Genomic DNA, 72,089 nt, shown 5'->3' with positions numbered 1-72,089 from the left:
CTGACCACAGGAACAGTCTGATGTAAGCAACACAGTGTCTACACTGATTCTGTGTCAACCTAGCTACATTAACCTAAGCACTATACCTCTCACGGATGTGGAGGTATTAAGTCGGTGTACTGGGCGACTTACATTGGCAGGAGCAACATTGTACTGAAGACGCTTACAGAGTTAGGTCGACATAAGCTGCCTTACATTGACCTAACTCTGTAGTGTAGATAAGGCCTTAGCAAACATTTTTATAGCTACAGAACAGAAACTACCTTATAACATGGGGTACAAATATTATAAGAACAATTAATACATGCAGCATCCTACAAGCTTTCCATAAAGTCTAAACACTAAACATGTTCTTAGAATACTAATATCTATTTTAACTATACTAACCCCAGGTAAGCCAGACTGGTTTCCAGCTGTGTCTTTGTAAGTGTTCAGTGAGACCTAGAGCCTTGGCATTAGCTGGCACCTGGTCTGACAATATTATAGCTTGAAATTAGACGAAGGTTTCTAACCATCAGAAGAGTGAAGTTCTGGAACAGCCTTCCAAGGGGAATAATGTGTGTGGGCGAGGGGGGGGGACAAAAAAACCCTATCTTTTTCTCAAGACTGAGTTTGATAATTTTATAGAAGGGATAGTATGATGAGATTGCCAATAGTAACATATGGCTCATCCATTTCTGCTATTAGCAAATATCTCCAACAGGGAGAGATGGGACAGGTGGAGAGAGCTGAATTACTACAGAGAATTATTTGTGGCTGGTAGTTTTCACCCACATGCTCAGGGTCTAACTCCTCATTGTATTTGGGGTTGGGAAGAAACTGTCCCCCAGGTTAGACTGGCAGAGACCCTGAGTTGGGGGGGTTTGCCTTCCTCTGCAACGTGGGTCACAGATCACTTGCTGGTTTGAACTAGAGTAAATGGTGGATTCTCTGTAAACTCAAGTCTTTAAATCAAGATTTGAGGACTAACTCAGTTAGAGATCATAGAGCTATTGCAGGAGTGGGTGGCTGAGGGTCTGTGGTTTACAGGAGGTCAAACTAGATCATGATGGTCCTGTGACCCATCTGTGCCTAGAGTAGCCCATCTGAAAATACCAAGGTCAGGGCAGGCTGCAAAATGAGAGTAGACTCTCCCAGAACTGTTGGGTAACGCTGAAGTTAGATTCCCCGACCAGTCACAAACAGCGCTCTTGATTTCCCACACTGGTTATCGAGAAACTACAACAAGAAATACTCAGGCCCCTTTGTTATATTTCAGTCTCTGACTCCCAATCAGCAACTAGGTCCAGTAAAGAGATAAGATATTTAAAATTCTATTCCCTTTACCAGAATGTTCTCCCTGTCCCAGAAGGGTCAGCCACATTACCACATCAATATAAGTTTGGATCTTACCCAAAATATCACACTGCCAGCCAATCCTTTAGTAACTAAAACTAAAGGTTTATTATAAAAGGAAAGAAACAGGAAGGAGTGCTTGTGAGAGGTAGGTGCCAACCCCCGTTACACTCCCCTATCACCATCTTGTCTGGCGCAGTAAAAATGGCTCTTAGAATCTCTGCTCAGCCTGCACTTTTTCCCTAGACATTAGAGTTTTGCCCCTGATTTCTAGAAGAATATATATTGACCAGAGAAATCCTTCAGTCTGAGGTATGGGCTTGATGAGCTAATGGTTAGTTTCCACCTCTAAGTTCTACAGTAAACAGGTCAATAAATATCAAAAGCACATTTCTGAAAGAGAATATCTCTTCCCCATTATGATTGCTCATGCTGAGAGATAAGCCATTATGTCTATTTAAAATACGCTGATCCAGGAAAGGTTGTTGTTGCACTCTGATGACTGAACTGTGAGCATGAGCTGCAGGAAAAGATTTTACAGGGTTTCCGAGAAGAGTGTGTATTTTTCACAGCTGTTATGCTTTCCATAATAGGCATGAAATCTACTCTCTGAAAAGCACATCTCCTTTGTAAAATAGTTACTGGCTTTGAAAAAGAGATTTTAGTCCTGCTTTATACATTATAAAGAAGTACAAACAAGACACTAGCCCATTTTTTTCAAATCCTTTGCCAGTCACCTTTAAAAGCCTGTCATTTTCTGTAAGATGACTGTGTTGCCTGTTCTTTTATCAGACCCTCCTTTGTCTCACATACTCAGTGTTCTGCCTCTGTTGCCCCTGGAGGCACCATAATTATATAATAGTACAAATGGATGATAAAACTTTTCCACAAAGTGACACATCTCCCCAGCACAAACACTCCTAGGATTCTTCTGGCTACTGACACAACTGTACTGAAATGTCAAAACTAAACTAACAGGGATCCATCCTAGATTTTATATTTTTTTACTGAGATGGTCTTAAAAATCTTTTACAACAAGAGAGAAAATTAAGATAAATGAGAAATAGCAGACACAATGAAGAAAACCATGGAATCCCACTGTTTCAGACAGCAGACTTTATAAATATTCCAGATGAACCACATGGAAAAAAACATGAAAAGAAAGTGCTCAATGTCTTTTTGGTAAATGATCAATACAAGAACTGGTTGGAGAAAACAAAGCAATACACAAACTGATCTCTTTTGCACTTTCTTCCAATCTGCCTGTGAAGGAGTGTGTGCTCCCTCTTCAAAAAGACAGGCTGGAGCCTACGACTGAGACAGCCTTGGGTGTAATCACAACACAGCACACATCCAGTGTCCTTATATCCTAGACTAGAGCTCCTAGTCTCTAGAACAGGACCCTCCCCACCCATCCCACTGAGCTTGGATTTCATTATCCTACACTAGGGCTGGCCTATTTAAACAGGAACAGGAAGCTGTGCAAGAGAGAGGGGAGTAGAAGCACTGTACGCTACAGTGAGTGGTGGTTTCTCTCTCAGCGTCCATGAGACCAGCTTGATCAAACTCAGAGACTGTTTTGTGCACTTTTAAGTTTGGGAGCTCTGAACCGGGTTCTTGAAATGAGGACATTGTGAATTGTTTATTGTAATTGCTCTTGTCCTGAAACCTTATTAAAATGGGACATGCTATTTTGTTATTATGTGTTGGCTTCTCCTTGCCTTGTTAAAGCAACCTATTGCCACTCCAGTGGGGGAAAGGAGATGGAGTACACATGCAGCGCCACACTAGGCCACAAGGGAGTTCACAAAGCTGGCTCATGCTTGGCTGAATCTTCTTCTGCAACAAACAGAGAATCATAGAACCATAGACTCCTAGAGTTAGAAGGGACTGCAAGGGTCACCTAGTCTAACCCACTGCCAAGATGAAGGATTCGTTGTGTCTAATGAACTTTTTCTGTTTGGATGGTTGTTTTTTTAATGTTTCTAGTAAGGCTGTTAAACGATTTAAAAAATTGCAATTAATCACAAGATTAATAAAATAGTTGCGATTAATCGCAGTTTTAATCACACTAAACAATAACAGAATATCAATTTAAATTTATTATACATATTTTGGATGCTTTTCTAAATGTTCATAAATATTTATTTCAATTACAACACAGAATACAAAGTGTACAGTGCTCACTTTATATTATTATTTTTATTACAAATATTTGCACCGTAAAAAAGATAAACAAAAGAAATTGTATTTTTCAGTTCACCTCATACAAGTACTGTAATGAAATCTCTTTATTGTGAAAGTGCAACTTACAAATGTAGACTTTTTTTGTTGGTTTTTTTTTACATAATTGCACTCAGAAACAAAACTTTGTAAAACTTTAGTGCCTACAAGTCCATTCAGTCCTACTTCTTGTTCAGCCGATCGCTGAATCTTTTTTACAGTGCAAATATTTGTAATAAAAATAATATAAAGTGAGCACTGGACACTTTGTATTCCGTGTTGTAATTGTAATCAATATATTTGAAAATGTAGAAAAACATCAAAATATATGTATAATAAATTTAAATTGGTATTCTATTATTGTTTAGCAGTGCAATTAAAACTGCAATTAATACAAAGTGTACTTTATATTATTTTTATTACAAATATTTGCTATTTTATATACTATATATTTATTTTATATACTATAAAATATTTTTAAAAAGATAATGCAATCTATAAGTCAAAGCATGAAGGGGCATACGAATGTTTAGCATAGTTGGCACGTAAATACCTTGCAAACCTGGCTATAACAGAGCCATGCGAACATTGTTCTCACTTTCAGGTGACATTGTAAATAAGAAGCAGGCAGCATTATCTCCCATAAATATAAACAAACTTGTTTATTTAAGCAATTGACTGACAAGAACAGAACTTGTAGGCTCTAAAGTTTTACATTGTTTTGTTTTTGAGTGCAGTTATATACAAAAAAATGTTTTAAATCTACATTTGTAAGTTGTACTTTCATGGTAAAGAGATTGCACTACAGTATTTGTCTGAGATGAACTGAAAAATACTATTTCTTTTGTTCATCTTTTTACAGTGCAAATATTTGTAATAAAAAACAATATAAAGTGAGCACTATACACTCGTATTCTATGTTGTCATTGAAATCAGTATGTTTGAAAATGTAAAAAAAAAAATCCAAAAATATTTATAATAAATTTAAATTGGTATTCTATTATTGTTTAACAACATGATTAAAACTGTGATGAATCACAACTGTTTTTCTAATCTAGTTAATTTGTTTTGCTTTAAACGCTTTTAACTGTGATTAATTGACAGCCCTAGTTGCTAGCTGCCATGGGTCAAGTGGAGAAAAACTTGAAAACATGATCCCTAATGGTTCACCTTTCACTAAATCTATCAATTGTAATCTCTCAGATTGTCTGAATAGTCCTTTATCTAAGCGTCTGATATATTGTTATTTTGGAACTGTATTATCTGTCTATTTTAAACTGTAAATTCCTTGGGGAAGGACTCATCTATGCACTGTTCAGCACTAAATACAATGTTAATGATTAAAATATGATAATTAAAATATAACAAAGTAAAAAAATTTCATGATATCTTAATTTTCATTAAGTTTTGTCTATGACTTTTTTCATCAGAAGAAACTAGATGTTGAACATTATAGCCACAGTCTAATCCCCATGGAAAATAATACCAGTCTCAGATATGAATGCACTGATTCAGCTAAAGAGAATGGGAGTTGTCTGCATGGTTCCAAGGAGAGAAGTTGTATATAATGTTGGAAACAACTGAAGGTGTTTTTAAGTGGTAATTTATTATAATTCATTTATTTTCTAGTGTTTCAGTGTTGTTAAACTAGTAAAGTGCTTAAACTTCCTCTTCCTTGGATGGGGAAATGTGGCATGATATTTGCAACCCTTTTACCAGCTGCCAATTGCAGCAGCAAGGCTGGGATAAAGCTGTCTCGGGTCCCTTTTTCTAAAATAAACAAAACTATGGCTTGAGCAGTCCTCCCCCTCAAAGCCTTACTCCTACGTCTGGCTCTGAAATATTAAAATAAAACCTCCTGGGTTGTTTTTCCCTTCACTCAAGTACTCAGAGTCCTCTGGGAATATGGAACCATATGCATCTTTTTATTTGGGGGAAAAGGAAACACAACCAAAAAAATGAAAATTGAATATATGTATTTACAAATAAGAAAGTGAGTAACCCAAATCAGTGCATCAGGAATTTGGTCAGGCCCACAGTTCCAAAAAAGTAATTATCTGCCTTATTTAGTCTGCAACTCTTAATCTCACCACAAACCCCACTACCTAAAAACCCCACTCATGCTTCCAGTTAGGCTCAGAAGTAGTCAAGGGGCAGCTCTCCTCAACCAGTCTGCTCCAATGCTCAGAGAACTACTCCATCAGCTTCCAACCCAGTGTGTAGCTACCTGGCCTAGTGCTGTGATACCAGCTCTACCTCCACTAACGTGGTGATCTAGGGCACTGTGAAGTCATCTCAGCACTTCTGCCATCTGTTGATGAGTAGTTGGATTTGTGCCACTGATGGTCTGGGATGACCTCACTGCAAATTCAGCTCTGTTCTGCCACTGGGCTGGGTTGGTCCAGTTTTGCAGGATCAGTCCATGCAAGGCACAGAATCTCCAGGCGAGGGACCCAAAGTAGAACACAAACCATACACAAAGGGTCCTTACACCCTGGACGAGAGCTCCTAATTACTAGAACAGAACCCTTTCTGTCTCATCCCCTGTTGAGCTTGGATTTCATTACCAAACCAAGTTGACTAACCATAAACTTAGGCTGACCTTCTTTCTCCAAAGCATATCCTGCACAGTTCCTATGGCCTTCCATGAATACAGTAATTATTATTTATGTATTTATTTATTGCCATTTATACAATCAAAACAAACGAATTCCAACTAAAGCAACCAAACTCAGTATATAGAATTGTGTAAGCAGCATTATAATTCATACAAATGAAGCTGACTAAAGCTGGCTTTCCCTTTTCTTCCCCCTAGAGGGAATAGAGTTCTGTCTCTCTAAGGGTGTGTCTGCACTGCAGTCAGAGGTGTGATTGCAGGTCATGAAGACATTCCTGTACTAACTTAATTTTAGCTAGCGTGGCTAAAAATAGCAGTGAAGGCTTGGTGGAATGGGCTAGGAACATGCCGCTGCATATTCACTTCTATTTTCAGCTGCACTTGCTAGCTTAAAGCTAGTGCATATATGTCTACTCAAACCGCAATCACATCTTTGACTGTAGTGTAGATATTCCGTAAATCTTCTGGTCCTTCTGCTTACATTAGTTTTTCACACATAAATAACATCTAAGGCCTTCTCTGAGTCACTAGAGAAGTTATCCCCATCTGTTATGATTTTCACTATTTCTCTGTGGACTTTTTCAATGTGAGAGAGACAATTGCATAGGCGCATATAGCAGCTGGGAGATCTGGCGGCTGTTTCGAGAGCAAATCTAAAGCAGGGCGTGGTGTTCAGCAGCTGGGAGTCTGGGGTTGGATTGCATGACAGGGCGCTCATTGATAAGTTCAGTGCCAGATGGATTTCTGTCTTTTCCCCCTGACAGCTCTGTGGATGTTTAGATTTTGAATCATGATTTGGGTGGGGTGTCAGTGATAGCAATATTACCCTGAAAGGCACGTTACAATCTATCCAACAAATAATACTAAACGTGTTTTTAAAATAGTCTACGTAATAACAAACTATTAATTGTACTCTTATGAATAATGTGCTTTTTCTCACCTGTGCAGAGAGCCTGAACAAAGCCTATGCACCACATAGGACCCATATAAACCCTCAAAATACAATTGTGCGCATAGATGAATTTCACCATTAAAATATAGATGGGCTGGTAGCATTGCCTCTTAGTTGCCCATTATAAGACCCTGCTAGTAACTTTGCCAAACTTTACCATTTGAACTCAGATTTCCAGGCTGGGTGTCTGCTCCAGGGTAATTATTATAATTTCAGCCAAAACATTTCAGCTGTTTTTGAGAAGGAAATTAGGGGGAAATACACTGTTTAGTATATATTAAAGAATTCTGCTGACCTGTTCTTGAGAAATTCTAACATTCCCATACTTTGTAGCAGTGGTTTCAAATATGGCGGGAGGGATGGCCTTTGTGTCAGATATGTGCCTTTTGACATCCCTAGGAAAATCTGCCCCAATTTGACAAAGTTATAAACCTTTGAAAAAAATCACAGCTTGATATGCTCAGTAGAGAGTTATTAAAGCTTCATAGCTAAATTCCTTAGGAATTCCATCTACTCTGGGCATGCTCCAGACTGGAATTAAGCAGGACTTTTTCTGCATTGTAGCTGTGGACTGCTGCAACCAAGCCAGGGGTAAGCACCAGAACTGAGAGCAGGGAGCTTGTCTCTCTTGTGCTCTCAATGCCTCCCATTTCCCCGCTAGGCTCTGGCAGCATGCAAGAGGAAGCTGTCTGAGTCATACACAGAAGGAACATGAGCTGGACTTGTATGGGGAATTGATTGAAACAATTAGCCTGGGATGGGGACACTGGGATTATATACTGGCAAGAGAAGAAGGAAACTGAGACTGGGATTTGGGGTGGGGAGGAGACTGCGACTGGCTGGGCAAGGAGATGAGGGCCAGGAGCTTGGGGTGGAGAGTAGAACTGGGAGGTGAGAAAGACTGGAATAGGCTGGATAAGGAGACCGGAAGCCAGGGCAAATGTGAGGAGGAAATAGGAACCAGTGTAGTGGGGAGACTCAGATAGGATGAGGAGCCAGGAGGAAGACTGGACACGGAGACTGGGAATATTCAATATTTTATCCACATTGAACAATGTGTGTCCCTGTGCCTTATTTACTGAGTTTGAATAGTGTGCAATAAGCAAGGCACGGGACCACACACTGAAGAACAAGGAGAAAAGAAAATGTTGATGGGCTGCTTACTAAGTGAGTACCATCCACTTTGTGCACTGAAAGAGGTAAGGGTCCTGTAAGAAAATAAATAGCATGCAATTACATAATTGTAGGTGGTAGCATAAGGCATACACACAAGGGGGGCTGAATTAAGGTTGCACAGGCAGTCTTAATTCTGCCATTTCCTAACTTTTGAACACTTGATTTTGCAACCTTAATGATGTTCTTTCAATGTAGGTTTTTTGTGTGCAATATATTATCTAACAGAATGCAATACTTCGGTGAGTGTCCCTTTTGGTCTATGCCAAAAGAGGAACTTGTCATGAGAGATGATGGAAGAAATAAAGTACTTGCAGTTAAATAGCTCATTCCAATCAAGGAGCAAAAAGAGCTTTATTTTAGTCTTACAGCAGCCCTGTGAGCTTGGGCTCTAGATCTTCATCAATTTTACAGGTGAGGAAACTGAGACACCAAAAGATTATGGCCTGAATTTGATGGGAGTGGGAGTTTTGCCATTTACGTCTATGGGAGCAGAACCAACCCTAAAAGAAGTGACTCTCTCATGATTAAACAAGTCTGTGGCAGATCCAGGAATAACACCCAGGTCTTGTGACTTTCAGCCACCTGTCTTAAATACAAGACCAACTGTCCTTACTGAAAATTGAATGTCGGTGTATTATTAGATATTTAGGGCCAAATTCACCTGTGATGTAATGGGGTTGAATGAGCACCCCAGCAGAAAATTTGTTCTTAGATGCCTAATACTGATAGCTAGATGCTGACATGGTAAGTTCTTTAAATACAAGGGAGTTGTTTTTTGGTTTTTTACATCTTGCATCATGTGTTCTTAAGCTTCACTCACAGTTCCATTCACGATAAAGTCTCCTCTTTAGTATGCCTTGCCCAAGTTATCAGAATCTAATGGAGTACCTATACCTTTTAGAGGTAAGCAGCTTCTATCTTGCCCCATATACACCAGGTCAGGAATTGTGTTTACTGAGCCTGATTTAAAGCCTAGTTTGGCTGGCTAGGGTGGACAGAAGTGGTAAGGACCTAGTTTATGATAGGACACTTTCCAAACTCAGTTTAAATATGATTTGACACTTCACAAAAACTAAACAGAGTCAATCTGAACTTGTTTTAAATGCTGTTTTACAGTATTCAGCAAACACTGAGCCCCAGTGTAGATAGGGCATCTGTATCATTTACACAATCCTGAATCAGCAGACAGCAGAAGAGAGGAACTGTCTCATATCCTCAGTGTTAATACCTAAAGGAACATACCCTACAAAATCCCTCGTGGAAATTCCACTAGACACCATTAGAAAACTCCAATGGATTTCTTTTGACATCTACTGGAGGAACAGTAGTCCCAGGAATCAGTAGCTTAATGGACTGTTGTTCTGTCCCAAAAAGAGGTGAAGTTTTATCTTAGATGTATGTACCAGGAAATTTCAAGCATGTATAGAAAGATGACCAAATGGAACTGTTACAACAGTAATAGTTACACACATAAAAAAAGACATTGCGAACAAAGATATAATTACACAGTCAAATTATGCCCTTAAAGACACGGATGAATTTAGAGCTCAAAAGTAGAAGCTCCAGGCGATTTAAAAAAATGTGAATAACTTTATCTGGCAAGTGCTGTTTCTAGTTTTTTATTAAACATAATTGCTACTTTCCCCCCTTCTTCTTCCCAGCCTTATTCTGAGCTGACATTTGGCGAGCCACTCTCTGAAGAAGTCAAATACTCAAAAATCACATTGACCTTTACCGCACATCTCTTAAAGTTGTTTTTTTTAATCTGTTTAAGATTTATCTGCTACATTTCAACCATGACAATCTAGAGACGATTCTAGTGGTAACAAGAAGAACACTTCAGTTAAAGGGAGTGAGTAGCAGTAAAAAGTGAAACATTTCTCTTCTTCCTAAACGTATGCTGAAGTTTTGGGTTGTAGTGTTCTTAGATTTGAAATTGCTCTTTGTAACTTTTTTACTATATCTATTACCATAAACATATGTGAAAGCTTTTCCAGCCAATTAAAACTGATTACAAACAACTATGCAATATTCTCAGAGGGCCTAGAACTCTTTTATCTCTTGCACCATCTCAATGGAAAGTGAGCTTGAAAGACCTTCAGTGGTGTAATAGATGGGTTTGCAACCCTGTAGTCAAAGAAAGGAAACCTATAAAGTGAAAACAATTCATTTAACTACATCCTATATTATTGTGCACTGTATATGAATTTCCTGTATTATTTTTATGCTGCTGCTGTTCTAATTTTACAAAAAAATAGTATTCTATAAAAAACTTGTTACCATTTTATTCCACAGAATAAAACTCCTGTTGTCTCTTTATAACATTGGCTCTTCAATCATTTAAAAAAAACTCACCCAGGACCTCTGCATTGGCTCAAAGCCCTATTGAAATCAAGAGGCAAAGGGGAGGAAGATCCCTCCACATGGAACAAGTTGTAGGTTTGGGACTTCTGTTAAGACGTAACTTAAAAGGGGGAGAAGAAGATGCATGGATCACATGGATAAAAAAAAAAGGGAAGAAGAGTGGCATACTTGAAAGAATGAGATGCTGCTCAGTACTTTTATTACTTGGGATAAAAGTAGATGATTGTTTCAAACACAAAAGAAAAATCCAACAATAGACAATAGTCAGTAGTGACGTGACATGAACAGAATGAAACAAGAAAGGATCATTGAATTTGCTAGCCCTGATTCAGGCAAGCAGCATTACTCAGGAAAACACTTAAGAGTGTGCTTATCTGCTTTTCTGAACAGGGATGGACTGGAATACATGCTTAAAAGCTTAACTAAATAAGGATCTCAGTGGAGAGTTTGATATTGTTTATAAGGGAAGATTGGGGCGGGTTATTTGTTTGGTTTTACAAACAGTTAAAATGGTGGAAGTTTTTGATGATTAAAGACATGTGCCTCACATGCCAGAAAAATTACACATTTAAAACTATTAGTCTACACAAAGAAATGTGACAAATCATATTTTATTTTGTATATATATTTGTGATGTTACTTGGGATACATGTTTTGCTGTCAGAACATGCACTCCTGGCCTGCTCACACGGCCTTCAGCACACAAATTCACTCCCACCTAAATACATGAGTAATCTGACCAGTCACTCATGAATTACAGATAAGGTGACATCTGCAAATTCTTAGTCCCAGTTTTGTCCCACCAGAAATGTGCACCTTGTACTGGCCACCATATGACTGAACTATGCAAGCTTGTAGAAAGTCCGTCATTTCATCAAGGGAAAATGATATATGCACCAGCCTTGTTATCACAAATGGAGTTTCCCACACTCTAATCTAATCCAAACACCCTGGTTAAGATAAAACAATAAGATACGTTTATTAACTACAGAAAGATAGGTTTTAAGTGATTATAATGGATGATGCATAAAAGTCAGGATTGTTTGAAAAAGAAAATGAAAGAATAAAATGCAAGCTAATAACTAACTTAACAAGCTAAGGGCTGATCTACACAACAGAGTTTTGTCAACAAAAGTCAGCTTTGGTCAATGAAACAGTGGAAGAATACACATTGAAATGCTCCTCCCACCGATGTAACTCCCCTGCTATGCCGACATAATAAAACCACCTCAATGAGAGGGTATGTTGGGGTAGACAGAACGACGTAGTGTCTACACTGACACTGTGTTCCTTACATTGGCTGTTGGCTGTCATTCTTGTCAATCTCATGGCCCCCACACCCCTAGAGAGCTGAGCCCCAGTTGGCTGGATCACGGCTTCTGGTGGGGAATGGGGAGGGAAGAAGTCCTGGGCGCCTTCCCCAGGCTCCCGGTGGGGTGCGAGGAGGGGAGAAGCCCTGAGCAGCTTCCCCCAGCTCCTGGCAGGGAGGGGAGAATCTCCAAGCAGCTTCCCATGGTGGAGAGGGGAGAAGCCCCAGGTGGCTTCCCCCAGCTCCTGGCAGGGGTGTGGGGGGACAGCCCACTGGGAACCTGGGAGCTGTGGAGCAGCCAGGCTCCCAGCAGGGAGCTGCCAACAGAGCTGAGAGACCAGTCTCTCAGCTCCCCACACTGCCCCTCATAGGTTGGTGGAAGTGCTCCTGGTGAGGATGCACACCACTGACCCAAGGAGGTAGTGTGGACATCAGCCACCACAGTAATTAATGCAGTGGCTGTTAGTCGACCTAACAGGTCGACTTACATCTTTGTAGTGTAGACAAGGCCTAAGTGAATTTAAAAGCAAAAGGTTTTCGTCACTGTATGCTGAAGTAAATTTCACAGGCTGGGTCTCCTTTCAGCCTGGGACCTCTCCCCTTAGTTCAGTTCTTTCAGGGTCATTCATCTCTGCTTATGACATCAAAGAGGAGAGAGGTGAAATGGAGGCCACTGTCACTCTCTCTTATATCGTCCTACTCTATTTGAGGATTGCTCTTGCTGAAGTGTAGGCGACGAATAGTCTCCTGTGGATATGAGAGTTGAACTGTCCCTGTGATGAACTGTAAATTTCTTGTTTACACCTTCCCATTGCTGGAGAATGGCTGCGTAAGTAGGTGATAGCTTTTAACACATGGCTGGGTGTTAGTCTGTCCTTTGTTACTGAGAAACTGGTTTGAGCCTGCTTTTCTTAAACATGGATCATGTTATAGCAAGGAGACATAGTAGAATGTTATAACTTCACATACAATGTTCATACACATATTTTACCAGGACAATAATGTTCAGTAGATTATGACATTTCAAATGATACCTTACAAGGCATATACAATTTATCATAGTCTTGTAAAACTGGTGAACATTGTAGTATAGACTGTCACAATATTATTATTAATTATTAATAAATACCTAACTCCTCTTATAGTGCTTTTCATCAGTAGATCTCAATGCACATCCTTTCTGATTTGGCAGATGCAACTGCACAAAAGCAACAACAGGGACTGTCTACTATTATGTTTGTACAGTGCCTAGCCCAATGGGATCTGTGATGGGGTATACAGACCCCATGCTGACCAAAAAGGGGTCAATGAGAGCCTGAGGACCCAACCAGCCCCATCCCATTATAACTGTACAAGATAAAAAGATACAAAAATGTTAGATACAAAAATGTCATACAAGAAAAACAAATCCAGCATAGAAGATTGTTGATTGCATCAGGTTCCAAGGTACTATAAAATACAATGTAAACGTATATGATCTACACTTGCAACACGATGAAATTAAAAGAGAACCACTGTCATTTAATTTATTAAAGACAGAGATATCAAGAGCTTTTGAAAGTGCTTCTGATGGTAATCTCATTCTTGGTTCTAAGAATGGTTGGTTCCCAACTGAAGTCAGTGGGAGTCTTTCTATTGACATCAATGAGCTCTGGATCAGATTCTAAAAGAGAGAATGCAAAATGCAGAGCAAAAAGCATTGGGATCCCACTTAATAATACACATAAAAGGTTATTAATAATGGCAGCCTTCAGGTACCTATGGTAAGAATTACTTCATGAAGTACAGGTATCTCTCAGGTAGAAGGAGGTGATCTCTGTGAACTGAAAAGTAATTAAAGACATGAATACAAAGCTAGAAGTGTCTGCTGCTCACTTGCCTTTTTGGGTAATATAGGATTTCAGGAAAAAGAAATACAACAAAAATCTCACACATGCTGATTTTTGAGAAATGACTGTAGAGAAGTCCATTCAGGCTGAAGTGCTAAACAAATTACTCTAAATTCGCTCACTCTGGACCTGCATCTCTGTTGCATTTCAGACACTAAAGCTCCAAAATGGAGACATAGGTCTGGTTTGCTCAGAACACCACTTTTACGATTACTTTAATGGAGTAACGCCAGCATAAACTGGCACAACTGAGTAGATAATCAAGCCCATAGTTTGGATACAAAAAGGAACTTTTAGCACAACAATTTCTACAGTTTTGATCAAATGGGAACTAGTGATAATACCAGCAACCAGCATCACAGGCTGTTGGGGACGTTATCGTTAGGCAAACTCACAGCCAAACCAGGGCTGCTCAGGCAGCTGCTGCAGTGAGTCAGCACTCAGACAGTTGTTTGCACTGACTCGCCATTCCAACAGAGCCTGCAGTGACTCAGCTTTCAGACATCCAGCAGCAGCCTATTGCTAAGCAGAGCCTGGGTCAGATCGACCCTCAGGTTCAGGTACTTCCACAATCCCCCCAGAGCTGCAGATCAGTCTGAGCAACAGCGTTACCTGGCCAGGAACTCTCCTGCTGCCTCACTGCATGCCAGACTCTTGAGGTTCCCAGTCTGCTCTTCTTCCTACTCCCGCCTCAGGCTTGCCTGAGCCCTGTCCCAGGCTACGTCTACACTGACGGCAGCAAATTCGCCGCCATCAGATCGATTTTTACAGTTCGACTGAGCAGCAGTGAAGACATGCTCAATCGATCCAGAAGTCAATCTAATAAAACCACCTCCACAAAAAGCTGTGTCGACGACTATGCATTTCCCGTTGGCATAGCGCAGTGGAGATGGCACGCTAAAGGGAAGTTACGAAGTCGACAGGGACTCTGCATAACTTGTGTAACTCCTGTCGACTGCCGCCAAATTTTGCCAGCAGTGTAGAACTGCCCCCAGTATTGTCCTTGCCTACTCCAGCCTCTTTCCAGCCCCGTCACTGACCCGCTCCAGCCCTGCCTCCACCTCCTGATCCTCTCCAAACCCTCGGACTCTGAATACCCAGCTTTGACCTTCGGCCTGTTATCTGGACTACAGTTTTAATATCAGTTTGTCTTGTCTTTGGACTCTCACCACACAGCTTTGACCTCTGGCCTGCACTGAGACTCTGGCTACAGTTCTGATTCTGGTTTGGCTAGGGACTCTAATCTTGGTTTTGACCCAACCTGTCTCCAGATGTTGATTACAGAACTATCCTTGGTCAGGCCCAACCCTACGCCTAGCTGCAACCTATGTGACAACCAGTAGGCCTGATTATTGGAGACAGCACCTGACAATTAGAGAGGCAGTATGTAGTTATCAAAACTAGAATTTTGCTAGTAGCCTGGGCTAACACTTATACTCTCATGAAAAGCGACATCATTATCACAGGTGATCAGGACCTTTATTTTATGTTGCAGTTGAAAGAGAAACTATACTGCCTCAGATTAGCACTATGAAACTTCAGAGAGTAGCATCTGTCAGAATTAGTAGAAAAAATATTGTGAGACGATGAGAATGGATACAATACAAAAGACAGATTGATTACATCATATTAATGAACCAGTTGCCGTACCATGTTTCTCACGAATTCATTAAATTTTGGATTGGAAGTTTTGCGTATGACTTCAGTGGGGCCAGGATTTCACCTGAGATTTGTGCAGTGACAGGTTTGTGGTAACACCTTTGACTCTCTGGGCTCTTTGGTCCATTGAAATTAACACATCACAACACATAATAAATAGGTATTATCAAACAATGGTAAACTTATTCTAATGCTACACTATTATGTAGATTATGGTACCAGACTATGGAGACTTAAAACAAGTCCTTATCAATTTTCCAGTTGTGCTTTATATTAATTAGACGTTATCAATGACAGGGCAACTAAAAGGTCTTTCTAAAGTTAGAAATTTAAACTATTTAATTTCTGAAGTGCCAGTTCAATTCTAAATTGTCTTCTCTGATCATTAATAAACAAGATGTTTCTCTCACCCACACACATAGCAGATGCTAACCTCAAGTATTGCTTGAGGCTAGAATGAGCCTCAAGGCCCTGATGAAAAGGCAGCATACCTCTGAACCATTCAAGGTAGAGTTCTGGAAAGTACTGTGATTGTCAGGCACAATTGCTCTGCTGGTACCGTCTTTCTCCTGGAGGAAAGCAAATTACAACACCTCCCTGCAAGTTGCCCCAATGGGCTACTTACCAGCTACAAAAATATGTTGTTTTCTCTTTATTGTGATTCCTAATAATGTAAATGCCTTTAATTGTGTGGATATTTTTAATACTTTCAGAGAAATATATGATGAGGTACAGTTAGAACCAAGCACTGTAAATGATGCATTTTAGTTTGGGAAAAAGCTTACTCTAAAATGCATTATTAAAGACAGAAGCTTTTTTATATACAACAGCACTGCACATCTTTCTGATTCTGTGTATGTAAAATACCATCACAGTAATAAAATATTTTAGCATGGAACTACTCCCAAGGCAAGTATAACACTGGGTACTTTATGTATCTGCAGACTGGCAGGGCTCTGATGCACATACAAAGTATTGTACCATCACTTTTATGATATATACTATAGTAGAGGACTGTTCCCAACTAAAATATATTAAAGCAATAGTACCTTGAGTATACTGTACATCAGAAAGACTAGATGAGATAAAACATAACACAAAGAATGAGCCTTTTCCACCGAATTAAAGTCAAGTCACAATTGGTACAATATATATTTAAACGTAGTTAAAACAGAATGTCTTGGAGAGAAAGGGAGCAAAGTTCAAGTTTCAAAGTTCTGATCTTAAATAATCGTAGCCTCTTTCTTAACTCTTGATCATTATAATGTGGGGAGAGTGGAGATGTTCTGAAGGAGTGCGATCTTCCTCTCCAGCAGCTCATGTGTGCAGTTTTGCTGGCAGCTGTGTTTTCCATAGTTTGCAACCATAGATTCTTAACATGTTTCTGTGCAAATCAAAGCAGCTTGGACGAGGAAAATGGCATGTGGAACAGGGAATGCATAACCTGTATCTCAAATTTGGGTGTCCAATAGGAAAACATGTTTACTGCAAAAACACTTATTCAAAGTGAGTTATGTGTTGCATGTATGTTATGTCCCTCTCTTACGAAAAAAGTTGTTTAGGTGGTGTAAGCTAACTTGCACTTAAAAATTCTAGATGCACGGACAGGCTGGTGCATTTTACCAGAGGCTGGAAAGGAAAATAGGCATCTGGCCTCTGTTTCCTTTTAAATGTCACTGAATGGTCTTATTCCACATATGTTGGTGAAAGAGCATATAATCAGCTACAAGCTCTCTTCCTGGAGTGCTGTGTAAAATGAAATTAACTGATCAGAGCCAGAAAAGAAATTTAGCAAAGTACTGGACGCAGCATTCAAATCATGTGGTATGTTTCTTTTGCTGTGCAATGGCATTTACAAGGCAACTGAGACAGGAGGTCAATTTACATTTCAAACATGAGGTTACTTGTGCAGATTACTGTCCAAGTTGAGTGAAATGTAAATGCTACACAAGCAACATGAGCGGAGAAAAATTAAATTAGATTTTTAAAATTCTTTGCTTTAATGCTTTATGCTATTTATGGAAACTGAAGAAAATTGTATTAAAAATAAATCTTTTGAACATGGAAGTGACCCTTTGAAACACATATACAATAATTTATTCTTTGGTTAAAAATGAAGACGGTTCATCTATATTCTTTAAAAATGGTTATTTAATGGATGAGCTGGAGTTTTATTCATAAGGAAACAGATATATCGTGCTGAGCTTCTGTATAGGAAATCTTTTTGTTTATTAGATTATAGTTTTAGTAATCTTTAGAAGAGCTTCCCACAGTTATGTGGAGTCTTAAATGATTGGCTTGATCATTGTGTACAGTCATCATGTTTTAAAATCCCAATAAGAGTTTAAACCAAACATTTTCATACCATGTGATTAAACTCAGCTTCAAGCCATGCAAAGAGGCCATCTTAAATAATTGTGATGGGAGAGAAGCAGTCTCATGAGAGGACGATCAATCAGAAATCTCTTGGACAAACTATGTAACATTAAATTAAACTGAAATCTTCTACAGTGATAGATAAGACCAGGCTGGAGAACAAGCCTCAAGATATGTACCTCTGAAATAACGAGTCAGTCTTGCTGAGACTAAAAATCTGTGGTTCCAGAGAGTGTAAGTATTTCCAGCTTGGTGCGTCAAGCATTAAGCCACCATCTTGAAAAAAAAAAGAAAGCAGTTAGTAGTGTTACAGCAGACATTTTCTGAGAGAGGGCATCCTGACAGCATTACTTTATCCTGCAAAGTTCTATGTGGGCATAAGGTGAATCACTGTTTGTTCTGGATAAAGATTCTAATGAGACACTATTAAAGGAAAATGAATGCTGAAAACTGCAAAATTGAGCCTGAGGAAGAGTGATCAGGAGACCAAATTGCACATTTTTATATTATTTGTTTGATACGTTATCATCTGCAAAGATATATTATCATCTGATATGGTAGATTTGTTCAATTACAATAATACTATTTAAACCCTTGGAGGGAAAGCAGACTTTCCTGCTATTTTAGTGTTCCAGCTTGTTTATGTGCTGATAGTCTATTAAAGTAATGTACAATCTTGTTTTGTAAGGAAGTTTTCATTATGCTTATATATTTAAGGCCTCTCTGGGCCAAGGGCGATTTACTGCACTTTCTTTTATAGTTGATCCAATATGTTGCTTGATTTTGTGTAGCCATGGTTTCACAGACTCTCTGATGCCTAATAGAGATCATTGAAAAACATTCTATTCAGAAAAAAATGTTTCCTGGTGTTCTGTATTTCTTTTCTTCCCTCTCAAAAAAATTAGGGACATTAGTATAAAAAAAGATTGTTTGTTTACTTGTCATCTATTCCTGCTACTTGTTTCCACCTGGAGTCATAATCCTCTCTTTGAGATCTCACAGTTGGTTGCTGTGGAAATGTTTGTTCTTTACAAACTTCCAGAACATATGGTTCCAAAACCAAATTACTTCAAGCGAGGAAAAGGCATGAGGTGCACAGGTGCTATGCCCAACCACGGGAGGAAGTGGTTAATGAACATTGCTGAGGAAAGGGAGAAGACACACCTGTAGTGCTCCAGAGGGCAGGAGCGAGCTGTGAAGCATGCAGGGAGGGCCTGACAGCTGGGCCTCCAATAGGAGAGCAGACTTTAAAAGGGGATGCTTGATTTATGGCATAGAGCCCTTTTTCCACACTAATGAAACCTGTTTGTAGACTCTGTAGCAAAACAGCCTAACGGCAAGGGAAGTGATTTTTTGCTTGCCTGGTGATAACAGGACAGTTTGTTGTGCTTCCCTAGAAAGCCAAGAGCTGTATCTGGACTGGAGAATTTGTGTCTGAGATCAATCAACTTATCAGGTCTCCAGCATGGGTGTGTGGCACCACTTAGATCAGTCTGGAGGGGAGTAGCTTGCATCTGAATCCAAATGTCAAACAGACTATGCGTTCGTTATCCCAGATGGATTTTATTTATTTTTTTTTTTTTTTTTGCTTTTCTTGTTCAGGGGGAATCTGTAATAAAGAGAGTTTACCTCATGCCAAAGACAGTATACTGACCTAATGTACCTAAGATAGAAAGTAGATGAGATCCTGCTGGCACACATGGGCATTAGTCTTTCACACTCTTTCAAATTGAGCAATGTCAAGAAAAGCAGTGGTACTCTCTTGAGTTCTGCCAACAAATGCCATCTGTTTGAGATAACTGTCAAAATGAGGGAGACATATGAATGGACTTCTTTGGATTCTGCTCTTCCTTGGGGGGGCTAAGATGCTACCCTGGAATCTGAGGCTTACTCAGTTGCTCCTCAATAAGATTCTGAGACGGTAACAGCAACAGGAACACTGAAGCCTGGTCTGCACACATATTATACCAGTGTAGCTATGTCAGTTAGGGGTGTGATTTTTACTGATATAGTTCTACCAGTACAACCTCTAGTGTGGATAGAGTTATACTGATATAAAAGTACATCAGTACTTACATCAGTATAGTTTATTTCCCTTCCCATACAGGAATAAGTTCAAACTGTATAAGCCCTTTATAGCAACATAACTATACACACACCATTCTAACTATACCAGTACAATTAAAGTGGTACAACTTTGTGTTTGGCAAGGTCTTCGCTAACAGGATAGCTAAGCACACAGCTTGCATGTATTGAATGAGAACTGTTTGACACTAAATGTAAGCGGGGGAACGGGCCCGCTATTGTGGGGATCTTTCCTTGCTTGTACAATACCCCGATAGAGTTGGTTAGCAAAAGGATCTGAGTCCCCGCTCCCACTCCCTTTACCCAGAGGCCCCACTTGACCTCGAAAGCTCCCCTCCCACTCCCGTGTGGTGGGGTACCCGTAATCCCGACAAGGCTGGGCCCAGGATTTCTGGGGCTCGACCCCCAATCTTGCCATGGTCCCTTAGGGCAGGGGCTAGGGTGTCCCCACTCCGAGGTGCTAACTCTGACTTGGGCACTTCCCTGACCCACTGATCCTGGGGGCTGTCCGCTCCAGGGTCCTGCTTCCTCCAGAAATGGCCAATCAAAAAGACCCACTAAGTTTCAGTAAAGGGCTAATAGACCCCGTACATAAACAAAAGACGTTAATGATACTAAGTGGCCACCTGCTCAGTCAGGGGCAGTACGTATCACCACCCCACCTGCAGAATCTCAGCAGGCCCGCCAGCCATTCTGCTACCCCATCATTCAGTGCTCTACTTCTTCAGGCACTGTCACACCACTTTGATTCCATTGGCCAGCAAACAGATACATCTCAGTGTTCCCAACTCTCGCAATTTTATCACAAGTCTTGTGGTACTTGGTGTTTCCCTCAAAGCCCCCAGCTCCTGGATTCATGGGATTACATAGGAATCTCAGCTTTCATTTTAATAAAGTAAGTTTCTAGTTTTTGTGATTGCAGAGAAAAGCAGAGAAAAGATGTGTCCCCAGTGTAAACCAAAAGACAAACAAAAAGACCCCAAAATGTATTATTGTTATTTTTAAATGTCATGATCTTGGGAACCAAACTCATGACTTTTCAATGCTTGCAAAGTTGCCAGCCGTTGCAAATTAAGCATGAGTCTCAGATTTTGGCACCCACAGAAGGCACTATTGCAATGATGTGCGAAGCTCCTCGATTCCTGTGATTTTCAGGGCTTGATGTGGAGAGTTCTGATCATTTTTAGCTCCATTTTATAGTCCTGCTACAGAAGGGAATATGGGGAGAGGTGAGAAAGTAGGAGGTGACAGAGTCTAGACGGTAATAGATAGGACCCTATCAAATTGACAACCATGAAAAATGCTTCACAGACCATGAAATCTGGTCTCCCATATGAAATCTGGTCTTTTGTGTACTTTTATCCTATACTATACTATAGGGTAAAAGAATACAAAAGTACACAGCATTTCTCAAACTGGGGATCCTGACCCAAAAGGATTCACAAGCCTATTGTAGGGGGGTTGCGCTATTGCCACCCTTACTTCTGTGCTGCTGCTGCCGCTCTCTGGCCACCCAGTTCTGAAGGTAGCACAGAAGTAAGGGTGGCAATACCGTGACCCACCTCCCCGCCCCATAGGCTTGCAACCTCTTTTTGGGCCAGGACCCCCCGTTTGAGAAACACTGACTTAGTGACTTTACATGTGTGTATTTTGCCATTTTTAAATATATATTCATGCTTTGTTACATCATGAAATTCAAGATTTAAATATCTGAAACCATGACAGTCAAAGATTTTTAAAATGCTATGACGGTGAAATTTACCAAAATTGGACTGTGAATTTGGTAGGGCCGGGATGGCAGTTCCTCTGTCTGGGGGTGAGGAAAGGGTAAGTGGACTGTCCACCTAAGAAGCCAGGGAGAGACATGTATTTGTGTGTGCAGGAAAGACTGACTCTTCAACCTGAAATTATCAGTCGCGTGGGTGGGCAGAGGAGAGGGTGTTACAAAGTCAACAGACAGACTAAAAAACAGGACTTGATGGGGAGCTTTTTAATTTCATTATTTTAGGGCCAATTTCATGGGGGTGGCTGGTGTCTGACTCCTGATTTTTGATCCCCTGCGGCTGATCCCTGGATGCTGTGCTTGCCGTTGACAGTATTACATAAGACTGGGGTGGTGACAGGGGCTGTAAGTAACTATATAACTATACAGTCCCCCTAGGCAGAGATGGGCGACCATGCACCCTAGCAACTGCGCTAGCCACTCCTAGCCTAGAGATGGCGCTACCACCACACTTCTCTTGTCCGGGGGGAGGGGGGGCATTACATCCATACCGGTCCAGTGACAACGCATGCGCAGTTCAAATCCTCTCCATCGCTCTTCCCGGCCCTCTCCCGGCCCTGGCCCTGCCCCCTTGCCTTGGGCCTTGTAAGTCTCAGCGGTCACGCATGCGAATTTTCAGCATCTTGATGCTCCGCCCTTTTTCTTGGGCCTGCTACCGGAAGGCAGGGACTGCGCGCATGCGCAATTGGTATCGTCTCGAAATCCTGCCCTCTTGGAGGCCTGATCGTCATAGAGAGGGGCCACGGTTCCGCGCATGCGTGTTTGGTCCCCTCGCCGGGCGAGGGGCATTTTAACAGTAAACATCCTGCCGATTTGAACGGCGGGTTTGGGCGGCAGGAAGGGCTGCGGCCGCCATCTTGTTTGTTTGAGTGGCTCGGATCGGGGAGGAGGAGCGGTTACCGAGCCCGGCCCCGCCAGCCGCCGCATCGGCCTCCCCTGCCGCCACGCAGAACTCGGGGTAAGGAGCTGTTCTTGCTGCGTCCGCCCCCGCGGAGCAGGCAGCGCGTCCCGAGGGGGAGGGGAGCTGTGCAGCCGTCCGAAGGGCGGGGGCAGCTGGGCTCAGGAGTCTAGGCTTCCTCCGGGGCGCGGAGAGGCCTAGTCCTCGCCGCCCTAGCCTAGGACCGGGTAGCCGTGGCCGGCAGCTGCTCGGGCCCCTGCGGAGGGACGTGGGGGTGGCAGCGCTTTAATGTGCCGTCTGGGGCCGCTTCCCCAGACGCAGGGAGTGCAGCGGCCAGCGGTGCGGGAGCGGAGGGGGTCGCTTGTTGTCCGCTGGTCTCCTGGAGCCTGCCCCTCTGCCGAGCGGGAGCCCCGGGCAGGCAGCGCGCTAGCTCGAGGAGTCCGAGGTCCGCCTGCTGCGGGGGGCTGTGAAGCTCCTCTGTAAGCGGAGGTGCCGTGCCCCGAAGGCCCCGCATCCTCGCCCCTCGGCTGTGGCCCTGAGCTGCTGGAGGCATTGATTGGGGCTTTCCAGTGCGGGGCACCGGGCAGCTGAGTCTGACCGGGAGGCGGGAGTCGTTCGGTGCGTGTGTGACTGCGGTGTGGGTATAGATGTGAAGCGATCGAAGTGGAATTGTTTGCTTCCCCCGCTATGGGGTAACTAATTCATGTTCATAGATTATTACCTGCAGCAATGTTTTGCGGTCGTTCTTGTTGAAACAGTGTAAAAGATTTTGGGATTGGGTTTATGGGAGAATGTTTTTGGGTTGTGGGAAATGAAGGTTTAGAAGGGGGGACCTGAAAGGAAGAGTCTGAGAACTCACACTGGAAAATATATTGTGTGTGGGGGGGGGATCAGTCCAACATTAGCAGAGATGGATAATCTAGTGGTTTTCTACTAGGAATAGTTCATGCAATAACTAGTGATCAGTTTAAGTGTTGCATCAAAGGGATATCTGTTACATGTGCTCGATTTTTAGAATTAGGTCCTACTCTGGGGACAGAAGGATTGCTTGCATTGCCCTCAACATGCTTATAAAATGTGTAGCTGTATAACTATGACTGTAATCTAATTGCCTGCTTCATGGCTTTATCTGGTCTCCTGCAAAGATCAGGAAGGATTCCCCACACACACATGCTCCTGAGGCAGAACTGTAAACTGGGAGGGGTTCACCTTCCTCTGAAGCATCTAGCCACAGCTAGAGATGGGATACCAGTTGGGGTGGACTGGTGCTCGGAATGATACAGAGAATCCTGTGTCTTGCTTGCATGCTCAAAATCTAACTGATCACCAGATTTGGTTTTGGGAAGGAATTTTCCTCCAGCTCAGATTGGCAGGGACCTTGGATTTTTTTCACCTTCATCTGCAGCATGAGGTGTGGATTGTCTTCTAAGATATTTCTCCCCTAATCAATTCTCTGCCATCACAGGGTCTTGAGCATTGGAAGCACCTCTCCCTGTGTTCTTGACTGGTGGTGTACAACATTTAGTTTCATGAGGACTAAAGTATTCTAGTTTAACTGAAATCATTAGACTCAACATAGGGATATTTGGGTGAAACTTAATAGCCTATGATATACAGGAGGTCAGAGTAGATGATCTTGTGATTCCTTTTTGTCTTAAGCTCTCTGAAACTGCCCCAGAATCACCCTGCCTGTCAAAGTTTTAGCTATAACAATCACATTTTCCTTTTTTTTAAAAAAAAAAAGTTTTTCTTTGTTGCTGTATGTCCTATTTAAATTAATTGATCTTGTTTGTTGAATTTGAACACTTTGGGCAAGAATATTGCAAAAAAATTAAGGAGAGGTTTCTTAGGCCCAAATTCAGCAAACACACATGAGTACAGTAGTCCTCTTGACCTGTGTTTGTAGAATCGGGGCTTTAGTTTACTTTCTAAAGACTCATTGTAAGCATGTGGCATACTGAGAATTTGTAAACAGTAATTAAATCAAAATGAACCCATTATATTAACAATCTGAAAAAGCGGATGAGTAAAGTGGGGAAATTTGCAGATAACTTATTTAAATTACTTTAAGTATAGAGTCAAGAGGAATTTGAGGGACCTAACTAAGCCAGGTAAATGGACAGACACTGTGGTACACTAAGTTAGTGTTGATAAAAGCAAAGTAATGCACATTGAAGGGAAAAATTTGAACTAGCCAGACCATTTACAGGGTTCTAAATTAACTTAACTCAGGAAAGGGGTCTGGGCCTCATTGTGAGCAGCTCAATGGAGACCTACTCAGTGTGCAGCTGTGGTCAAAAGCAAATGACATTAGGATGAATAAGTAACAGGATGGAGAATATTATTAAAACTATGCCATTATATAAATCTATTGGATATAGTCATCTGTAATATGTGCGGGTCACCCTGACTTGGAAAGGATATAGCAAAATTAAAGGTGCCAGGGGAAGGGCAGCAAGAATGTGGTGTATGGAAAAACTGTCATATGAGAAGGGACTGAAAAGATTGGACTTGTTTACCTTAGGAGACAATGTGATCTAAAATGATTTTTAAAAAGTATATAAAATGATATAGAGAACATAGATCAGGAGCTTCTCTTCTCCCTTTTTCTTAACCAAGAACAAAGGAACATGGCAGATTCAAACTGATAAAAGGAATTTTTCACGCAGTGTATGATTAAAATGTGGAACTCACTACCATGGGATGTTGTAAGCCCAAGATTTTTGCTAGATTCAAAGAGCTATGGGACACTTATATGGCTAAAAAGCACTTCCAGAATTATGATAGTTTAAGGCTAAAATATTTTGGAAGGAATATAAAACCTAATGCTTTAGGTTTAACCCAGTTTCTAATTACTAGGAATTAGGATGAGACTTTTGGGGGAGAGAGGGGAGGTTATCCCACATCTGCCCCTTGTGAGGTTACTTGCACTTTCCTCAAACACATCTGGTGCTGGCCATCATCCAAGACAGGATGCTGGGCTAGATGGACCTCAGGTTCTAATTCTGTATGGCAATTCCAACAGTCTTTCAGTTTTACTTTATATGTACAGGGTGGTCAAATGCACATAATATAGCCAATTTCCCCCTGATAATTCTGGTCTTTCCCCAGAAACATAAAGGAGACACTTTAAACAAAATAGGAATGTTTGATTATCAAACCACAAAATAGTTAGGGGGACTCAAGGACAACTATGGCATCTGAAACAATTTTAACTTGATTAGACTTTAGTTTGGTGTCTCTTTTAGAGGCACACATTTTTGGCAGGGCCAAAATTTGACCATTGCATAAAGTTTCCCAATCTGAAATGGGTAGCTCTGGCTGGACGGTGCCCAATAGGGTTGCTGGGTAGAAGAATAGATCACTGTGTAAAGGAAGTTGTGGGATCCCAGATCTGATCCATTGCTTCCCTAGTTAAAATGGCAGGTGGCTACTTGAAAGTAGTTATCACCCTTCCTGCATCTGTTGTCTGTGGGAGAATCTCACATGAACGGGTGTATATCAGGGAGTACCAGGCCAACCCAAGCTTCTCTTTGCATATCTAGCAGTTAGTTCAGCATTGGGTTATATCAAATGATCTATTGCATGAAGCTGGTGGTGAAGGAAAGCACTTTTCTGGAGAGAGGGACAAAAAACAAAACCATGTAAAGGGGAGAAAAGAAGAGAGAAACAAGGAAAAGAAAATACACTGAAAAGAGAGAGGATAGTAGCGTGAGAAAATGGGAGCAATAGTTGCTACCACGCTGCAAAGCATCATGATGGTGCTAATGCACCAGTGCATCCCAGATGGGGACTCCAAGAAAAAAAAGTTGGTGAGCATTTCAAAAACAATTCCACTGGAAACTTTTTTTAAAATATACATTCTCATTCAGTGTGTATAATCCAGATATTGCAGTATTGGGATAGTGAATTAGGATTTAGAAGTGACGCTGACTTGTGTATTAGTTCAAACTGACCACAATGCAAAAAGTAAACATTGCAAATAGAAGTTAATGTTTTAATATAAGATATTTGTAACTTGTAAATGCATTTGTTTGTTAAATTATTCTTAGTCTGGTAACATCACTCCTTTAATTGTTTCCCCTATTTATATGTATAATTTTTTGTGGCATCACTTCATTAATATATGGAGGGAAACTCTTAATCTCTGCCAGAAGCAATTTATTTCTACTTCATTTCTTCTCAGTACTTGAAACAAGTATTGTAACTCAAATTCTTCTCTAATATTGCCCTTGAGTTTCAGGCTATCTATGCTTAATCCCTGCATAGCTTTAGCAGCTCTCAATGCTAGTCCCATGAAACATCACCATACAGCCTACTTACCATTTGAGCTTCCTATCCCCATCTTCCCCACAACAAAAGTGTAATAGGTTCCCAGCCCTATTTATTGTATTGACTAATGTGTGTATGTGAAAGATTAATCCCTTTCCTATCACATTGGGAAACACTTTCACCTCCCAAATGCCCATGTATATTCCCAGAATAGAAGGAAAAAAGACTTGCCCTCATGGGAAACTAACCATGTTACCCCCTTAGCATTAGTGCTTGTATGTTCCTGGCACCTTAGGAGAGTTACTTCCTTTTGTAGCTCTAACGTGAGGAGCATGCAGATTGAGTGTAGTAATATTGCTGAAAGAGTATTTGTTACAGTGCAGTAATATTGCTGAAAGAGTACTGGTAATATAGCACAGATAGTAGCTGCTATCAGGGAACTGGCGTGAGTACAGTTACTTCGTGTCTTATTGATCCACATAATGCTTTTCATGTTTAATAGGAATCCTTCGTTATATTTTCAGGCTTAAATTAAGTATGTTTGATCTTTCCCTGAAGTTCAAGCTATATGTTTTGAACTGATAGTAAAAATGTCAAATCTAGTAATTATGCCAATCCACAAAAATTGAAGTACAGTTTTTCAAACTGGAGTTGGAAGGTTGTGGCAGAGTAATGCTAGTGGCTTTCACTGGTCACTCCTCCATTCTCTTATTTTTCTAAAGTTTTTGGGTAACATTGACTTGTACAATAAACCTATCATAGATTTGTGAAATACTTTTTTTAACCCCACTAAACTGAAAAATAGTTTCTGATTTATACTGTGCCTCGTCATTTGATGATCAGGGCAGGGTGGATTGATTTAAATCAAGTTTCCCACTAATACTTCTTCTCATATTTCTTAAACAATGGTGCAAATCTAATCACTAAAACATGTTAATTTACAACTCAGTACAGCAGTTTACATCATCTAGGAGGGTATACTTTGTGTAATTTTTTTAGATAATTTGATTTTTATTAATTTAGGAAATAGTATATAATACTCATTACCTGTGTCAAGCAGCAGAAGCAGCAGCAATACATTAGGAATGGTAAAAACTAAATCACACACAAACACAATAGCACTTATATTTTATTAAACTAAATCTTAAATGTTACATAAATGTTTCACATTTGCAATTGCAGCTGTCTCCTGAGTTGCTGGCTAATGGCTGTCCTTAGTCTTTTTTTTAAATTTTCAAATTTTATTAACTCTAATGGACAAGTCATCACAACACTGAATCTTACGCAGTCCTTAATATTTCTACAACTAGCTCTTATCTTCCCCACGCCCACTGTCATTTTTATTCATAGACTGAAACAGAAATATGAGTTTTCCTGCTTTTTCAACTCCCAGTCGATTTAGCTTTGAGTGAATAATACCAAACGATGAAAATATTCTCTGTGCCTGCAGAAGAAGCTACTACTGTGAAAAGTTGGCTTAGCAACTGAAGGAACTCTGTTTCAACTCTGTTCTGGCTAATGTTTTCTACCAATTCAAGGGAGTGACATTGTGCAAAACATCATCAATAAACATGTATTGTTTAAATGGTTCCACTCCAGCCCTGAAATTTATTATGATTGGCATAACTGAGGAGTGATTTTGAGATGCCCATGCCATGGCAGCAGCATCTTCTTCAGAAGTTAGGCATCTACCATTATATTTGGGGTCGAGAATGTTCACAAGAAAATGAGGTGGAGTTAGTGCTTGATCCATTCGCTTCTTTATTGTCTGCGGTTTAACTTTGTGATGAGGTATTTCTTTCTTCAGTGTTTCTTGATGTGCCTTCAAAATTTCGACAGCATCAGTAATGCAGCAACAATTTCTCTGAAGTTTGTTTAATGCTATGGATATAGATTTCAGTATACTGAGCATATCCTCTATATTTCTCTTTAATCCGGTGTTAGATACTTTGGATGAGATACTTCCATCTATTTTATCATGGGTTTCTTCACAGAGTTTTATGAGAATAGGCCAGTTCTTAATAAAGTGTTCAAAACTGTCAACCACAGAATTCCATCAAACGTCTTGAGGTAGAATTAGTTTGGATTCTCCTGATCTCTTCAGTGAAGCTGAAGCAAAATGGTTGTTATGGAAGTATTTTGTGACTTCAACAACATTTTTTTTTTATTCCTGTAGAAGACGTACTTAAGTCTTTGGCTAAAAGATACATTAAATGGGCACTTCATCCATTTGTTATTAAGGAGCATTCTTCTGTTTCTTCTTCTAAGTATCTTCTCATCTTTGCCATGTTTGCAGCATTGTCTGTGACAAAACTGCGCACGTGACAGTTGAATTTTTGTTCACAGTTTATTACAGCTTTCACTGCCACGTCTTTTAAATATTCTGTTGTGTGGGCATTTCCAGATGTATCTATTATTTCTGAAAGATGTGCAACCCCATCTTCTGTTGTCACACAGGCACATATTATTGGATCATTGTGTACATTGCTCCACCCATCAAGGCTTAAACTAGCAAATTTCACCTCAGTATTTCTTGCACGCTGTTCAATTTCCTTCTCATACACTGTATCTAGAAACCGTCCACCAATGTCTGCTCTACCACGTGGAGTGTATCCTGGTCGTAAGGACTCAACCATGTCAATGAAGTGTTTATTGTTAATGATGCGAAAAGGAGAATTTGTGGCATAAATGAACCGAGCAATCTTTTCATCTATGGTGTCTTGTTGGTATTTACTGGTCCATACTACAAACCCATCCATGGTGATTTTACTGGATGATTAAAATCTTTTGCTTGCTACTGTTACTTTGTTGCCTGAAAAACGTTTAGTTGCAGCACTGCTGCTAAAAGTACCAGTGGATGACTGAAGTTCTAGCAACATCCAGCATAGCAAACAGCTTGGGAATTTACTTGTTAAACCACATTTATACTAAAAGGCATAGAGAGAGTCTTGAATGATGCACTGCAAAATGAATTATTTAAGTTACTAACCAGTTGTTCCACATTGTTCTTCAGACATATTTGCATCTTCATCCACATTATTTTCTCCCAATAAGTAGTTTTTTCATTATGATGTTTCATTCTTGCAGCTAGGCCCTGCGTTTCCTTCGTGCACTGCTTACACTTGACACATTTTCCTTTTTTACCCAGGGAAAGAATTTCTTCCAAATATTCCCAGATGGGGGTCTCTCTTATGCCCAGAAGCCATGACAGTTTTTATGTGCAAAAGTGTGGGGGAATATAGGAAGCTATGTGTGTACTGAATAATGTCTTCCCTTTTTCTTTCCAGTCCATTCTACTGTTCCTTTCTACTCTGCCTCTGTCCTTTGTCTCTGTCTTTAAGATAGTTTTAACTAACTCCTCTGCCTTGCTTGGCCTACCTCCACCACCACATAAGCACAGAACAACAACAATCCTATCCAGCCTATGTCTCTTTGCACATGTCTTTAGTCTGCTGAAAAACAGAAACTGAAAGCCCAGAACTTTCAAAAAGCAAGAGCTGGTAGTTAGTCTGGATAGACTAGAGCCATTACATTATTTATATGAGACTGTAAATGTAGGGTTAGCAAGTTTGTAATGAGATTTAATTGAAACTTATTTTTTAAACGAGAGAGAAATTTAGTATTGATTTTTTTTTTAAAAAATCAAATCAAATTTTAAATAAAAATATCCATTTTTTAAAAATTTATATTTATTTATATATATATTTTTAAATCATTGATTTTTATCCACCCTGGATCTGGGTGATTCCCATAAAATTGCTCCTTCAGCATTTCCTTTGGAAGATCCTCCTCATCTTCATTCCCACATCAACTTTCTGCAGGGGCACCACAGGTCTCTCTCCTTGTTCCCTTTCTCTTCCCTATCTACGCATTAGCTGTGGGTGATCTCACTTGCAGATACAAATTCAACTACCATCTCTGTTCTGATGACTCTTCAGATCTATTTCTACTTCAGGCTTGTGTTTCTATCCAAACAAAAATATCAGCCTGTCTCTCTGATGTCTTGTGGATGTCTAGCCATAAGTTCAAGCTCAACATGGCTGAAATTGGTGAGCTCTTAACTTTCCCCTCAAATCCTGTTTCGATCATTGTGGACAATACCACCATCCTTCCTTTCACTCAAGCCTGTAACCTTGCTGTCCTCTTCAGCTCCGTTCTCTGTGGGTGCTTGCATTCAGACTGTCTAAATCTTACCTGTTCTTTCTGCATAACATCTCTTAAGACTTGTCCTTTCCTATCATCCACATTGCTAACATGCTCATCCAGTCTCTCATCATCTTATTTCTCCATTACTGCAACATCCTTTTCTCTAGCCTTGACAGATTCAAATTGTCCTCGCTTGTATCCATTCAAATTGCCAAAAATCATTCTCATAGCCCATTGCTTTGATCACATCACCCCTCTCTCTGAATCCCTGCCAGGCTTTCCCTTCTCTACTGAATCAAACAAGCTGCTTGTCTTCACTTTCAAGGCCCTTTCCATCCTATCCCCACCCTAGCTATAATCTCTCATTCACTCTTGAAGGATCGTTTCCCACCTCCGATTAGCCTGCAATGCCAGCCTACGTCACCCACTTTTTAATTTTCAACAGAGTGCTTTTGTGTTTTTTTTCATGTTATTCCTCACACTTTGGAGGAGCTCCCTATAAATGTCTATAAAATTTAACTTGATACACTACTTTTTCCATGATGCCTACAAAAAAATTTGACAATGGTTAAGTTGCTGATATGTTGAGACACTACCTGTAATGCTGACCAATATTGTCGCACTGTTTCCTTGTACTCCCCCATTTATCTGACTATCCATCTGTCTTTTGCCTTATACCTATACTATAAGATCTTTGGGGTGGGGGCTGATTTTTTTTGTTCTTTGTGTACAGCATCTAACACAATGGGATCCCAGATCATGATGAGCTTGTAGGCACTATGGTAATACTATAGTACTAATAAGACATAAATTCAGACAAGTATAAATCAGACTACATGAATGTGCTGAGATCAGGTTGCAGAATATTGCACAACTGTGGAGTAACTGGAAAAATGTAAGGGGATGTCTATACTGCAGTTAAACGCCCTTGGCTGCCATGTGCTGGTTGGCTCAGGCTAAGGGGCTATTTAACTGCAGTTTAGACTTGTGGGCTCAGACTGGAGTCCAAGCTCTGGGACCTTTCAAGGTGGGAGAGTCCCAGAGCTTGAGCTGCAGCTTGAGTCCAGAAGTCTACACTGCAATGAAACAGCTCGAGCCCGGCTACATGCCAGCTACACTTTTTTATTTGTAGTGTAGACATTCCATTTCAGTAAACCCCCGAGACCACATGTTTAAATCTGGCCTGGGATCACAGGAAGCCTGCATTCTGTGTACTATCCTGCAATTTGGAAACTTTCCAGCAGGAGACAATTGTCTGTTTTGCTATAAATTGATGTTTCTCTAGGGAGGCATTGAACTAAACTGCTCTGGTGCTACTGCCACATCCTGTGCCTGCTGAGGTAGTGTTTGATCCATAGGTTTGATCCTCCATTGTAGGTACAGTGAGAGGGAGAAGAAGCAAGATAGATGGTGCTTGAACTTTCCAGGAGCTGGATCCATCCTCTGGGGATGGTAGCATGCTCCCCTTACTTGCTCATTTCCAATTAGCACACTTATTATTATTGGGTTCAAAAGGGTTTCCTTTTAAGCTTGTGATGGGACTGCGGTCTTATGTCTATCTCAATATGGTGTCCGGTCTCTTATAAATACAGTATATTTCTCCTTTTTCTCAAAGCTATTAGGAGTGGGCTCCTTGCTCCTGGTGTTGCAAACTGTTAAAGCAGTGTTTCTCAACCTTTTAAGTAGCAAGCACCCCCTAACGTCTGAAAATTTTAATAAGTACCCAACATTCAATTTTCTACTCTGAGAAATACAATCTTTTTCCCTTTTACTGCTGGATGACTGTTCTTGTAAAGCAGGAGAGTTCTGAGTTCTGCAGTGCTGTGTGGCTGTGCAGATAAAAAAACAAAAACAAAAAAAAACCCCTGCTGTTTCTCCCCTCCTTCCTCCATATAGGAGCAAAGGTCAACACCAGCCAGTCACTATGGCCTGATGGCGGGGTCACATGGTATTCTCACACAGGTGGGAACTTGTGAGGTCTGAGCACACACTAGCGGCCCACCAGAGTGGATAGCAGCGCTCCCCATGGCCGTCCCTAGGGGGGTGCGAGCCTGGGGCAAATCACACTGTGTGGGCCTCTTAACATTTTTATACTGGTAAAATCTGGGGCTGTCATAGTTGTCAATTTCACTGCACAACTAGAGCAGTGAAATTGACAAGTGAGCCTGCTGGTAGAGCCCTGCTCCAGGAGTGGACAAGCAACTGTGCTCTCCGCCTGGCTTCCTGGGCACCGGGCTTTGAGCTGGGGAGGGGAGCTGCCACCTGGGCATGTTGCAGGCGGCTGCCGCCTGGCTGCCAGCCCAGAAGATGGGCGACTGCCACCTGCTCCGAGCTGGGGGGGAGGAGGCTTCCGCACAGGCTGGGACTCAGGGATGTGGGCAGATGGCAGGCAGCAGCTGCCTGTCTTCAAGCCAGGATGCAGGAGGCTGTCTCTTGGCTCAGAGCCGGGGTGCGGGTGGCAGCCACCCAGCTGTGAACCCAGATCGCGGGCTGCAGGAGGCTTCCACCAGGCTCCCACCTGGGAGCTGGGACCAGCTGCCTGGCATCCCAAAAAGCTGGCGACTGCCACCCGGCATCCCAGCTAGACGGTGAGACAGGGCAGGAAGCTGGTGTCTGCCACCTGTCTCCCCCAGAAGCTGGCAGCTTCAGCCTGCCTCCCAGCTGGGAAGCAGGTGGCTGCCATCTGGCTTCCACAGAAGTCGGCAGCTGCCGCTTGCCTCCCTTCACTGGGTTTTTCGCCGCGTACCACCTGCCTGTGTCATGCGTACCCCCAGGGGTACGTGTACCACAGGTTGAGAAACTATATGTTAAAGGACAGTAGGAAAACATTGCTACACTCTGAGGAAAAGGACTGTAGAGAATAAAACAGTCCTTTAGGAAGGTTGCAATAAACATATGGAAGGCTTTTAAAATGAGTGGGGTTCTTGACTTTGTTCTGGAATAAAAAGATGGAGGCATTGTTTGAGGATGGAAAGACTATGGTCATTCTTTTGGTGTGTGGGAAAAGTTGGGTCAGTAGTATTCCACATGTGCTGGGGTCAAGAGATGCCACTTGATAAGGCTATGTAGAAGACTGGTGAATAGAGATGGAAGCATGGATAAGGATTTTTACAATGAAGATGGCATAGAGACTAGCATGGGAAAATAAGCTGTAGGCAGAATCATACACAGATGTAGTAAGAGAAGCAAAGTTCATGGTCAAGGATGATGCTAAATTTACACAATGGCAACAAATGGGACATGTTAGTTATTTGAGAATCCTACTCGTTTACTCAGTAGTAAAACTTTTAATGACAGGAAAAGTCAAATTGAAGAAACAGTAATGTATAAGCACATGGCAGAACAGGATTAGAAAATGACCTTAGTAAATTGGAGAATTGGTCTGAAATCAGTAAGATGAAATTCAGTAATAAGTGCACACTTAAGCTGGAAAAATACAAAATGGGGAAATAACTGGCTCAGCAGCAGTACTGAAGAAAAGGCTGTGGAGGGTTAATGGATCACAAATTAAATGAGTCAAAATATTCCGTCTTGCAAAAAAGGCAGTTGTCATTCTGAGATGTATTAACAGGAGTGTCTTAAGACATGGGAGGTGGTAGTTCTATTTAGTCCTGGTGACACCTCAGCTTGAGTACTGTGTCCAGTTTTGGACACTGCACATTGAGGGATGTGGACAAATTGGAGAGAGTCCAGAGAGTCCAATAATAAGGTTTAGTAAACATGACGTGAGGAAAAGTTGAAAGAACTGGGCATGTTTCTTCAAGAGAGGAGAAGAAGAGGCTGAGGGGGGACCCGATGATAGACTTCAAGTATGTTGGCGGCTGTTAGAGGACAGTGATCAGTTGTTCTCCATGTCCAGCAAGGGTAGGACAAGTAATCAGCTTAATCTGCAGCAAGGAAGATTTAGATTAGATATAAGTGAACACTTTCTAACTCTGGAGATAATTTATGCACTGGAACAGATTGCTTTGAGAGGCCATAGAATCCCCATGGCTGGGGAGGGGTTTCCAAGAATAGGTTAAACCATTACTGACATGTGTTTGTCTAGATATACTTAATCCTCCCTCAATGCTGGGAGATGAACTAAACGGCCTTTTGAGGTCCCTTCCAGCCCCACATTTCTGTGGTTCTGAGACTTTTTTCTAGTTTACCTGCTTGCATTTCCAACGCAATAAACTTATACACCACCGTATAGCCATCAATGAAAAAAGCAGAGCAAAACTCTCTCAATTTTGAACAAAATGCTTTCAGATTTTGAAGGCATGAGGGGAGAGCCCATTTAGCATTTTCTGGTCTACTTGAACATTTCTATCTTTTTTTCTTGTTCAAAACAATTTTAGAATCTTACTGGTTGTAAAGAAAACATGCCCATATATGTATGGTGAGAATTTTTGCAGTAATCCATATCCACCATTTAATATAAAACAACTACATTTTTCTTTACAGGTTTGCACCTTATAGGCGACTGGGACAATGTTTTACGCCCATTTTGTCCTGAGTAAGCGTGGGCCGCTGGCTAAAATCTGGCTAGCGGCCCATTGGGATAAGAAGCTAACCAAAGCCCATGTATTCGAGTGTAATCTAGAGAGCAGCGTGGAGAGTATCATCTCACCTAAGGTATGTTTTACAGTGATCTTGATGTTAATGTTGCTGGTTCATCAAAGACAAATTATGACAAAACATGATTGATATACAAGTAGTAACTAATATTCTGATACCTTAACCTGAAAAATTCTAAAAATGTTATTTCTTTTAATGAAAAAAGTGTATTCATTGTTTTACATGAAGTATGAAATAATCCATTAATGTCTGTATTCTAAGAAGTAATCTGAGTTTTTCATTCAATTCTTACTTTATAGTTTTGCAAGAAGTGGACAGGTGTCAAATTTGATTCTTTGGTTAGCAGGTTTTATGCGAAGTATCTTTATCTGAACTATCTTGTACCATGTGTATATGTTGAAGTTTTTTTATGGTGGGAGAATGAAAGAGGGGGGAAAAACTTGTATCCTTCAGCAAATAATTTTCAAAGGATTTATGGCAAAATTTTAATATTCTTGTCACTGAGAGCTATTGAAATAGAGAATGAGTATTGAAATATTCATTCTTGTCCTTTGTGGACAAGTGGGACAAAGTGGATCCCACCTTTATGTTCAAAAGGGTTGAAAAATATAATCAATAGCAAATAATATTGGCTATCTGAGTACAGTTTTTCCCTAGACTAGGTCCTAAGTTGCCTTTGGTGTTTTGCTTGGTATTAGGTACAGCCAACACAGCAACTGTGAAAGGTGCTGAAGGACACAACCTCAGAGTTAAGGGGGAGAGAATTGAACAAATTCTTCTTACCAGATACCTACTAATCAGAGGGAAGGTTTTTCAAGTCTTGTGTGTTCATGGATGTCTTAATTTTTTCCTCCACCTCTAAAAATGGACTGGTTGTGTGGCCCATCGGTCAAATGTAAACCATTTTACTTGACAGTAGACATTTGGATGCCTTAGATAAGTTTATTTTAAAAATCTAAAGCATCACTGTTTCCTATTATCCATAAACACTTTCTTCAGCTAAACAGATGTTCTGGCTGTCAATTCAGTGCAACTAATATGAACTTTACAAGAGTTATAAATACACACAAATATAATAGCTGAATCCTCTATTGATTGTAGACATGCACAGTGCTTTACAGAACAGGCTCATTCCCTGCCTACAAGAGTTTGTAATCTTAAGACAAGAACATCAGGAGACAACCCAGGAATGACAAACGAAGGCAGTGGGGATGCTCTGGTTACGATTATACCTTGATGGGTGCAAGATTTTTATAATAAGACTTTCAGAACTAGGCATTCTTAAAATCTAACTTTTTCGTTTTGTGTAAGGTTTTCATCAAATTTCTGGAGGTTTAGAAGAGCTTTTATTATTGTGTGTAATAAAAGCCTGAGTATCTGTGATAATTCACTTAACTTGAGGCTAGATCTTTTAGGTCTTAATCTTCCTGGGAAATATTATTCCACTTATCTCTCAACACAGTTCTGAGACTTCTTCAGACTGAGCCACTTAAGCTATTCTTTCCTGACCACATATTTTGACAACCATTCCTTCCCTGCAGCAAATATGATTCTTCATTACATAGAAAAATAACACTGAGACAATTTAAGAGACTTAGAGACAAAAGGAATAGAAATTTGCTTTAATGTGATAGGTACAGCTGCTTGTTTGTGCCCTCCCCAATATTTTTAACTCTATTTTGTTTCCTCTTTTTGGGTGAAACTCTCCATTTACTTTTAGTGAATCTTCCCTCATTGCCTGCAGTCACTTTTAACCTTATTTCTGGGTCAGTATGCAGTTTAGTTCTGTTCTTTCTATTATTTGTATTATCAGAGCCTGGGGCCCCTGACGTGGACCAGGAGGACCCCATTGTCCACCTCTCAAATCTTGGTGGTGCCCACAGATTTGATCAAGATTGAAAGTTAACCAAAAAAACACAGGCATGAAGGAGCTACACAGGATGCAGTGAGATGGATTTGGTTTTGTGAGTTGCTTGCTGATTTGCTCCAAAGTGACAAACACTTCATACTTAACATTCACTTTTGGTTAATAAAGTTAAGGAAATAAAGCATTTGCCGTAATTGGTAGGCATGCTGACTCAGTGAACACCCCTTTGTTTGCAAACGTAACAGGCCTTCTATTCATTTCCCCTAAGCAAAAATAACAAACTAGACCCATGTGCCACTCTATTCTTAAAGCTAGGAATTGCTGAATTCTGATCCTGGCTCTGATGCTGGCTTCCTCCATGATATTGAACTGTTTCCCCATGTATAACATTGGAATAGTTAGCTGCATCAAGCCGTGGAACTGACTGTAAAGCTTTTTTGAACAGTATCTGCTATATTAAGTATTACCTTTGTAGATATTTCTTGAAATAGCACAAAGTACAATTAATGGCTATTTAGATTTAGTTGAAAGAGTGGGGTTTGCAAAGTAGTTCATGTTAATTAATATTGCCTCTGGCAATATAAAGTTACTTTGAGATGCTGTGCTTTACAGGTTATCCTAAAATTGATGTTAAAGGTAAATATCCTAGAAAAATTAGCCAGACTTGCTTGTACTAGAGCTTTTTTCTCCTGTGAAACTGTTTTTATAAATCAGATATACCTGTTATTGCAATCAGTAAATGTGTTCTTTTTAGGTGAAGATGGCACTTCGAACCTCAGGACATCTCTTATTGGGAGTTGTTAGAATCTACCACAGGAAAGCTAAATATCTCCTTGCAGACTGTAATGAAGCCTTCATTAAGATCAAGATGGCTTTTCGTCCAGGTACTTGTCATATATCTTAAACACTTTCCCCTACAAATTAGGTTACAATATGAAGTGAGACTTAATAAGCATGTATGCAATTCTACATCCTTGTTCTAACAGGAGCGTTAGGCGAAGCTTGTATTCCTTTGCATAGGGAAATACCATCTTTCTGTTGACTGGCTGAGATTTGTACTGACCAAAAAACAAAAAAAAAAAGCTTGCTGAAATTTTGTTTCTCCCCAGCACTGCATCAGTTCAGTGTTCTGATAAGACCTATTCATCGGGTCTTATGGGGATGTGCTTGTTGTTAAATAGATGCACATGCAATTGGGGGAGCACTGAGGAGTATTTGGAACCAGTGGAGTGGCAAGAGGCCAAGCAGGCAGGAGATGAAAAAGGGAAGTATAGAAGGAAGTTCAAAGAGATGCCATTTTACAATCACATTCCTTGTGCCTAAACATCTTTTGTTTACAATTGTAAAAGTAATACTTAAGCTACAGTAACTGAGAATATTTTTCCAGTGTGTGTATTTTGTGTTATAGTATTTGATGTATATTCAGTATCACTGTTTTCCTTAGGATAGTCAATTTCTCCTGTTGTTGTGTGGATGTTTCACATAGCAACAAAGAAAAATAATTTAAGTAGGAGAACATGATTGTAAAAGCAGAAGAATTGGAAGGGAAACTTGGAGGTGGGAAAGGAGGGAACATGTTAATGCCTGAAACTACTTTTAACCTAACTTTTGTGTAAGTTGAGTAATTTATAATTGAATGTCTGTGAACTTAGTGTGGGCATTGTACATTTTTCTACGAACTTGAAATTGTTTGGAAGGGACTTCAGAGGAAGCTGCTAGGTGCTCTTCTGAATCAGGTCTAGTTAAGTGCCTAAATGTGGACTTAACTTTAGGAATTCAGTGTTTCTACGGTGGCAATTTTTGAAAACTGACACAACAGCTTTTTAAAAATGTTGACACTTGGAGTATGTAGCTTTTTAATTAGGGTTTTTGGACTTCCCTTTCTGATCCAGTCTTAAGTATATGGCCATGACTGTCAATGGCATTTTTCTGCCTGCTTTATTTTATTTAACTTTCACCTGTTACAAAAACACTTGGAGTGGGATTTTTCAGAATCGTTGAGCACTGGCTTAACTCTGTTTCCAGTAAAGATAATGGGAGTCTTACCTAAGGGAGCAGAGAGGCCAACACTAAGCATGTTAGGGGGGGGAAATTCTACCTTTGGTGTAGATCTAGAAACCTATGTCCAAGTTCTCCCTTTCAGGTGTTGTTGATTTGCCTGAGGAAAATCGAGAGGCTGCCTACAATGCTATCACTTTACCTGAGGAATTTCACGATTTTGACCAACCACTGCCTGATCTAGAGTAAGTTTACTTTCCCTTACTAGGCTTGATTGCTTTTCTGAAGTAACAATTTCAAATCTAAATGTATCAGTTAATCAACATAATGAGAGAGAAACATAATTTCAGATTAGATAATTAACTTTTCTTAAAAAAAAAAATTTTTAAAAAGCAATATTTTTTGCCTAGATTATTCCATAGTGGAACTCCTGGATTGCAAATTGCTACACCAGTATTTAATTGGTTTACTATTAAATTTAAAATGCATTGTGTAAATTGAGAAATGAATCTCAGTATGTTCCAAGTTATTTACTCTTTCCTAACCATTTACCTTAATACTCTCTGCTGTGCATTATGTAAACTTAAATTCTTGCTAGATGTAGCTAATGTAATTGTTGAATCTTATAAGTACTTTTTGTAGTTTAGGTTATTCTAAAATTAACCTTAGTGCCACATGAGGGACAGTATATCTGTAGCTTTTCTTTATTCCTCGCTTTCTAGAAGCTGATGGCAATCTATATTGCCTCACTCATAATATATCCTAAAGTCATATTTGTGGTTCATGTGGTCGCGTTTTGAGATTTGTCTTCATGGCTGTATTTATTTGAGTGCATGATATATTTCTATAGACTGGCTTCGTAATTAAACAAGAGTCTGTTAAGTAACCTGTAAATGTTTTGAATTGATCAAATGTTATTAAGGAAAGCTTTTAAAAATTATGTTTTTTTATTTAAGTGATATTGATGTGGCTCAACAATTCAGTTTGAACCAGAGTAGAGTGGAAGAAATTACAATGAGAGAAGAAGTGGGCAACATCAGTATTCTTCAAGATAATGACTTTGGTAAAATGCTTTTATATTTTTAACATATGTATTTAGGTTTCACAAGCTCTTGGGCTAAAATGAAAGTTTTACAAATTGTGTGGAAATCCTATAAACAAGGTGGGTTAATTAGCACAGTGAGAATTTCACATGAAATATCACTTAGCTATATTAGTCAAATGTGCCTACAGGAGTGAATACTTAATATATACTCTCATTTATAGGATTAGTTTTCCAGAAATCTGTCACTAATAGCCAAAAAAAAAAATTGTAGCTGCTTGTAAAGAAGCAACAATAACCATTAGTCAATGGATTAATGCTTAATTAACATTTCATGTATTCACTTTCCTATTTAAAATTGGCAGTCTAAATTCATTTGCCAAGAGCTCTTTTCTACCTATTTTCATCGCATTCAGAAATAACTATTTTATCACTTATAACTTTTTCTTAGTGTCGAAGCAATTGCAAAGATGAATTTGTTATACTGAGATTTGTTGTTTCAGTATCTCTTGGTGTATAGTTGTACAAAGAGTGCTTTAGAACTGAGCCCCAAGCTTGTGTTTAATACTATAATCCATAAAATAGGAATCTGTTAAACAATAGACTATGCATGGGATTAATAAACCTCTCTGGTATTAAATCAGTTTTTGGGTGTGTATTAAACACAAACTTAGTGCATGGAGAGCATTTTCTTGGAATAGATTCAATGAAATCCTCTAAAATGAATATTTTAAATGTTTTGGTGCACTACTGAAGCCATTCTCAACAGGTATGCTTAAAGTATATTTTCTACATAAAAAAGATAACTGTTCAAAACAACTTTCTCCCTTGTTCTCTTTCTGAACAAATTACAAAATTAAACAGCACTGAAGAGTGTCTTCTGAATTTGTCCACCATTAACTCTACATTTAAAACAAAGTAATTAATAGAAACCTTGTAAAAAGGTTGTTAGTTATAGAAACATAATTACATTTTTGTGAACAGAAACAGTTGCAAAATTTATGAGGAATTGCAATCATAGAACTAAGTTGTTAATAAATTATTTAGTTGGTCATTTCTTCATAGATTAAGTGAAGCGATTAATGATCCACTTGTTGGCTTGCTTAAACCTAAATATTTTATCTGTTTGGCTAAAATTATATTCTTACAGGTGATTTTGGAATGGATGATCGTGAGATGATGAGAGAAGGTAGTGCATTTGAGGATGACATGCTAGTGAGTACCAGTGCATCCAATCTTTTATTGGAGCCCGAACAGAGCACTAGTCATCTTAATGAGAAAGCTAACCACCTGGAATATGAAGACCAATACAAGGATGACAATTTTGGAGAAGGAAATGATGGAGGAATATTGGGTATGTTTGAGATATTAGTGTAGCAACTGGGTTTATTAACTTTGACTTGCCTGCTGTCTAAATTGTAAGCTCTCTGCAGCAGGAGCCATTTTTATGTTTGTACTGTGCCTAGCACAATGGGACTGTGCCTCTAATGTCTACTGCAGTTCAGTTAATTATCCTGGTAAACATTTCATTTTATTTTAAAATATGCATTTTGAATTAAATCACTTTCCAAATTCAAGACACTCCACTGTACATGTGAGACTTGGAAGAGAAACTAGTATGTAAATCTTCTGGCTCATTTAAACCTCTCTGACTCTTTTGGGAGGGATTGAATTTATACACTGAGAATATTAAATGTTGGATACTTTTTATCCCTGAACTTTAAAACCCCTGTGAAGTTCTTCCATGATAGATGTAATGTTTGCATGTTGCATGCAAAGCTTAAGTGTAATTGAATAGTCAGAACATAACAGCATACTAATAAAACAGACACAGGTGTGATAACTAACTTGACCTAATGTTTGTTCATTAAACTTCCTGTTGGAGTTCACCTAAAAAGCCCTTCTATATTTCCTTTGAAGAAACACGGCTACTACAAACAAACTGTTTGCGTTTTTATCTTCAGTATTTCAGTTTCTTATGCTGTTACAAGTGTACAACATTTTGATTACTTGTTTTTTGTTTTTTTTTGTTAGGTCACTAATACACACTACCACAATTGATTTTTTTTTTGTCACAATTTCAGATGACAAACTTCTTAGTAATAATGATGGAGGCATCTTTGATGACCCACCTGCTCTCTCAGAAGGTGGGGTAATGATGCCAGAACAGCCTCCCCATGATGATATGGATGATGATGATAACGTATCAAGTGAGTATTTAATCTAGGACTAGGTTTCATTTTTTTTAAACTGACTAGTTTAGTTTAGTTTCATAATAAAGCATGTTGTGGGCTGAAGTATATAAAAGCTTGTGTTAAACCTGTTAATGAGTTGTGTTTTATGGTGTTTTCTTTGAGTTCTAGCTTAGTCCAAGATGTTTAACATTTGTTTTGGTAGTGGGTGGACCTGACAGCCCAGATTCTGTAGATCCAGTTGAACCATTACCAACAATGACTGATCAAACAACACTGGTTCCAAATGAAGAAGAAGCTTTTGCTTTGGAGCCTATAGACATCACTGGTGAGTAAGCCATCTGAGAACATTTTAAATTGAAATATTTGAGACCTTTTGAACTAGGAAAACCCGGGGTTAGTGGAGTGGAAATGAATCTATCTGACACTATTGCTAACTTGATTTAGTGGTGTGTCCATTTTCTTTTCAGAACATGGACTTTTGTCTTTTGCTCTCCAAGAACTTAACTACCTTGCTTGGAGCGTGTACAGTGCAATAGCATGCATTAGAATACTAAGAACATCAACCTTGCTTAGTCCCTTGCTAATAATAATAATTGTTTTAAGTCAAACATGTTCTTACCAAAATAAATTAAAATCTGCTTATTAAAATGATATTTAGGACATAGCTGTCTTCAGTGTATAAGAAGCAACTCATGCTGATATGAAGGAGAATTAACCATATAGGTTGTTATCCAACTAGAATCTTTGAAAAACAACATTGTTAGTCTCATTTTAGTTCAGTTATTACTAAAACAAATACTTGGTTATTTCTGTGGTCAAAATGGATAATGGCATAGTTTTTCTAATAAAATTACAGGTCACTACCAAAACCTCTGATATATGCTTGTTTTTAGGATGTGAAACATTAAAAGCTAATAATCATATCAGTTCTCATCTTAAAAGCACTGTACAAATACTTAGTCCTACCAAATAGTAAAATTTCTTAATCAGTATCTTAAGCAATATACTTAATTGAAGCCTGCAAGATTTTTATTGCAATATAGTGTCAAGTCTGTTTCCCTCTCTTGTATCAACAGTCAAGGAAACCAAAGCAAAGAGGAAGAGAAAGCTGATTGTAGACAGCGTGAAAGAGCTAGATAGCAAGACTATTAGAGCCCAGTTAAGTGACTACTCTGATATCGTCACTACTTTGGACTTAGCACCTCCCACTAAGAAACTGATGATGTGGAAAGAGACTGGGGGAGTTGAAAAACTTTTCTCTCTGCCTGCTCAGCCTTTGTGGAACAACAGATTATTGAAGGTAATACAGATTTCTGAAGGTTTATTTTTAAATGAACTATTTTAAGGACTAATCATGTGGTTGAGCTTGAAAGCTTATATCAAGCAAAATGTGCAGTAGCAGCATCTGATAAATAGTATGTTTTTGAAGACTTCGTGCAACTGAAAACAAACTTCTGGAGTCTGTATACAGTGCAGTCTAATATGTAGGCTTTTTAGACTTTTACCAGTAAATGTCAATCCAGTGTTGATTTCACCACACACCCACCCACCCACCCCAGGAAAAAATATTTCCATCCATGGTTGAAATATGCAGATAGTGAAAGTAAAAAAAGTGTTGTGTGAGAACTCAGGTTGATTTAAGGCAATTTACTTCGTACTATAACTTCTTTGAGTGATGTCCCTGTGGGTGCTCCACGTAGCTGTCATCACGTCCTGTGTCCTTGATCAGAGATCTTTTAGCAATGGTTGTCCAGGTCACGTGTGCGCAGCTCCCATCTCGCGGTGCCATTGACGCATCCTAACCCCCTCAGTTCATACTCAGCCGTCCCCTGTCCAAGACGGAGCGTAACAGCAGCGACGGAGTGTTAGCAGCAAAGAGTTCTCATCCTACCTTGAATAATAGAAAATTAGTTTAGTCATAATTTAGTCCGTCAGTTATTTGCTTACCTTAAAACAAAAAAGTCCACATTGACAGTTCCAGTTTTAGCCTTTCTTTTTTTTTTTTTCTTTTAATAAAATAAGATTAGAACATTAGACATGCCGGGTTCCCCAGGCTTCAAAAGATGCACCTCGTGTAGAGATGCCATACCACTCTCAGACGGTCAGTCACAATGTATATGCTGTCTAGGGGAAACCCATGTGCTACAATAGTGCACTCACTGAATGAATTTGAAAGCCAGAGCGAAGAGAAACAGATCTGAGGCTAAAGCTTATTCTTATGAAAAAATCACTCCGACCCTCCTCTGACCTGGGACCGGACAAGCCTCCCACAGAGAGCACTGAGCACACTCCAAGGAAGAGAGCCTCATCACCTCCAGATACCACAGCTTCAAAGAAAAGACATTCATCCAAGAGGCTGTCTCCTGCACAAAGTACCAAAGAGGCAACAGGTCCCTCAGGTACAACTCGCTCCGTGCCACCCAAGGACTTGAAACGTCCGGGTGAGGAGTCGAAGAGTAAACAAAAAGAGCCCTCTTCCGACACAGCACTGAAAAAAGATATGGTGCAGAAACCATTGGACCAACGGTCAATGGTACTGACTACAGCTCTGTCAGAGCCTGCTGCATCAAGAAGAGATATGATGCCGAGACAGACCACAGCACCGACGTCGGCACCAGAATCGATAATAGCACCAGCAACTGCCGAGATGCCAATGTCAGCATCAACCATCACCACCAAGCTGATGAGAAGCCCAGCACTGACAACACCATGGTCATTGAAGAAAAAGCACAAACCACCACCACCAAACAATAACATAGTTTCCACAGTCACCTGTAGGGCAATCAATGATACATTTTTGCCCAGGATAAAACCTTTTTCCCAGTGCATTCCATCAGCACAGATGACAGTGAGCTAGAGGAAGCTCACTTTTCATTGGAATATTCCTCCCACATCAGACCATCGTTAGAGGGACCTGGGTATATGTCTCAAAGGGGAATCAGGACATATCCATGGTATGGTCCCCCGTGGTTCGGACTTCATATGCTATACCACATGCGATGGCATGATTGGGATGCCTGGTCTGCCTACTCCAAGACGTACAACAGATCGACCAGATCGACTCATATGAGTAGAGTGAAGTCATCCAGACAATCACCCCCAACTACATCAACTAAGGTAGAGGAAAATCCACAAGTAGTGGAAACAAGTGCGGAAGAGGAAACATTCCCACACGACTCATCTTCCTCACCAGATGAAGCTATAATTCCATCCACATCCACACCAGTAGACGACCCTAAACAATTTAATGACCTACTCAAGAGGGTCGCACAAGAGCTTGAAATTCCCCTGGAAGAGGTCACAGAATCTCACCATAATTTGCTAAGAATTCTGCACATAACAGCTTCATCAAAAATTGCACTCCCCATGGATGAGGCATTGATGGAATCAGCTAACACTATATGGCATATGCCAGCCACCATTCCCCCTACTAAAAAAAGGAACGATGGAAAATATTATATCCCGGCCAAGGGGATGGAGTTCCTATTCACTCATTCACCTCCAAACTCACTAGTCACAGATGTGGTGAACCAAACGGGAAAGCAAACAAACTATAAGTCAAAACCACAAGGTAAGAGGCTTGATCTGTTAGGAAGAAAAGTCTACGCATCTTCCATTCTACTGAAGAGAGTATCAACTTACTCAGCCCTACTTTCCAATTATGACTACAGCATTTATGAAAAACTATCTCAATTTACAAACAAATTACCCGAGAACAAAGGAAAGCAATTTAAATCATTACTTACTGAAGGGAAACTTGTAGCGAGAACTTCATTACAGGCCTCCCTGGACGTAGCTGATACGGTGGCCAGAATTACAGCCACAGTCATAGCAACGTGCAGAGCCTCTTAGCTTCATGCGGCAGGTCTTCCCAGAGCTATAAACAAAAACAGAAGACCTCCCATTTGACAAGGCTCAACTTTTTTCAGAAAAGACAAAGTACTACATTTGATGAAAGATTCCAGGGCTACATTATGAACCCTTGACCGTTATCCACCTGAAACAAAGAGGAAGCAATATAGATTCGAACCATATACCCGCAGATACCCACCGCATCAACAGTACAGGCAATACAAGTCACAAAGAGGAAAGCAGAGAACACAGAGACCCAGACAACCTCAACAAACACCTTTGGGGTCTCAATCTGCGTCATCCAAACAGTAGTTTTGAGAGTTTGGTCGAGTGTCTGAGAAACCCCACTCAACAAACAGTGCCACTGTCATCCACGACAAACTTTGAATTTCGCCTTTGACAATTCCATCTCAACTGGTCAATTATTACATCAGACAAATGGGTAATAGAAATAATTAATTCAGGATACACTATCCTATTTATATCTATCCTCTCACCCACAACCCTTCCCTGTCCCTCTTAAGGACCCCACTCGTGTGCAATTACTGCACCAAGAAATAAATCATCTCAGACAAATAGGGACAATAGAACATGTATCTCCACAACACAGATGGAAAGGGTTTTATTCCCATTACTTCGTAGTACAAAAAAAGAACGGAGGATGGAGATCCATTCTAGACCTGAACAAATTCGTGAGACGACAAAAATTCAAGATGGTCACACTATCCACCATACTACCGGCACTGCAACAAGGAGACTGGTTCTCAGCCCTCTACCTCCAAAATGCTTATTTTCATATTACAATACACCTTGCACCCAGACGCGTCCTAAGATTTACTGTGTCCAGTAACCACTGTCAATACAAGATACTGACATTTGGCCTCTCTACAGCACCGAGGGTTTTCTCCAAAGTGCTTGCAGTAGTTGTGGCACGTCTAAGGAGACAGGGAATTACAATTTTCCCATATCTAGATGACTGTCTAATAAAGGCAATCAGCAAAACCTTGGCAAGACAAGCCATGGACCAAACTATAACGCTATTCCAACAACTAGGACTCAAGATAAACACCGAAAAGTCCACTTTGAACTCAGCACAGCAACTGGAGTCCACAGGAGCAGATCTGAACGCAATAACAGCCCGGGCATCATTACCAAGACCCAGATTCAAGACTATCACAGACCTAATATTACTAGCAAGGATCAGCCCCACACTAACAGTACGAGTTGCCTTACAATTTCTGGGACATATGGCGGGCCTGGAAGCCATTATATTTGTGGTCCAACGTTACATATGCGAGATTACATATGCCAGGTTACGTATGCGAGCTCTCCAGGAATGGCTCGCCTCAGTCTACAGGCAAAACAGGCACAGTCTGAACAAAGTGCTGACAGTGCTGAACAAGGTCAAAGATTCCTTATTGTGGTGGACCCAGTAAAACAACGTGATGTCCGGAATCCAGTTTTCACAACCTCAACCATCAATTATGATTACAACAGATGCATCTCTTCTAGGTTGGGGAGTGCATTCCACGGCCACACAATAGAAGACAGGTGATCAAAACCCGAAACCAGCCTTCACATAAACATGTTAGAACTCAGGGCAGTCCGCAAGCATGCTGGCATTTTCTACTGTTCATAAGAAATAAATCAATAAAAATGACAGACAACATGGTGTGCAAGGAGGAGCTAGATCCTGCTCACTATGCAGCGAATCAATAAGACTATGGAACAGGTGAATACAGCACAACATCCATATATCAGCAGCATACCTAATTGGGAGACAGAACACTACCGCAGACAGCCTCAGCAGGCACTTTGCACGGACTCATGAGTGGGAGATGAATAACGAAGTCCCGAACGATATCTTTCGCCAGTGGGGTCGTCCAATGATCGACCTAGTTGCCCCTAAACAAAATAGCAAGTGTCACCTATGCTGCTGGAGAGTGGGACTGAGAGCCGGTTCGATGGGTGGTGCATTTTTGCTCAACTGGAGCAAGAGCTACTGTATGCCTTCCCGCCCATTCCAATGATACCTAAAACCATCCACAAAATCAAGATCGACAAAGCGATGGTCATAATAACACCAGCATGGCGCAGGCAGATGTGCTTCTTGGACTTAGTCTGTCAACACACAGGCCAATCACGTTTCCCCCAAGACTGATGTTCTCTCACAGGATGATGGCCAGTTTTATCACCCCAAGATACACAAACTACATCTAACGGCATGGTTCCTAACTGGTTCCACCCGGATGAGTTAGAATGTTCGGAACAAGTTAAATAGTAGGAAACCAACAACTAAAAAGAGACTTACCTTCAAAAATGGCACAGATTTGGTTCTTGGAGCAGAGAAAGACAAATCATGGTGACATCCTCATCCATACTTGTTATCCTAGAATATATTCTAGAACGTAAAAAATCGGGTTTATCACTTAGTTATCTAAAGGGTAATCTAGCAGCAATTACCATCTTCCATGACAAGATCAATCAAGATACGGTATTCATTCACCTGATGGTAAAACGCTTTTTAGCGGGGATATAGAATGTTTTCTGTCATACATGCCCCAATAACACCATGGGACCTAACACTAGTACTAAGGGCCATAACTAGAGCACCATTTGAACCATTAGCAACATGTTCTCTGCTACACATGTCTATGAAAGTGTCATTTTTAGTTGCCATCACATCAGCCAGGCACATAGGGGAGATTAGCACATTCATGGCCCACCCTCCGTACACGATATTGCACAAAGATAAGATCACTCTTAGACCTCACCCAAAATTTTTACCAAAAATTGTCTGACTTCCACATTAACTGACCCATTTCAGTGGCTGAACGCACAAAAGGCAAAGCCATATCTAGCTAAAGGCTATCTAAATGGATAACGATGTATCCAGACATACTAAAAACAGAATTACAGGCTCCTTCAGGAACCAGAGTTCACTCAACGAGAGCGATATCCACTTCCACAGCGTTCCTGAATAATGTCCCTATCATGGACATACATAAGGCAGTGACATGGGCTTCAGCCCATATGCTCACCAAACATTATGCAACTGATCAGGCATCCGCTAGAGATGGTGCAGTAGGTCATCTGAGCAGAATAAGTAATACTGAAGTCTCTCCACCGGATATGGACACTGCTACATAGTCACCTAAAGTGGAGCAGCCACAGGGACATTACTCGAAGAAGAAATGGTTACTCACTTGGTGCAGTAACTGATGTTCTTTGAGATGTGTCCCCCTGTGGGTGCTCCCACTACCCCTCTACTTTGGAGTTCTAACATGGGACTCTACGGTAGAGAAGGAACTGGGGGTTTGGATCGTGCGCATGCGCCAAAAGACACACCAATGGCACCGCAAGATGGGAGCTGCGCATGCGGGACCCAGACGAGCATTGCTAAAAGATCTCCGATCAAGGACATGGGATGCGATGACATCTAAAGTGGAGCAGCCACAGGGACCCGCATCTCAAAGAACATCAGATACTGCACCAGGTGAGTAACCATTTCTTTTTAGTTCTCAACATCTACTATGATTAGTTATTGTCTGGCCCCCCCCCATAATTTTGCACAAGTATGAAAAATTTAAATTGATAAAAAAATGTAAAATGCTTAAAAATAAATATTGCTGTTTGTCAAAACTACTTAAAAAAAAAATCAAATTCTGCCAAGCCTACTGATATGTTACAATTCTTAAATATTCAGGAAAAGAAGCTTTTTTAAAACAAGGGCATGTAATGAGAGCTCCATCTCCAAAACAAATATGATATGAAAAAGTATGGTAACTGCAGATCAGAGAACTGCTAGTGTACAGGAGTGATTAATCTAACTTGTTTTTTCTTATAGCTTTTTACTCGCTGTCTTACACCTCTTGTACCAGAAGACCTTAGAAAGAGGAGGAAAGGTGGAGAAGCTGATAACCTGGATGAATTCCTTAAAGACTTTGAAAACCCAGAGGTGCCTAGAGAGGAACAACCACAGCAGCAGCAACAGCGAGATATTATTGGTTTGTAACTCATTAAATAACATGCTCTACTTCTTTTCAAAGCTTAATTTTCACTTGGATTTGTACTTTATATTAAATAACCAAAGGGAAAACATTTACCGAGGTTATAAAGCACAGGGCTTTTGTAATTACTTATATAGCTTGTTACAGTCAGTAACTCCTTTGTTGGTAGCTCTCTTCTAAATATAGAAGACTTACATGAGACAGCTGTATCCAGTGGATTAAATGGGCACCAAGGGCTGGTCTGCACACACTTTTGCACTGATTTTAATTAAATTGACTTTTGCATCAATTTAATCAAATCAGTGCAAATGCTGTGCATATGTGGAAAATGTGGACCAAACTGTTGTACGCTCCGGAGGTGCTGAACTCACAAATTGATGTGAATTTAAAAAGTGACATGATTATTTTTAAACTATATACAGTGAGATCAAAATGCTTATTTATAAAACACATTAAATATCACAAAATATAGATGAGCCCATCTTGGAAGAACCAAGCCGCCTACAGGAATCAATGATGGAAGGCAGCAGAACCAACTTGGATGAATCTGTCATGCCACCCCCACCACCTCAGACAGGTGTAAAGCGCAAGGCTCAGCAAGTGGAACCAGAGCCTGTATTACCTGTGAGTAAGATTATAGTGAAGGATGTGAGTTACAAAGGATTGGTAGTATATGCTCTGCAAAGAGAACATATAGCATCTCACGTGTCTCCTCTCCTTGTCTAGAAACAGATTGCATTCTCTGGTGGGAAGGCAGTGGTAGTATGTTTCTGCACTGGAGGGGGAAAAAAATTACTTACAGGGTTTGTAGCAGAAACTATCAAGGTGATTCTGGGACAGTGTTCTAAGAATTTGAGTAAAAATCAAATCAAACCCAAAACAGTAAGGGTCATGATATAAAGGTCTATAGGGGAAACCTGGTGCTCTGCTAAACAAACAAGCCCTTATGTTTAAAGGAAAGAAAGTGTCCAATGCATTTAACTGTTTGGAATACCTCTTATAATGAGAGGTGCTTCTATAATTTAACACAGGTTTCACTAAAATGTAATTCAATGCAACATACAATTATAGTATTGCTTGTACTCCTGTTTAGCTTGGTGTAAATAATTGCTTGTTAGCAGTCTCTTGGCAAGAAAAACCTCAGGTGTCGGACTTTACTCTTCATTTATAAGAAGGGAGAACAGTTGGCAGCTTGCATACCTCTGCTTCGTTGTTTAGTGAGTAGTTTGTTGCCAGTTCTCCACTATCTGTGGGGAAGAATGCCTTCAGTAGACCACAGAGGATGCTACGCTGCTTTTTAATACACTAAAGAGGCATTTACCCAATCAGTTGGCAGTGGTGCTTATACAGCAATGCATCTGGCTACCTGGGGGTCTTAAAGCTGTATCTCACCCAAAGTACACCATCTTACTCTGTTCTAAAATCAGTTCCCTGGTCCCAACTCCTTGGGAAAAAGATTTGTGTTACTAATATTTTATTACAATTTCTATGTTTAATGGAATCTAAAACTGAAGAGGTACTTGTGGGTTGCAGAGGAAAATAATGGTGTTGTATCTCTTTGAAAAGAACACTGGGATTATTGTAGCAAGTGTCTGAAAATTAGGAACTTGGATTAAGTTTAATTTTATGGGATTATAAAGATGCCAAATTATATATTTAAGATTTTCCATTCTAAAACTTCCAGTTGCTGAAATCTTCATGTTAACTCCCATTTAACTTGAATGTCTTGTGTTCTTAAAGCCTCAGCCATTACAACAGCTGGAAATGCCACAAGTAGAAATGCCTCCAGAAGAGCCTCAAAACATCTGCCAACTAATACCAGACCTGGAACTTTTGCCAGAAAAAGAGAAGGAGAAAGAAAAAGAGAAAGAAGAGGAAGAAGAGGAGGAGGTAGGCGTGAGCTCTTTAAGGACCAGTCCATAGATTTTTGACACAGGAAGGACTTGGCAGGGGGTGTTCCTGAAGATATTTTTACTGCCATCTCTTTACTTTTGAGATCCCCTAAACTAAGTGTTTCAACTAATGAAGCATTTTCTGCTTACTTGTGGAGTGAGGCAGATAAAGGGTAGAACCTGAAATACTTTCTAGCTTGAAGATTTCTAATCTTCACTAGCGCTGTCTGAGCAAATAGTTACATATATAAGAATACTTCTTTCTACTTTGAGAGTTGGAAAACACTTCTGATTTCATGTTCGACTTGAGCTGTTCAACTGATTAGAGAGGTATTGGCTATATTTTAATTTATAGTAGCAACTATATGCGTTACCTTTTGAACTTCAAGGGACATCTTCAATATTTAAAATTTGATACTAATTTTTGTAAAAACAGGTTTTATGAGAGAAGTTTGACCAAATGAAATATTTCCACAAATCAAAAATCAATTATTCTCTAGAATTTTAAATGTTCTTTTGTGGAGTTTAAAACAGAAACATTATAGAAAGATGGTCATGAAACTGACTTAAATGATTTCCATTGCACTAGCTGTAAGAAATTTAAAAGTAAACAGAGCATAAATGACACACTCACTATTTGACTGTAAATTCTTTGTAGCAAAGATTGTAACTTCCTATGTGTTTGAAAAGGAGCCCTGATCTTGATGTGGTCTCAAGTGCGAATGTACAAATTAAGCAGGCATGAATGGCCTAAGTGAAGATACTTTTCTTTGCATTGTAGATTTTAAGTTTACAGTGTTGTGTGTATATATAGCACTAGAATCATATAAAAAGCTAGGTGCATGCACTGAGGAATAATGTACATGTAATTTAGTACAGTACAAATCAAAGCAGACAGACACAAAAATAGTTTTGAAAACCTACAGCTGTCATATCAGAGGTCTAGAAATCAGGTATTAATTGAAGCAGAAGAAATTAAATATTTAAAGATTACTAAAGCAGATGCAATTTGGCTTGCAATCTTATATAGCATGTTTAGTGTTTCTGAAAGTGTTTCTTTTTGGAATGGAGAGCTCTTCCTTTGAAGACTGTGTTAACCCTCCGTAAGGAGAGGTAGGATGCACTTGTATATGACGTGCAGGAATGGGTATGAGAGAGAGAAGTTCCAGTCTCATTTGTGCCACAGACTTTCTCAACAGCTTTGAGCAAATCACTTTTCTATGCCTGTTTCATGGGATGCCCAGAGCCTGGGCTCCAGCCCGAGCCTGAATGTCTATACCACAGTTCTATAGCCCAAGCTCTGCGTGCCTGAGTCACTGGATGTGGGCCAGCCACAGGTGTTTAATTGCTGTGTAGACATTCCTTTAATGTACAATCATAAGCACAGGCAAGTAGCCTCTTGTCAGTTATTTTTAGTCCCACCAGGATATCCAGTTTCCTTGTATGTTTTCTCATTCTTCTTCATCCCCTGTAAGTCAAGCCATCTTAGCCTTTCAAGGGGGTGAATATTAACCTAAGCCTACAGGTGTTTTTAAGGTATGGATTTTTTATTGGTTGCAGGAAGAAGATGGTACAGGGGGTGATCAGGATCAAGAAGAAAGAAGATGGAATAAGAGAACTCAGCAGATGCTTCATGGTCTTCAGGTACATAAGTAATGTACTTCTTGAACCACTTTAGCAGGTTTTGACCAATGGAAGAGGTCAAATAAAAGCTAGGCTGACAGTGGACACCACATACCTGATTGATACTTTTAAAATTTGATTTTGAAATGAGCATGGAAAAAGTGTAGATTGTAATTAGGTAAATCATTGAAAGCATTCTCCAAAAGTAAACGTGTGTATTTCGTACATTGTGCAATAGAGGAATAGTTGAGCCAGATACTTGTAGAATATTAATGACAACACATCCTGCTTTTGGGTCTATTCTTTGGCTTGCAGCAAAGGCAGGAACTCCAAAAACTCAGATTCCTAAGTGTGTTCTGAGTAACACCGGCTCCTTCAATAAAAGCTGGGCACCACACACTAGTCAAGTTGGCCAACAAGCGTATGAACACAGCTCAGCATTGGAAGGACCACTCACATCCAATCATATGCTAGAAACAGCTGTATGTGCTGCTATTATCACATGCTTCAGACACACACAAGGCTGAGATCCTGACCTTCATACAGATGCTGTTGAGCAGAAGCTTGAGCAACTGTCTGAGGGAACCTCTTTAAAGAGAGGTTGAGCTAGAAGCCATCCTAAATGCTCGAAGAACTTGTATCACTGAAGTTGGTCTTAATTCGGAGACAGTTAAGTCATTATATTCTATATCAGTTTGGAGAAAAACAAAATCATTCCTGCTGTCCCAGGAAACCTACAAATGTGGGATAAAGCAATGTCTCAAGATGTTTTTTACACTTAGCTAATAGCTGATAGTGGATTTGCATGAATACCTGAATTTGGAGCAAATGTATTAGATTGATCTTGAGTAAGATACAACAGAGTTGTGTTCCTGCCTCTAAACAACAAAATACTAGTTCCACACAAGGCACCAGGAAAAGGCTGCACTGGTGAGTCTCTTATAAGCTATGGAAGAAGTTCCTGTATGACTTTACTACTTGCTCAGAGAAATTTTGCTATGAGAAAATTCATGAGAAGCACAGATTCTCAGTCCTCCTGGTTGAGATAAATATGACTCTCAATTTTGATGGGGAGGGTAGTATATTAGTTTGACCACATCTGAACTCCCAGAATCACATCACCTTGCTACATGTCAATTCAGAATTCATCTCCTTGTAGGCATGGTTCTTGAAGAAGAACATTTTTATGATCACGTGTCTTGAACCCTAGCTCCCAGGAATGAGCACTAGTTTGCGTTTGGGCATAAGAGTGCACAAATTTGAGCAGAAAATTGCTGTAATCTGATGCAAAAAGGCCCCTACACAAATTGTTTGATCTCCTTGATCTGTCAATCTGGGTTCCTTTTTCCCCTCATTTTATTTGACAGCTCTTTAATTTCTACAGACACTGAAGTTAACCCACTTTCTCAATATCTGGTTCAGGGAGAGGAGATTGGAGCATTTATAATACCCCATTTAAAAGCCTGCCTGTCCTGTGCAATATTAATATGGCCTTATCTGCTGAGGAAAGCTCTTTATTGTGTCCCATTGTACCTATGAGCTCACTTCATACATGGACATTTTAGTTGATTTCGCATTCTGTAAATTAAACTTCAGTGATCTGCCCTGACTAAATTCTTCACAGATGAAGCTGGTGCTCCAAAGCATCCTAAATTCTTTTGGAATACAATGCCAGAGTTCCACCTTGGGCCTTGTTTGTTACAAGTTGCATCCATTTAACTAAAGGTATATTTTAACATTAACTTAGTTTAAACTCATGCAACTCCCTTTCTGTATACTTAAATAGATTTAAAACTGGCTTGTATTGTACTCTAAGCTAAATTGAAACAAGGTAGATTTAAATTGATTTGAGTGCCGCACAGGGGTTTGTACCAGTTTAAGTAAAACTATTTTAAAAGGAAACCTTTAGTTAAACGGATGCAACCCATAACTAAGGACTTGACTATATCAGTAACCCTGTTTTGACATTTGTCCCAGGCACTTCTCCAGTAACACCATGTCAAAAAAACTCGAACTCTATCTGGAGGGGACTGAACGCTTAAGCAAATCACCAGCTTTGTGCTTGATACATCTTTAGTTTTGTGTGTGTGTAGGAGCACCATGTTCAATTGGCTGGCTGAATCTATCAGCCATTTGAAAGCCTGCAGCTCAAAGGCCATGTTAAGATCCATTTGGTACAAGAGAAGTCAGTCTGTTTGGTTTGACTATCCTTGGATCTTTATCCATCTAGTAGACTTTGCAAAGCAGACAGTACTCACACATACATTTACTGAGTGTAATTTATGTTCAGCTAAAAGCTGTCAGTTTGGTCTGTCATTATAAAAACATTGGCTAGGAGAATCTCAATTCTCCTGAACCCTAGTCATTTTGAAAAAAGTAGTGATATGGATGCTGTCACCTAAAAGGTGTCTGATTTTTCAAAAGTACCCACTCTTGGAAAATCAAGCCCCCTTGAAAAAAAATTTCAAATTGATCATCCCAAAATACAGGCACCCAAAATCTCTAGTCAGTTCTGAAAATCTTGGCCTTTAATTGATTATTGTAACGTGCCTTTTCTCCAGAGTACTGACTAAATCACAGGCAAGCATGTGGCTCTTTGGTGGCTTGGGATTCTACCAAGGGATCGAATCAGCTTGATCTCACATGTACTGCTCACATCTGAGTTTCTAGTTCTTTTTGGCAGAACTAGTGGTGCATCTATCACAGGAGTGCTCCCTGCTCACATGGGGATTACTTTGAGATCCAGTGGATCCTGAGTTGGAGGAAGAAATACTCCTCCTGCCCAGCAGCTGTGGATGACATTAAATGGAACCTCCAATCCTGAATATAGCTGCTCCTCCCCACTGATTAAAACATCCTTCACTCCCTAGTGATGAGTGCCTTGACACCAAATCCACAACTGCCAAAACGCTTTTGGTCTTTGCAGTATTTGACTTCTGTACTAACCAATGTTGATCATAAGTGAGGTCTGAGACTCTTTTTGGGCTTGTTTATGGTATCAACCAACTTTTATATGTGCTTTTTTTTTTTCCAGAGAGCTCTTGCTAAGACTGGAGCAGAATCTATCAGTTTGCTTGAGCTGTGCAGAAATACAAACAGAAAACAAGCGGCAGCAAAATTCTACAGTTTCTTGGTACTCAAAAAGCAGCAAGCTATAGAGCTGACACAAGAAGAGCCATACAGTGACATCATTGCAACACCTGGTCCCAGATTCCATATTATTTGAATGGTTAGATGCATCATAGCTAGTGTTAATTTCACTAGTGCATATGTATTGCCCCATGTGTAGGGCCCACAAGACCATTGCAGAAAATTTAGATTTTATTGTCTGTACAAAGTCTTTGGTTTTCTTTGGTTTTGGTTCTTGTATTTTAAATTTACCACTCTCATTTTTAGTGACACTGCTGGATGGCTTGAGTTCCAATTACAAAAAGACAAGCAACTCAAGGACCCAGATAAAGATTGTTTTATTCAGAGCAGCTGTGTGCAATATTGGTGCATGTAATGTTGAGTGACAATGAAAATGTCTTACTATCATTTGACTAGCTTGATTCAGAAATATTTTTAACCTGTGCAAGTAAACCTGAAAGGCCAACCTATTTGTCTGATTAAAAGCTTTGCCAAACTTGTCTAATATGTTCTGACTGCTTCTCATAGTCGTGAATTTTTCCTTCCCTAGATTTCTGTGTGTCTGTTTTCATCTTGGGTACCATGGGTCTCTTGCAGCTGCCAATGTGAATGGTAGTGCCTGGCAAGTAAACTTGCTTTGTCACTGCATTTTTGCAGTAGGATTTTGTAGCTGTTGATGCTAAAGAAAAGCAGATGTCTATGGAAAGCACTTCCTATAACTGATCCTACTAATGCAGAAGGACAGAGCATGTGTTAAGCATCTTAGATAGAACATTCCTTTTCATTTTATCACCTCATTGCGGTCCACTACTGATAATGGCTAGCTACTGTTAATAGGCAGCAAATAAAAATTCTAGTAATATCGTTTCAAAGTGAAAATATCAATATGCTTTAGGTTTGATAGAGCTGTATATAAATCCCAAACTTTTAAAAAAAAACAGACTTCTGGATTGTATATTTTCTGACATTAAGCAGGCTAGTGAAGATGAGCATAAGAGAAGTTAAACAGATTGCGTTTGTAAAATACTGAATTAAATCAAGACACAACCTGTGCTGAAGGGACAGCAAACTAAATATACAGTACAAGCAGACAGTTACACTTAAAGCAAATGTTGCTGTGTAAAGTGTATTAATGGCTCTTCAGATATATTTATAGTTTTAGTATCAATTTTCCAATAATGCACACTCCTCTGTTCAGAACATTTTAACAGCTTTGCAAAAGAAGTCCTATTCGGTTTTACTATGAAGAATAAAAGCTTTACTTTTAGGACCAGGTAGAGTCAGAAATTATGTGAATATGTTGATTATGGAAACATGTCTTAACTTTTTTAGGGCAAAATTATTCACACTGAAAGTTCTGGTTTTAATGTTGGCACTTTTGTGAAATGATTCTCTTGGGACTCTGAAATTTCAGTGTATACTAAAGTGTAAAATTATGTGAATGTTTTAAAAATTTGAGACTACATAATGACCGTGTTTTAATAATCGTTGAAAAAGTTAATTGTATAAAATAGTTACTGCAGCTTTATTTTCAACATAATGTGCCTGTAAAACCATGATTTTCCCCTTTGTAAAAAGAGACATTGTAGATAACTTGAATGTTTAATTATAGAAAGGTCATTAGTTTCTTGTTACACATTTTTAGTCTGGTTTTTGTTGCTTTTCAAGGTTGATATTCTTGAAAATAGTTGCTGTATGTATAACTTTTCTAATAAAAATTGTTATAAGCTGTTATGTACCAGTGCTATATCTTGTTTAAATGTCTTTCAGTGATATATTAAGGCATTAGTATTTACATGTTGCTTACTTTGGTATGAGGAGAAAAAGTTAATCCCTTTTTAAAAATATCTTTTTACTCTCAGATATGTAAGTAGAGACTTTTTGCCATTTGGAATGAAGACTTTAATCATGTTAGCTATGCTGTATTTCTTGCATTCAAGTGCTTATGCTAAGAATGGCTGGCTGTGTATATTCCAGAATTAGGAAATTGAATAAGGAAGCAGTCTATAAAATGCATTTTGTCTCCATTCCCCATTCCTTCCTAACCCAAAAACAAATTCATATTCATATATTTAACACTACAACTTACTTTGCCAACTACATGGCCAAGTAGCTCGCTTCCAAAGGATGATTTCAGGGCCCATCAGGAGCTTCTAATGTGGATAGCAGCTAATCTGGGGCTAGAGATTGAGGAGCTCAAGGAATTATCCCGTGGCTTTATTGACACTCTGGCTGCAGCAGCTCCTTTTAAGCTGGCCCTACCCAATAATGAGGCAGTAAGGGATCCAGTCAAGGCCCTATGGTAAACCCCTTCTCTGCCCCTCACCTCAAAGAGGGCTGAGAAGAAAAGTGTGCGAGCAGCACACAGAAGATCACGAGTGTCTATACTTACACTCCCACCTCCCCCCCCAGTTTCCTCATATGGGCAGTCAAAGAGAGGGCCAGATAGGCGTATTGCCAGGGCTTCTGCTCTGAGTGGCACTGGATGCAGCAGCCAAAACAATGGCCTCTTATCTGTGCTTACTGTTCCAGCCCCAGTCCTTGCTTCCCTTGTCTATTGGAAGCAGCCCCGATGAATATAGGTGGGTGTCCCCTTTGTAGCCTCCTAGCCATCGGTGTGCCTAGTCTCAGATGCTTCAGACCTAGGTTAGGGAGCCCCACCTCGGTTCCCTCAGGACTCAGGGACTGTGGTCCCAGGAAGAGCTATCCCTGCACAAAAAACATCAGCGAGCTCAGGGCAGTCAGCTTAGCTTTCCAAGTATTCCTCAGATTGTAGGCAAGGTAGTGGAGATACTGATGGACAACACCATGGCGATGGTCTATATCAACAAGTAGGGAAGAGCCTCATCTACCCTGTCAGGAGGCTGTCCATCTATGGGATTTCTATGTGAAGCATTCAATCTTCTGGGAGCCTCGAATGCCCTGGCAGATCACCTCAGCAGATCCTTCTCTCACCATGAGTGGTCCCTTCACCCACAGGTCTCCAGGTTCAATCTTGGTAGTGTGGGAACTTTTGGCTGAGCCTGTCTGCTGTTATATTCTGTTCTCCTGGCAGGTAAGCAGCTGACATGAGCATATTGTGGCAAATGTGTCAATTCCATAGTTTTAGTGCTTTTATGCAAAGGGAGGAGGATCTGAAAACCCTTCTGGCGATTTATATAAAACATACACTCTATGTTGTCATGATTTTTGTGTGTGTCTCCTTGATTAGTGGAAGAAAGTGTGCACAAGCATTTCTGACCGCTCTTGAGTTCCAAAAAAGTTGATATGGAGTGTAGATTCCATGGGAAACCATTTGCCCTGAACCTTGTGGTTGTTTAGTTGGGCTCCCCAGCCTATTAGAGATGTGTCCGTTGTTAGAATCAATGTGGAGGGGGAGGGGTGTTTCGTGAATGAGATCCCTGTCAGACATTTCTTGTTTTTTCCACCATTCTAGGGAGCGTTTGACCATGGAGAGCATCGAGAGTGGCTAGTTTAAGCTGTCCTTATTTGATATAAACTGATCAAAGCCATGCTTGTATCCCATGACATGAGATCACAAATGTGCATGCTGCCATGTGCTGGAGAAGCTGGATGCAATTTCTGGCTGATGCTTTATGGGCTGGCTTGAACTTTCTCTATTAGAGTGGTCAGGACGTTGAATCTGTGTGGCGGGAGGAATGCTCTTGCCTGCACTGCATCCAGATCCCCTATAAATTCCAAGCACTACTGGAGTCAAGGTCAACTTGTGAGTATTGAGTTATAAGTCCAATTGCGCAAATAGGCCACCAGAAGAACTATGGACCTGTAGGCATCGTGGAAGGATCGTGTCTTGAGAAGGCAATCGTCCAAATATGGGTAAATCAAGATTCCTAAAGTATGTAAGTGGGCCACTACCGCAGCTAGGACCTTGGAGAATACTCTGGCAGATGAGAAGCATGGAATGGAAGCACTCTATACTGCCAAAGGTAAATCTGGGTAATCTATGGGATGGCTGGCCTGGTATGTGGAAGTAGGCGTCCTACAGATCAAGGGCGGAGACTCCATCTCCCTGCTCTAGAGATGGAATAACTACTGCTAGTGTAATCATCTTGAATTTTTGTGCCTTCACATATTTGTTTAGTGCTCTTAGATCTAATATGGGTTTCCAACCTTTTTTCTTGGAATCAGGAAATATTTTGGAAAAAAAAATCCTTGCCTCTGAGGTGAACAGGAACAGGTTCTATGGCCCCAAGGCATAGCAGGTGATCCATTTCCTGTGTTAACAGTCTCTCATAAGAAAGCTCCCTGAAGAGGGATAGTGGGTGGTGAAGTGGATAGAGTAATCCTTGCAAATGATCTCTAAGACCCTTTTATTGAAAGTTTTATGTTTTACCAGTTCTGGAGGAGGAGAGCAAGGCAGTATCCAAAGGGATGTGGAAGGTCTCTCTATTGCAGCTGTTGTAGGGAGTGGTCAGTTGGAGTTTCAACCAAAGTGTCAGAATTGGTGTTTTGAGGTCGAGAGTTGATATACTGAAGATTGAGGAGCTGTCACTTTTTTTGCTTTTGCACCCTAGGCCTCTTCTGTTGTGGCTTGTAGTATCATTGTGGTGGTTGGAACTGGGGTGGTTGGCTTCTGTGGAACTGTGAGTGAATTTCCTTTTCTGTCCCGTTGTGTAGAACCCCAGAGAGTGTAGTATGGGTCTGGAGTCCTTTGAAGTATGGAGTGATGAGTCAGTCTTGTCCATAAAAAGTTTGGAGCCTTCAAAAGGGAGGTCCTCAACTGTCATAGAATCATAGAATATTAGAGTTGGAAGGGACCTCAGGAGGTCATCTAGTCCAACTCCCTGCTCAAAGCAGGATCAACCTCAGCTATATCATCCCAACCAGGGCTTTGTCAAGCCTCAGCTTAAAAACCTCTAAGGATGGAGATTCCACCACCTCCCTAGGTAACCCATTCCAGTGCTTCACCACCCTCCTAGTAAAAAACTTTTTCCTAATGTCCAACCTAGACCTCCTGCCCTGCAACTTGAGACTGTTGCTCCTTGTTCTGTCATCTGCCACCACCGAGAACAGCCTAGCCCCATCCTCCCTGGAACCCCTTTCAGGTAGTTAAAGGCCGCTATCAAATCCCCCCTCATTCTTCTCTTTTGCAGACTAAACAAGCCCAGTTCCCTCAGCCTCTCCTCATAAGTCCTGTGCTCCAGCCCCCTAATCATTTTGGTTGCCCTCCGCTGCACTCTCTCTAATTGTCCACATCCTTTTTGTAGTGGGGGGCCCAAAACTGGACACAATATTCTAAATGCGGCCTCACCAATGCCGAATAGAGGGGAATAATCACTTCCCGTGACCTGCTGGCAATGCCCCTCCTAATGCAGCCCAATATGCCATTAGCGTTCTTGACAACCAGGGCACACTGCTGACTCATATCCAGCTTTTTCTCCACTGTTACCCCCAGGTCCTTTTCTGCAGAGCTGCTGCCCAGCTCGTCGGTCCCCAGTCTATAGCTGTGCATGGGATTCTTCCTTCCTAAGTGGAGGACTCTGCACTTGTCCTTGTTGAACCTCATTAGGTTTCTTTTGGCCCAATCCTCCAGTTTGTTTAGGTCACTCTGTATCCTGTCCCTACCCTCCAGGGAATCTACCACTCCCCCCAGCTTAGTGTCGTCCGCAAACTTGCTGAGGGTACAATCTACCCCATCCTCCAGATCATTAATAAAGATGTTGAACAAAACCGGCCCCAGGACCGACCCCTGGGGAACTCCGCTTGTGACCGGTTGCCAGCTAGACATGGAGCCATTGATCACTACTCGTTGAGCCCTATGCTCTAGCCAGTTCTCTATCCATTTTATAGTCCATTCATCCAACCCATACTTCTTTAACTTGCTGATAAGAATACTGTGTGAGACGGTATCAAAAGCTTTGCTAAAGTCAAGGTATATCACATCCACCGCCTTCCTACATCCACAGAGCCAGTCACCTCATCATAGAAAGCAATCAGGTTGGTCAGGCATGAGTTTCCCTTAGTGAATCCGTGTTGACTGTTCCTGATCACCTTCCTCTCCTCCAAGTGCCTTAAAATGGATTCCTTAAGGACCTGCTCCATGATTTTTCCAGGGATTGAAGTGAGGCTGACCGGTCTGTAGTTCCCTGGATCCTCTTTCCTCCTTTTTTGAAGATGGGAACTATATTTGCTTTTTTCCAGTCCTCAGGGACCTCCCCCTGTTCCCACGAGCTTTCAAAGATAATAGCCAATGGCTCTGAAATCACCTCAGCCAACTCTCTCTGCACCCTCGGGTGCATTGCATCCGGCCCCATGGACTTGTGAATGTCCAATCCTTCTAAATAGTCTTGGACCCGTTCCTTCAGCACTGCGGGATGTTCGCCTCCTTCCCATTCTGTGCCACCCAGTGCAGCAGTCTGAGAGCCGATCTTGTATGTGAAGACAGAGGCAAAAAAGGCATTGAGTACCTCAGCTTTCTCCACATCCTCCGTCACTAGGTCGCCTCCCTCATTCTCTAAGGGGCCCACACTTTCTCTAATCTTCCTCTTGTTGGCAACATGCCTGTAGAAACCCTTCTTGTTCCCCTTCACGTCCCTTGCTAGCTGCAACTCCAATTGTGCTTTGGCCTTCCTGATTTCATTCCTGCACGTTCGAGCAGTGTTTATATAATCCTCCCTAGTCATCTGACCAAGCTTCCACTTCTTGTAAGCTTCTTTTTTGCGTTTAAGTTCGCCAAGGACATCTTTGTTAAGCCAAGCTGGACGCCTACCATATTTGCTATTCTTTCTGCACATTGGGATGATTTGCTCTTGTGCCGTCAATAAGGTCTCTTTAAAATACAGCCAGCTCTCTTGGGTTCCTTTCCCTCTCATATTAGCCTCCCAGGGAATCCTGCCCATCAGTTCCCTGAGGGAGTCAAAGTCCGCTTTTCTGAAGTCCATGGTCCGTATCCTGCTGCTCTCCTTTCTTCCTTTCGTCAGGATCCTGAATTCGACCATCTCATGGTCACTGCTGCCTAGGTTGCCACCCACTTGTACTTCCCCTACCAAATCTTCCCTGTTTGTGAGCAGCAGGTCAAGAAAAGCGCACGGCCCCTAGTTGGTTGCTCCAGCACTTGCACCAGGAAATTGTCTGCAACACTCTCCAAAAACTTCCTGGATTGTTTGTGCTCTGCTGTATTGCTCTTCCAGCAGATGTCAGGGTGATTGAAGTCTCCCATGAGAATCAGGCCCTGTGAACTGGAAACTTTCCCTAGTTGAGTAAAGAAAGCCTCATCTACCTCATCCTCTTGGTCTGGTGGTCTGTAACAGACACCCACCAGGACATCACTCTTATTGTTCTTGCTTCTAAGCTTAACCCAGACACACTCAACTGACTTATCTCCAGTTTCATACTGGAGCTCAGAGCAGTCATAGTGCTCTCTTACATACAGTGCAACTCCTCCCCCTTTCGCCCCTGCCTGTCCTTCCTAAACAGTTTATACCCATCCATGACAGCGCTCCAATCATGAGAGTTATTCCACCAAGTCTCAGTTATTCCAATCATGTCGTAGTTTCTTGACTGTGCCAGGACTTCCAGTTCTTCCTGCTTGTTTCCCAGGCTTCTTGCATTTGTGTACAGGCACTTGAGATAAGTAGCCGAGTGGCCTACTTTCACAGTATGAATCGGGAGGCCTCCCCTGCTGCACCCTCCTACTTCTGCTTACTTGCAGTGTCCCTCTTCCACACTAACCTTCGGGCTTAGGTCCCCATCCCCCGTCGAAACTAGTTTAAAGCCCTCCTCACTAGGTTAGCCAGCCTGTCTGCGAAGATACTCTTCCCTGTCTTCGTTAGATGAATCTCGTCCCTTCCTAGTAATCCTCCTTCCTGGAACAGCATTCCATGATCGAAGAATCCAAAGCCCTCCCTTCGACACCACCTGCGTAACCACGCATTCACTTCCCCAATGCGACTGTCCCTACCTGGGCCTTTTCCCTGATCAGGGAGGATGGACGAGAACACCACTTGCGCTTCAAACTCCTTAATCTCTTTTCCCAGAGCCACATAGTCCGCAATGATCTGCTCAAGATCATTCTTGGCAGTGTCATTGGTGCCCACATGGAGGAGCAGGAAGGGGTAGCGGTCTGAGGACTTGATAAGTTTTGGCAGTCTCTCCGTCACATCCCTAATCCTAGCTCCAGGCAAGCAGCACACTTCTCTAGTTTCCCGGTCCGGACGGCAGATGGATGACTCCGTCCCCCTTAGGAGGGAGTCCCCGACCACCATCACCCTTCTCTTCCTCTTTGGAATGGTCGTGGAACCCCCATCCCTAGGAGAATGCATCTCTTGCCTTCTGATCAAACGGGTCTCCTGATGATCCATTCCCTCTGAAGGGTCCTCCAAATCATTCTCCGCCGTAGTACTTGTGCAGAGAGGATGAAAACGATTCCTTACTTCTATCCGCATGGTGGGCACATGGTGGGTTCTCTTTCTTCGGGAGGTCACATGCTGCCAATTGTCTTCCCCGTTCTTCATTTTCGCCTGCCCGGCCTTCTCTGAATCTTCCTTACGCTCTGCCTGTGCCTGATGGAGAAAGACATTGTTTTCTGTAATGCACCGCAGGGTTGACATTTGGGTCTCTAGTCCTTTAACCTTCTCTTCCAATAAGGAAACCAGCCTGCACTTGGTACAGATGAAGTCATTTCTATCCTGTGGGAGGAAGACAAACATAGCACACCCAGTGCAGGTGACAACAACGGATCGCTCCATCTCCATATCTCTGCTCTGAGAGCCTCCTCAGATGCTCAATTTCCTGCTCAGCAATGTCTGTAAGGCAAAAACCTGCAGTGGGCTCTCTCCGCAGGCGAACTCCAAGGCAAACTCCCTCCTTCTCCTTCTGTTAGCCACCCCTCTGTTCGCCGCTCCTGTCGTCTATACTTCCTTTGGCAGCCCTGAGAGCAGCAATCATGAAGACCATTTTATCACCGCCACCATCGATACTTAATAGGCCACTATATCTATGGCATCAAGTACGGTCTGCAGAGCTGTTCTCACTACGAATTGTCCCTCATGTATGATAGCTTGAAACTGTTCCCGTTGTGCTTCTGGCTACTGATCAATAAATGCATTGTTTACCATAATTTATGTAGTCGCACTTTGCCATTAAGGCTTGGCAGTTCACAATCCTGGATTGCAAAGTTGCTGAGGAGTATGCCTTCCTACCAAATAAGTCAAGTCTTTCCCAGTCTCTGTCATAAGGGGTGGATTTAGTTTGATGCCACCTTTCATGTGAATTCACAGCATTCACAACGATGGAGTTAGGTGGAAGGTGTGAAAAAAGGATTTCTGCATCCTTGGAGGACACGTAATATTTTTGTCAGCCTTTTTACAGGTTGGTACAATGAAGTCTGGTGTCTGCCAAATGGCCTTGGCAGGATCTAAAAGTGACTCGTTGACTGGAAGTGCGGTTCTTGAAGAGGATGACGTGCAATGTATCCAGTAATTTGTGGTGGGTGTCTTTCACCTCTTTGAGGGGAATTTGTAGTGTGTCAGCAATCCTTAGTGAGATCCTGAAAAAATCATTCACTATTGATAGTGGAGGGGGCATCACTGCCTCATCCAGGCAGGAGGAGGAGATATTTGTTGGTGGTGTAACTTCCTTTTCTAATCTGGTCTCCTGCTCCTCAAAAGTTTCCTCTTGAGGTTCTGGGGCCCTGGATACAGAAGATGGAGATCACATAGATTCTTGGGAGGAGACACTAGAGACCTGAGAAGGATGATGCCTGTAGGCTGCCCAGTATGGCCTCTGGGGAGAGGGAAAGGGGATGGGTGGTACCCACAGGCAGCCATACCAAGAGGATTGAAGCTTAGATCGTGGGTGTAGTTGGGAAGGCCCTGATTGTTGTAGTGATGGTCATGGTATGAGAGGTGGTCATCCTGGTCACTGTCTGAATCCTCACTGGAAAAGGGTGGAGCTGATAAGGCGACTGGAGGCGAATGCCCTGGTACCAATGGTGATTCCAAGGATCGAGATGCACTCAATACTGGGGCCCTGGTGCTGAGCAGTGGGGACTCTGGGGTTTCAGTCACCAGGAGGACTCTAGAAAAGCAAAACTCCTCCGGTTCCATGGTGGTGATTGGTACCATCAGGGTTTGTCCGTGCTGACTTGTTGATACCAAGGAAGGCAGCAGAGATCTTCTGTGGGATGCATGGTCTGATAAGGGCTGCTTGGAGGTGGCCAGTACTGTGGATTTCTGTGTCAGTATTGATTTCGCAGAGGTGGTACTGTCTCTACTCTTGTTTCTGGCAGACAGTGCCACCACTTCACAGTCTGTACCCTTCAGGACATTAGGCTTATAGGCTGTACCTGTACCAGAGGACCCATGCATTTTATGGGTACCGTGGTAACAGAACTTGCCGGAGATCTCCTTTGGCCAGTCAAGAGTTCAGTTTGGAGGCTTTGCGAGGGAAGTCAGAAGATTCCCTCCTTGATTCTCCTTCCTTAGGAGAAGCAGCTCTGGGGATGATCTCTCTTGCATGGGGAAGACAGGACTAGGGTCAGAAGCCTGAGGGAGCTTTCCATGAGGAAGAGCTTCAGCTTCAACTCGTGGTTTTTCTGGGATCTGGCTTTCAGAAGGTGCTCTCCAAGGCAACAGATCTGAGTACCTGTTGGTAATTGGTGTTGCCTCCCTTCATGAAGCACCATTTAAACCCAGGGGAGCCAAGCACGTCCCTTTTTGGGATGATCCCCAAAACGGGGGGGAAAGAGAACGGGGAATGTTTGGGTTTTTAACGGGGCTGGAGGAGGGGACTGAAATGGAAATTCCTGAAAGGCTCTGAATAACAAACAGAAACTCTGTTAGAGGTTAATAAAATCAAACTTTGAACTACTATAAATCTTGGGTAAAGTAAACCAGACTGCTATTCACTTTGTCCCAGGCTAAGAGCAGTTGAGAAGAAATTGAGAGGGTGGTTCGCCCGCACAGCGCTAGATAGCCATGAGACAGGGAGAGCACATGTGTGGGCTGAACCAACATTGCTATCTAAAATTTCAGATCAGAGGGGCAGACACACATACAGTGGAGCACCCATAGGGGGAGACATCTCAAAGAACCATCATTGCTGCACTAGGTGAGTAACGTCCTCATTCAGAGATAATCAAATGTAACAACATTTGCATGTGGTACGTCATCATGGCTGGTTAAATAGCTGAGAGGTGACCCTGAAAATAAAAAAAATATATAATTAATTTTTTTATAATTGACTTGAAATGCAAGCTTACAGCTAGCTTATGAGAAAGCTGAAGGAGGTAGCAATGAGGTTTCTCAAAATGTTTTCAGATAGAAAAGTCTGGTCATATTTGCTTTTGGTGGAAGCTATGTAACAAGATAATGTGCAGGTTTTCTTGGTGGTTTACCAAGCCTGAAATGAGTGCAGAAGATCTCAAGTACTCTCAGTGCTAAAATACATCTTCACATCTGTCAGAAACAATCCCAGTTAAAGTGTGACAGTCTGCTCTGTATGGTGTGAATTGGAGCAGGCCACAGTTGTTGAGCCTTCTGGCACTTTCTGACTGCTGACATCTGTGTAATTGCACATGCAATCTTAATGTCTTTGAAGGAGTGTGTGGGAAAAAATAAAACCAATCCAACAACAAAATTGTGCCGGTATGCAAATGGGCTACACAAAGAATATTCAACCTGATCTCATCTCAGCAAATAATAGAGTTGTTAAAAATGGCCAATCAGTGCTGAAGTTAGCTCATTTTTATTAATTGTTCATTTAAAGCAATGTCAGTCATTAGAAGAGAGTAGATTTTATGCAACATTTACTCATTACCAATGAGGTTCTTTAGTGAAGGCAAAATTTAGCAAATCATGCACTCTGTTACACTACAGTGACTAAGCATATTTTAACACACGTTATACTCTCGAGCCTGAACTTACTTCACTGGCTTGCATGACACACACAATGACACAGTTTTCTGATTTATTGGCTGGATCATCCCATTGCAGCTCTGTAGGCATGAAGGCTGATATTCATTTTCAGATTTATATGCAAATGCACATACGAGCCTAAAATTCTGTATTTTTGCCCCTTCTATCCTAGACAGCTAGTTTGTTCTTCGAGTAACTGCATGGCCATTCCACTCCTGGTGTATGTGCACAGAATAGTTGGAAATTTTTCTCTCATAGGTACCCACCAGAGCGGCTCAAGCATCCTCTGCTGCTTCTGTAGCCTATAGAACTAGCCTGCTTACTTGCATATATATACCTTTCCTTACAGATTTAAGTATTGTTGTTTTATTATAATTGTCATAGATTCATATTAAAATATTATAGCTGTAATGCAACGTACCTTACAGGCCACATTCTGTATGAAAGCTAAGGCAGTTAGTATACATATGTTCGGGACCTTTGGCCCAGATAAATAATGATGCATTAAAGGATAAGACGTAAAGGTTATAACCAAATATCTTAGATAAGTCAGGAGGCATCAAGACTGGGGGCTGGGGGCTGTCTCAGTTTATGCCCTGAGTAAACTTAACAGATACACCACAAAACCCACAAAGGGGCCAGAAATAACAAGTGAGATAAGCGAACCGTCTGGTACCATCTGGAAAGGAGATGAATATGTCATTAATATGCATGAACCTGCCAGCCTATAGAATAAGTGTACCCTAATAATTTGGGGATGAAGAATCCAAGTTTGGACTTAGAAGGAGGGCCCATATTATTCAGGGTATAAGAAGGGGCAAACCATGTTACTTGGGGCGATAGTCAGCTACTCTTCTTGAAATGTTTTAGTTAGTGTGTTAAGAGCTTTTGTTCTTCGTTTATACTTAGTATTATTTGTAATGTTAGTCTTAGCCTTATAGCTCTTAGCTCTCGAGCATTTCCTAGTTCTCCACCCCTCTACTCAAGAGCTGAGGAACTGGACATCTCTCTCAACCAAGTCATCAGGGAAGGGTGTGAGTATATTAATCCAAAGCATACCGTGTGTGTGTGTGTGTGTGTGTGTGTGTGTGTGTATATCACATGTCTTTACAATAAGACTGTAATCCTATTCATTATCTATTTGATTATTCATTTTTTGTTTAATCAGTCATTTGTCTATCATTTTATGTTATCTTAATAAAAGCTTATAAAATTATACAGATTCGGTTATCAGTGTGAGCATTCCTGTCGTGCACCCCAGGGGTCCCTATAAAACTCTTCTGGAGCCTGATTCTGGGACTAGAACCTCATTATCTTCTGATCAGATCAACTGGCGAGCCTCTAACCCCATTCAAATTACTAAACACCCAGAAATCGGGCAACACTGCACACCCCTGCAGGCTGGTATAAAGGGGCCTGAGCCCCCTCAGTTCCTTCTTAGCACCCATGGCGGTCATTGCAATTGCTTGGCTTGCCTTTGCAAGCGTTCTGTGTGTTTGTTGTAAATGAATTGTAGATCATTTTCTAGCTATATAGTGTTAGTACTTACACTATCAACTATGTTTTCTTTTTTGGTCCCCTGTTTGGGGTGTTTTCTGTTATTCAGTACTGAGCAGTGTCTCGGTCACCAGGCTTCAAGGCCTGTTCCTCTTGTATTAGACTGATGCCTGTGAGTGACCCACACTCAAGCTGCTTGAAGTGTTTAGGGGCAGCTCATGTTTGGGATTGTTGCCAGATCTGCAAAGACTTTACGCCTAGGACAAGGAAAGAGAGAGAAGCCAGGCTGAAGCTTTTACTCATGGAGGTGGCCCTGAAACCTCTGTCAGAATCCAGTTGTCAGCATTGCTTACGAGTGTGCCTCCTGTGTTGCTTGATTCCCAACGTTGCTCATTGTCCCCAGTGCCTAAGAAGAGGCGTAAGATCTCTAAGCAGACTGCCAAGAGAGGAAGGGCACTAGCACCGAAGTCTTCTAGGTATGGGGATAAGACTAGAGTGGAGCTGAAACATAAGCTCACCTCTTCTCTGGCACAACAGACGCCAGCACCTTTGACTCTGACACTGAGGCAGGTACTGTCAAGGGAGCATCCTCTACATCTGGAGCACCATGCTGTCCTGGGTACCATCTCAGTACCAACCACATTGGAGGCGTTTGCAGCCGTGACAGATCTGCTGAGTCTTTTTGTACCTCCAGCAAGCCATAAGACCGCACTCTCGGTCCCAGCAGACAGCAGCATCAGTGCAGTGCTGTGTCAAACTCGGTTGTCTCAAACTACACATCTGTCAAAGGGAAAGCCTGCAGTGCTGGTTGTGCTGCGTCCTTCTCCAACTTGGCACTGGTCTCTGGCACTCTGGTCCTTTGTCAGCTACTCCCCTTCTGGGGAACCTTCAGCAAGAGTACCCGCAGGTGGGTGACTAGGGGGTCAGTGGGGCCCACTACCTGTACAGTGGTTTTTTTGGAACCAGTGCTGTTTTCCCTCCATTTCTAGGTCATACATGTGATGATGCTGTTCTGTGTTCTTGAAGAGGCATGGAGCCACCTACTCACCAGGAACTGCTTATTCCTGAGCCCGATACCAGGTACTGAGCAGCAAGAGGTGATCCAGGAGGACCCTTCAAGGGATTTCTCTCTCCAAATCTTCTCTCTTCAAATCAACATCCAAGAGCTCAGGTTCTCCACCTCACTTGCCAGGCCTTCCTGCCTCATGTCAAGGGAAAAAAACCTGTTGGTTCTCTCAGATGACAACGTGGTGATGTTTTATCTCAGCAGGCAAGGAGGAGCTCTATCAGGAAAGAATTCACTGATGGAATTTTTCCATTGTCAATTCAATCGATCTCAAAGCCTCTCACCTTCCAGAGGCGCAGAATAAGCTGGAGAACCACCTAAGCAGATCATATACAAGTGGTCTCTCCTCCCAGACGTAGCCAGATGCGTTTTCCAGCAGTGGGGGACTACTCAGAGAG

The 72,089-nt window shown here is 41.1% G+C and overlaps 1 protein-coding gene across 2 annotated transcripts; it reads left to right on the top strand.

Annotated features, from left to right (window-relative positions):
* Nucleotides 1-22,546: 22,546 nt before the first annotated feature.
* RAD21 (RAD21 cohesin complex component) lies at nucleotides 22,547-58,986 on the top strand. Of its 2 annotated transcripts, none has more exons than XM_067530560.1 (14): nucleotides 22,547-22,726; nucleotides 35,531-35,701; nucleotides 38,266-38,395; nucleotides 39,655-39,754; nucleotides 40,466-40,572; nucleotides 41,702-41,905; nucleotides 42,636-42,761; nucleotides 42,949-43,071; nucleotides 43,823-44,046; nucleotides 50,446-50,605; nucleotides 51,081-51,232; nucleotides 52,349-52,498; nucleotides 54,061-54,144; nucleotides 57,158-58,986. In XM_067530560.1, the coding sequence occupies exons 2-14, from the start codon at nucleotides 35,558-35,560 to the stop codon at nucleotides 57,347-57,349; spliced, it is 1,896 nt and encodes a 631-aa protein (XP_067386661.1). In that variant the 5' UTR covers nucleotides 22,547-22,726; nucleotides 35,531-35,557; the 3' UTR covers nucleotides 57,350-58,986. The 2 variants fall into 2 exon arrangements, with proteins under 2 accessions (XP_067386661.1, XP_067386670.1); XM_067530569.1 differs by lacking the exon at nucleotides 22,547-22,726 and adding an exon at nucleotides 37,458-37,608 and having other exon boundaries at nucleotides 35,586-35,701.
* The last annotated feature ends 13,103 nt before the right edge of the window (nucleotides 58,987-72,089 follow it).

Source organism: Emydura macquarii, unplaced genomic scaffold (assembly GCF_026122565.2).
Source record: "Emydura macquarii macquarii isolate MOO-44397 ecotype Brisbane River unplaced genomic scaffold, CSIRO-AGI_Emac_v2 contig_369, whole genome shotgun sequence".
In the NCBI taxonomy this organism is placed as follows: Eukaryota; Metazoa; Chordata; order Testudines; family Chelidae; genus Emydura; species Emydura macquarii.
Note: the sequence above shows the minus strand (reverse complement) of the source record. Positions and strands in the feature narration are given on the sequence as shown.

Coding starts and splice junctions, on each gene's coding strand:
- RAD21 (XM_067530560.1), top strand. CDS start 35,558: ATGTTTTACGCCCATTTTGTCCTGAGTAAGCGTGGGCCGCTGGCTAAA. Junction 40,573..41,701: donor TCTTCAAGATAATGACTTTG/GTAAAATGCTTT, acceptor ATATTCTTACAG/GTGATTTTGGAATGGATGAT. Junction 42,762..42,948: donor TGATGATGATAACGTATCAA/GTGAGTATTTAA, acceptor TTGTTTTGGTAG/TGGGTGGACCTGACAGCCCA.